Raw genomic sequence first — 72089 nt, forward strand, 5'->3', positions numbered from 1 at the left:
GCGATCAAATAACTTCCAAAACATATAACAAATGACAGAGACAACTGGCTACCCAGGCAATCACCCAAAGTCTCATTTGCAATGTTGGACCAACCAACTTTGACTAAGGCCTAGGGTAACTGGCAGACAATTTTCAGAGGCAGGAAAACTTTCAAAACTATTTTACCTTGTCCTGGTATGATTTGAAAGTCTTCTTTCTTATATCCTGCTTGTCCTGTCCAGACATGGTGCATTTTTTTATTAATTAATTTATTTGTTTATAAAAATTTCCACTTCCTCCCCTCCTCTCCATACCCTCCCATTCTCCTCACTCCCTCTCCTCCCCCCGACTCCCTCCCCTCCTTCCTCTTCAATCCTAAGAGCAGTCAGGGTTTCCTGCCCTGTGGGAAGTTCAAGTTCCTCCCCTGTCCCTCCAGGTCTAGGAAGGTGAGCATCCAAACAGACTAGGATCCCAGAAAGCTAGTACATGCAGACAAAACAAGAACCAGTGCCATTGACAATGGCTTCTCAGTCAGCCCCCATGTCAGTCACATTTAGAGACTCTGGTTTGATCACATGCGCGTTCAGTCCCAGTCCAGCTGGCCTTGGTGAGCTCTCATTCGATCAGTCCCCTTGTATCCAAGGGTGAATGCATCCCACACGGTTCTGTCGATGCATGGATAGTTCTTTGCCCAAAGGCCAGATTTGCCAAGAAGAAAACAAGCTCCAAGTGGAGTGTCTTCAGTGCTCAGCATCCTCTCGGGAATAGATTGGTGTTGCCAGGAGCAATCATGTCTCACATCAAGCAAAACCCTAAGTTATTTAAATACCATATTCTACAGCTCTTTGAAGTGTTTGAAGATTACCTACCTATGTAGAATATAATCTCTATGAATCTAAAGAACCTGATCTGTCTAACTATAAGTATGAAAAACATAGATGACTATTGACCTATAATTCTTAATACTTATATAGTTTAAAGACTGAGACTTCATATAAGAATATTAAATAACCTTTAAACAACAGTGCAACAAATTAGGACAGTGTCCTCAAAATATAAATAACATATAAGTATCTTGATCAGAGGTAGAAATGTATATTGCAATATGCTAAATATATCCTAAAATAGTATCAATATACAAACTATCTTAAGCAGAAGTAGAAGCAAGCATACAAGTATTGTAGATGAAAATATGAACACATTCAATATAATTCAAGTTTATATCAATATACAAGAATCTATACCCAAGTAAATTTCCAATAAATAATAGCTCACAAGTGTTCACTCCATTATTCACTATTATAATTAGTGTTACTATGTTTACACTATGAAGGCAGAGAGATCAGGCACTTAATAAAAGGAATCCCACACTAGCTCAGAACTAAGAAATATACAGGTATTTATTAATAGATAAAACTTACAAATCAGGATTCTCTGCATGAACAATGGATAAAGATGAGATCCAAACAAACTGAACCAGCAAAACCAGAGTCCAGGGGAAAAAGCAGAGAGAAACGGGCCGGCCGTGCTTCCTCATTCATTTAAATAGTCTATGAGGCCATGCTCCAGTAGGCAGGTAGTTGTTAGCTATAAACCTTCCCACAGTACCTTCCCCTTTTGTTTAATTAGGAAGGTTCTAAACCTACTACAAAATTATATACAATAAGAACAAATCTCTTACATCCCACAGAAGAGGAAAACACTTCTCCTTTTTTGCTACTTAAGAATGTGGCAGAAACGTGTGCTGAGGTAGCCCAGTCAATCCTTATTTTTTTTCTTTCATTTTTCTTTTTGTTGTTGTTGCTGTAAATTTGGTCTCAGAATATTTCTGGAAGGGTGACGTTTCGAAGAAGCCACTGCTGGGACCGGCTTCCAGTGCAGTCTCTAATGCTGGGCACCTGGCTGTCCTCTTCCGGGGCTTTATCCAGGCACTGGTTACTGTTCACATGCTGCAGGGTTAATTTCACTGGGTCGTACTCCCAGAGCTGGTTGCCTTTTAGATGGTGGCATTTGAGCATGGTAACTGGGCCATTAAGTTTGGAAACGTCCAAACACAGGTCATCGGTTCTAATTTCTTTGTTGGCAGTATAAGAGAAAACCTGATTGCCTCCCATACCATGACAATTGAAAATTCCAACCTTTTCATTCTCTTTTCTAGCCATGTTATCTAGACACTGATTTGTTTCCACATTTCGTATCTCTCCCAATGAGAAATAGTGACGTGGAATTTGAGAATCAGGGTAAATATTTTCTAGGTACCAAGAGAAAGGTTTGCATTGTAGTTTATGTCTCAGACCAAGTCTTGATGATATATCTCCATAATCTACCTTTGTAACACCTGGAGAAATTATATAGAAGAAATTCTTGAATTCATCCATCCATACTTCTGCAAGTCGTCTATTATTTTTATTGATAATCTGCCCTGTAAGGTTTATCAGCCATTAAAGCTCAGACTCCTCTAGCTTTTCACTTGCTGTGAACCAGCCTTCCTGTCCCAGGACACGAGACTGCAAAGTAGTGAGACTGCGCACACTGATGTTTACAAGACTGGAAGAGTCTTCATCAAGAACAGTGGCGAGTGGCCTTCCGATCCCAGACAGGCGCAGAATGTGCTCTCTGGATAGATGCACCTTCCACAGCTGTCGTGCGCGTCAGCCGTGTCTGCTGAATGTGCCTCCTGAAGAAGAGATCTCCTGATTAGAACCAGTAGCTGAAATATTAAATATTGATAGAAAAGTAAGTGGAAAAGAACTGGAACCAGGTTCAGAATCATGAAAACATTTTTACAACAATAAAAATTATATCAAACAGGGTTTAAAGGAAATTAAAACAGAATTATGAGAAGTACAATTTGTTATAGTATCAGATTTCTATATAGATTTTATACCTCAGTGGGGAAAAATTGATTCCAGTGACATTTATTTTGTTTTCATCTGTGATAGTCATATGGATGCTTTTATTTTCCTTGGGGTGCTGAAAATGAGATGGGGGTGGAGCTCTGAATACAGTTTTGATTCCTTTTTACAATATTTTTATTTGTTTTGTGGGCTGTTGGAATTGTAAGTTTTAATTGCCTTCTTTAAAAAAAATTGGAGATTTAAAAAAAAAAAAGAACAAATCTCTTATTCTAAATAGCTTAAGTCTTGTGTAATAAATAGCTTGGCAAAGTCATGAAAGAAAAGTAACTACATTTATCTAGTCTTTAATCCCACCAAAGATTCAAGAGGAGAAATAATGTTACCTGAGTAATTAGGAAGTGCAATCAGACAGCTTTCAAAGCATGAAACAAATCACAGAGACAATTGGCTATCTGGGCAATCACCCAAAGTTACGTTTGCAATGTTGAAGCAACCAACTTTGGCTAAGGCCTAGAATAACTGACAGATTATTTTTAAAGGCAAGAAATTTTTCAAAACTGTCTTACCCTGTCTTGACAAGATTTGACAATTCTGCTTATCCATTTCCAGATACTATGTATTTTGTCAGTGATTGAGGTATGGGAGTTCCTTGCCCAAAAATGGGTTTTGCCCAGAAGAAGACAAGATCCAAGTGGAGTGTCTTAGGTGTTCAACAATCTCTCGGGAATAGATCGGTGTTGCCAGGAGTGATTGTGTCTCACTACCACAGAACTCTAAGTTAAATTAAATGCCATTTTCTACAGCTCTTTGAAGAGGTTGAAGATTATCTATTTATACAGAATATAATCTCTATGTATCTAAAGAACCTGATTAGTCCAACTATAAATATGACAAACATAGATGATTAGTGAAATATGATTCTTAATACTTATCTGACTTAAAGACTAAGACAATAAACAACTGTGCAATAAATGAGGACAATAACCACCAAATGTAAACAATGTATAAGTATCTTGATCAGAGATAGGAATGTCCACTTCAATATTGTATATATGTATATATATATATACATTCATACATAAGCAGTATATAAGTATCTTAATTGGAGGTAGAAATGTACACTGCAATAAGGTAAATATTTATATTAAAATATAAAATTGTTTTAAACATAGGTAGATGCATGCATACATACAATATTCAATATAATTTAACTTTGTATTCATATATAAGAATCTATATGAATGTAATTGTCTATAAACAATAACTCACAAATACCAATCTATTATCCTATCATCTGTTTTCCCCTCTTTTTTTCCCAAAAAGATCCCTGACCTTATAAAATTCATCCACTAACCCTCAACCATATACCAATTATAATCAACCCCTAAATAATGTACCTAAGCCTGAGACAAACTTTGCTGGGAACGGGGACGTCATCCTCTAGAATTACTTCTAGCTGTTGTGGGGGCAACATTCTTTCTTGGGGATCCTGTGAAAATAAAATGATGGTTAAAATTTAAGATCAATGTCTGATAAGACTACAAATAGTCTCTGAGTATTTTTTGGAGGTCTGGCCAGAATGTTTTAAAAAATGTGCTCCATTTCATCAAGCCAAGTTGGAACCATCGTGTGTAGCTGGTACCCAAAACAGATCCTGTAGTAGTGCTATCGGTATCATGATGTCATATCAACCTGGTGGAGTTGTTGTTATTAGGCCCCATCTTCTTTCTGGAAAGTTCAAAGATTACTGCAGGAAAATTTATTGTTCATTGTGGAAAACTTAAACAGTAATTACATAGACATATACAGACATATATATTCAATAAAAGGTATGATAGATATGAAGAAATGCAGGGCGCCATCCTGTCCAGCAGGAAAGAACCCCACCAAAAACGAGAATTCCTTCTCTGGTCACATCTTTATTTGGAGCATTCCCTTGAGGAAAATTGGGGGAAGGGACGATAGAGCAGGGACGAGAGAAAGCTTAGAGAGAGAACGTTGGGCCCCGAGGCAGCTGCTTTTAAACGGTGGAGCAGCTTGAACGCTGTCCTGATTGGTTAATGCCATTCTGCTGGTCTGAGCATGTGCAGGCAAGGGTGCAGGCAGGGTTGCTCAGCCCCACGTGGCTACCTCCAAACTGCAGGACCACCTGTGCCTCCAGGTGGCTCCCAACATCTCCCCCTAATTATTGTCTTTAAGAGCAATAAGGCAAAACTATTTTCCAATCTGGTCCCCACCTAGACGCAGCATGCCAAGGATATCTCTGCTCCCACCCATTCCTAAGGAAGGAAAAGGCAAAATAGAGTAAGAGATAAGAGGTTGCACAGGGTGTTGCTCAAGTCGATGGTGTGAAACAGCTGCTCTTGACACCGCCCAGAAGGTCATCTCTGCTGTCTCCGCACGAATCTTCCACAGCAGGACACTCAGCATCCACTGGGTCATCTTTCTTCTTTACTTCTCTCGTCAGTCTTGCTGGCATCCAGATGTATGTCAGCATTCCTAGAAAAACATAAACAAAACTCTCCTCCCAAATAAACATTTAAGAGTACTAAAAACTCTCAGTGTAAAAATTCAGCACAATCAGTACTGGAAGTAGGCTGGTTTTGAACTTAGAGATCTGCAGGTCTCTGTTCTAAAGAGCAAATCTTGTTTGCCTGTACCAGCAAAATTTTGAATTAAAAATTAAGTGTAAAGAATGCAAGAGAAATCCTTTCTCTGGGGGAAGCTGTCACTGGTAGTGTAGTCCCCCTCTATTGTTTAAAAACCAAAGCAGTTGTCACTGGGAATTGAACTCAGGACCTTTGGAAGAGCAGTCAGTGCTCTTAACCTCTGAGCCATCTCTCCAGCTCCTCTATTCAGATGGAAAAACCTCTAGGTAGAGCATTGTTTATTCCACCCGTTGCCAGGGGCAATAGGTAATGATAACCAGGTTGACGCGCCTTTATTATGATAATTAGGACCAGTTCTTTGAGGGAGAATGGGCGTAGACCATCGATCTGGCTACTTCCTGCTGACGAAGGGACGTTGTTTAGGGGATAAATGTTTTTATCTGACTGAATTTTTGGCGACAAATGTTTTTATCTGACTAAATTCTTAGCGACCTTGGCTGAGGGCGGCAGCAGCAGCGGACGGTCTGCCACCTCTGAGGCGCGGCCCACCGTGGCGCGCTCCGCATGGCCCAAAGGCATGGCTCCGCCCCGGGCCGTGCGCGGGCTCGCCGGTTATCCCGTAACTGCGAACTGTACCTCAGCCTCACCTCAGGCATTGAATTCGCACCGCCAAGCTCCGGCGAGGGGGGGCATCCGCCCACCCGTGGGGGGGCTTCTCCTGCCCGGTCCGCCTGCGCGCAGAGCCCCGTTCTCTGGGAACTCACCTCCCGGCTCGCCCATGTTGCTATGGAAACACAGTTTTTCCGCAGAGCCGATTCAGCTCCTCTCTGCCTTCTATGGCGCCGCTGCTCACCATGCAGCTTCCGCCTCAGTCAGGCGAGTCCGCTCAGGTGTTGAAAAAGTCCTCCAAAAACCATAGCCCCGCCAGAAGGCCGGGACATATAGCCTCTGATGTCACACGGACTTTAGCCCGCCCGTCGCCATGGCAACCTGGCTGTTCGTAGGCCTCCGGCAAACTCCCCGCCAGCAACTGGTTAGCATGGCCACGCCTACAGGTGTGCACCACCGTGCCTGGCCCACTTCCGTGTTTTTAATCAGGCATTACCGCTCAAAGGCGGGCCGGCTGCCGCCAGCACTCTCAGCACGATCAAGCAGCTTGTCTTTCTCAGTCAAAAATTAAAGTTTTTTGTACGTGAGAGCCAGAGACTGAGCTCTCTTATCAAAATTAGGCGAAAATCACCTCAAAAGCTCTGTGGCTCTTTGAGAACAGGGAAGGCAGTGATCAAGCTCGCCTCCCTATGAGACTGTTGCCTCCAGTCTCTGACAGCGAGTACGCAGGTGGACGGAGAGGGAGCGGAAGCCGCGGTCTCCCGTACCCCATCGTCCTCAAAGTCCCGCCTTAGTTACCTCGCCTTTTTTGCTGCTGTTTACATTCCTCCTGCACTGAACTTAAGGGATTTTTCTTCCCCGTTGCTTTCTGTACCTTCTTTCAGATACCTTAACTTTGATTTTTTTTGTATTTTTTTTTCTATTTAGGCCTATCCTTTGAAATTCTTTTCCCTCCCCTTTTTGGGGGATTCACAGACGTCACTCACCGCTCCACGTGTTCAGAGTTCTGAAATTCAAGGCTCTCTGTGCTGGTGTCTGATTTCAGCTTTTTTTCTCGGGCTTTCAGCGCGTTGCTGGGCGCTTCCTTCTCAGGGTCCCCCGGCGTAGTTGTCAGGGTCCCTCAGCGTCCCGGGGTTTCGAGCACCAGTTGCGGGGCGCCATCCTGTCCAGCAGGAAAGAACCCCACCAAAAACGAGAATTCCTTCTCTGGTCACATCTTTATTTGGAGCATTCCCTTGAGGAAAATTGGGGGAAGGGACGATAGAGCAGGGACGAGAGAAAGCTTAGAGAGAGAACGTTGGGCCCTGAGGCAGCTGCTTTTAAACGGTGGAGCAGCTTGAACGCTGTCCTGATTGGTTAATGCCATTCTGCTGGTCTGAGCATGTGCAGGCAAGGGTGCAGGCAGGGTTGCTCAGCCCCACGTGGCTACCTCCAAACTGCAGGACCACCTGTGCCTCCAGGTGGCTCCCAACAAAGAAAAGCAATGATGTTTTCTAAATTCTTTTTTCCTTCTGTCCCATATCATGGCTCCAGATATGAGACAGAAACTCTGGGTATTTCTCTTAAACACAGGCTTGGAATTAGAGAGGGACTGACCCAGTATCCAACTCCAAAACCAACTCTATATATTTATGAATATAAATAAACATATACATTAACATATATTTTGGATATTGTTACTTACAGAACCTATTCGATTTTCTTTCTGATATATATTGGGTAGTAATTTTTTCCATCTGTCAGTATTCAAACATCCAGGGTCCCTTGAATTTTACAAAGATGAGTGTTTTCCTGTGGAGATAAGAATAGAACCCTGCCCCCATCCTACATGTTTTTCTTACCAACTGTATGATTATCATTATTGTGGATGAGTTGTCATTTTTCCTTTCCAAGAGGTTTCTCCTCTTCAAACTGAAACTTAAAGTTTGATGGTATACACATTTTTTTCTTCCCCTGTGGAAACAAGAGCAAAACCCCTTCCCAAATACAACACATCTCCTGGCTTCCATTGGAAGTCAGCACATCCTTGAAATAAACCAGTTGAATTAATTCAGGAGATTTTCCATTATCCAATGTCTTTCTGCTGCTGTTGTCTCTTTCTAATTAGCGTTAATAAAACTCAAGGTTGATTAATCATTACATAATCTATTTCTGGGGGCATTTTCCACCCCTTTCTGCTTGTTTAACATATCTTTTATAGTTCGATTTAATCTTTCTATAACTGCTTGACCTGTAGAATGGTGTGGTATACCTGTAACATGCTTAATATTATAATAAGCAAAAACTATTTCATTTTCCTAGAGACATGAGCTAGACCATTACCTGTCTTTATTTGTGCAGGTATACCCATGATGGCCATAACTTCTAATAAATGTGTGATTACTGAATCAGTTTTTCTCAGCTTAAAGAAGTTGCCAACTGAAAGCCTGAATAAGTGTCAATGGTGTGATGTACATATTTTAATTTTCCCAATTCTCCAAAGTGGAACACTTCCATCTTCCAGATTACATTCCTTTGAGTGCCTTTCTTGTTAGTCCCTGCAAGTAGCAGTGTTTGATTATATAAAGAACAAGTAGAACATCTCTTTATAATCTCTTTATCTTGTTGCCATGTAATAGAAAATTCTTTGTTTAAACTTTTGCTATTGATATGTTGTTTTTTATGAAATTCTGAGGCCTGCAGTATGCTTCCAATCAATAACTGATTAATTGCTGCATTACCTTGTGCTAGAGAACCTAGCAGACCCGTATAGGATCTGATGCATATTATGTACAAAGAACAAAGTCTGTTCCTAATTATGTCTTGTACCTGGATAAACAATGAAGTCAATTCTGTATCATTTGGTATGAATTCAGTGGTTTCAATATGCAAGATGACTCTTTCTGCTTATTGTAAATCAGTAACTATATTAAGACCATCTTTAAAATCCCTTAGCACCATAAGAATGGCATAAAATTCTGCCTTCTGGACAGAATTATAAGGGCTTTGTTCTACCTTACTCAATTTGTCTGATTTGCAACCTGCCTTCCCTGATTTATTAGCATCAGTATAAAATTTATGGGCTCCTGTTGCTGGAACATAGCATACAATTCAAGGAAGAATCCAAGAAGTTCACTTTATAAGCTTAAGTCTATCATTTTTGGGATAGTTGCTATTAATTTCTCCCCCCAAAATAGCACAAGCTCTTTGGCATGGTTCATTGTCTTCCCATAACTTTTTTATTTCATCAGTAGTGAAAGGCACTATAATTTCTGCTGGGTCTATGCCTGCTAGTTGAAGTCTCAATTTATCTTTTATAATTAATTCAGAGACCTTTTCTACATAAGTTTTTAATTTTTTACTTGGTTAGTGTAGTAAAAAGATTCATTATAAAATAATATCTTCCCTCTGCATTAAAATTCCTGTAGGAGAAATTATGGAAGGCAATATGACTAGGATACAACTAAGAATTGAATTCACCCTATCCACATGTGCCTCCTGTAATTTTTCCTCAAACATTGTCAGTTCCTTTTCTGCTTCAGATGTTAATTCTCTGGGACTATTCAAGTTGTTATCACCATCTAAGGTTTTTTTTAAATGAATTATTAGATCAGGTGTTATCCCAACAGCCAGTCATAGACTGGGATGTCTCCTAATAATCTTTGAAAGTCATTAAGAGTCTGTAACTGGTCTCCCCTAATTTATGCCTTTTGTGTCCTAATTTTTTGAAATCCTATTTTGTGACCTAGGTAATTGACAGAATCTTCTCCCTGTATTTTTTCAGGAGCAATCAGCAAATCCCATTTTGGCAAAACTATCTTTACCTCCTCAAACATTCTTTCTAAAGTATCTATGTTTGAATCAGATAGCAAAATGTCATCCATGTAATGGTAAATTATGGACTTAGGGAATTGCCTACATATTATTTCCAAAGATTGACTCACAAAGTATTGGCAAAGGGTGGGGCTATTGAGCATTCCCTGTGGGAGGATAGTCCACTGGCATCTCCTAGCAGGCAGAGAACTATTATAAGTTTGCACTGCGAAGGCAATTTTTCCTCTTTCCTTTACTTGTAAAGGTATAGTGAAGAAGCAGTCCTTCAAATCATTAACTATAAGAGGCCATACTTTTGGTAACGGAGAAGGCAAAGGAATTCCAGACTGTGGAGGGCTCACCGGTTGAATTACCTTGTTAACAACCCCTTAGATCGGTCACCATTCTCCGTTTACCAGATTTCTTTTTTACAACAAACACAGGGGAATTCCAAGGACTAGTTGACTCCTCGATATGTGGAGCATCTAATTGCTTCTGTACCAATTGTTCTAAAGCCTGCAATTTATCCTCAGCTAGATGCCATTTCTTAACCCATACTGACTTCTCAGTTAGACATTTTAAAGGTAGGGCTGTTGGTATATCTAAAGGATTGTTCGTTGCTTTAGATTCCTGTATAGCCTGAATGGCTGGTGACCTATGTGCACAGTATCTTATTACATCCTTTGAGAATTATGAGTTTCTGGGACTGCAGGAATGTTAATCTGGATAGTCCATTGCTGTAGCAGGTCATGGCCCCATAAATTTATTGCAATATTAGCTACATATGGCCTTAGCTTTCCTCTTTTACCTTCTGGCCCAATACAGTCCACCCATCTCATGCTTTGTTTAACTCGAGATATGGTTCCAATTCTTAGTAATTAAATATCTGCCTCTTGAAATGGTCAATTTGGATGCCAAGATTCTGGAGTCATGATACTCACATTTGCTCCTATGTCTACCAATCCAACAATCACAATTTCATTTATACGTACTCTCAGCTTTGGTCTCTGATCATTTATAGAATTTTCCAAAATATACGCTTATTATTTTCTATTTCAATTTCTGAATGATCCTCCAAATTTGAGCCATCATTTAGAACCTCACGGTCTTGCACAGAAGGCTCTAGAGTTTTTAATTTTCCTGGTGTGGCAAGTCCTCTATGGTTACTGGGAACAACTATGACACTTTTGGCATGGGAGCTTGAGAGTGGCCCCTCTAGGAGTTTCCTGATGGTATCAGGTTGCCTTGTCTGTCTGTTGTTGATCTGCATTCATTGGTCCAAAGTAGTCCTTTACCATACCTCCTACATATAGCTGAAGGCCAAGGTTTCCTATTCTTGCCATTCTCAGATGAGGTATGAGTCCTAGAAGTTTCTTGCCTGCAATCTTTTCAGATATCCTAATTTACCACAATTTAAACATCTTGTTGCTTGATGTCACCGTATTGCTTTGGAAATCACTTCTCCTACCTAAGATTCATCACCATAGTTAAGCGCCTGAAAATTCAATTTATAATGAATCCATTCATCCTTAGGTGCTGATCTAGACCTTAAAGACCCAATTATCCTTTTTTATTCTAAGTTTTCATTTGCAAAAGCCAGAAATTCAAGAAGTATTCCTCTAACTTCTGAATCTGTTACTCCTATGTGCAGAGCCTTAAATAATCTTTTCAAAAAGTCACTATAGGGTTCTCCCTGTCCCTGCCTAACCCTGGTATATGATTCGACCATTTTCCTTGGTTCTGGTATCTCTCCCAAATATTCGAGGCTGCTTTGCAGCATAGGGAAAATACTTTTTTGTCATAAAGAACTTGGACCTGTGGATCAGCATATGCTCCTATGTCAAGAATTTGATCCCAGAAAACCTCCACTCCTTTTGCTCTCCCTTGCTTTTCCATATATTTGGGTTCTTCTCTGAAATAAATTCCAAACATCAAGGAAGGTCCATCCTCTAACACCTCTGATGTTAACTGGAAGAAATCATGGGGCATAGCCCTTACATTAGAAGCCCAAGTCCTTAACAAATGTAGAGTGCAAGCCTTAAATAATGACAGTGTGCTTAATTTCCTTTAGATCATTCATTCCTATCAGTAGCCATCTACCATCTTTGGATCCTTTTGAGCCTTTAGAAGTTGATGCTTTGTCAGAGTAAAATACAGGGTATGTTGCTAAAATCCTAGGTAAACTAGTTCTGACAATCAGTGGTGACATTGTAACCTGCCCTTGTACATTCTCACCCTGTTCATCAGCTCCAATAGTTTCCTCAATCATTTCAAATATCTTTATCATTATCTCTAGTAAAGTCTGAATCTCCTGACCTGCAAATGTTTCTAATGATTTCCCTATGGTATTAATTTTCTAGTCTCCCAAGGTCTTACTCTTTCCTTTCAAAGATAACATCTTAAACTGCTCCTGGATATCGTATAAATTGCCATCCTGGAGATATATTCTGTCTGTTACCTTAGCAAATCTCTGTGTTATCTTCTGAATGTCAAATTCAACAGCCTGGATCTTTTCAGGTAAGTTCCTAGTACCCTTAGATATAGAGTTATTTTTGCCTATCATGGTATTAATCCTATTAATTAGTGCCATATACTTCCATAATGATATAATATAGAGAAGAAAACTGAAACCTAATAACCAGTAAATTGTGGTACTTCCATAGTCATGGAGGCCTCATGTGATTTCTTCCATCATGGTAGCAAAGAGAATAGCAAAAGTTCTATTAGAAATGAAATCTTCCATTTTATCTGTTAACCAGTAAATGATGATGTTTCCAAATCACGACTGGAACTAATACTATGCTATCACAACAGATTTTGTCATAAAATCTGCCCTGATACTTGTAAAAAAAGAAAAAAAACTGGGGAAAAATGAGTCACTCAAGGGGTTAGATGCAGTTAAATCAATTAAGAAAACCCAGAGTCCAGGCACAGAGAACAGAAACCCAGGAAGCTTCCAGCACCTGACAAACAGCGGGCTTGCTCTGGGCACCAGCACCCTGCTGCTCTGCTGGAGATTGCTACTCTGAACCGATGAGAGGGGTCATGACACAGCTGTTGCAGAGGTCCCCACACCAATCAACTAACTGCACACCCCTGTGCCCCTATGCTTCATCCTCTGGGAAAAAGGTTGTTCCAGGGAGTTTTGAGAAGTTGGCAAACTGTTCTTCTATCCGCACTCCAGCTCTCACACTCCCCTGTGATGGGTATTTTATTAAAAAAAAATACCATTCAGGAAAAATAAATCTGTCTGGGCTCTGTGAGGGCTCAACCTCCAGCCAAGAGGGTGGGAAGTTCAAACCCATGTGGCACCAAGTGAAGGCAGAGAGATAGGGTGCTTAATAAAAGAAATCCCACACTAGCTCAGAACTAAGAAATATAGTTATTTATTAGTAGATAAAACTTACAAAGCAGTATTCTATGCATGAGCGATGGATAAAGATGAGATCCAAACAAACTGAACCGGCAAAATCAGAGTCCAGGGGGAAAAGCAAAGAGGAAGGGACCAGATGTATTTCCACATCCAGGTAGTCTATGAGGCCACGCTCCAGTAGGAAGGTAGTTGATATCTATACACCTTACACCTTCTTGCAGCAACATTATTCTATTATCCCATCTAATTTCTTTTTATTTCCAAAGGGACCCCTGATTTTACAAAATTTTCTTCCCGACCCCCAATCTTATAACAATAAAATCAAACCCTAAATGATGTCCATAACATGAGAACAACCTTTGTTATAAAAGGGTATGCTTTCGGGGCTGGGACCGGACTGTAAGCACAACCCGGCAGGAGGGAGTTCCTGTGTTTCAATAGCCTGCCTGAGGAAAGGTAGGCCCTGTGTCAGCTCAGCGAGTTTTCTGGCCAGCAAGGGGCACTGGTCCTCTAGCAGACATCCATCGGAGGGGTGAGTTTGCTCCTGACCCACAGCAGAAGCCTGGCAAGGAGGAGCTCAGCCATTCCCCGCCCCCCTTGACTCCCTTGGCACTCTGCAAGGGCGGTTCCAGCCTGCTAAGCTCTCTCACCACCTACCCCATCCCAGATTTCACCCAGGTAACCCTCCCTGTATTCCTCCCTTCTCCCTGGGGCCATAAAATTCCCCAGCTCAGCTGCCTTGCACTCTGGGACTGGGCTGTAAGTGCAACCCGACAGGAAGGAGTTCCTGTGTTTCAATAGCCTGCCTGTGAAAAGGTAGGCCTTCCATCAGTGAGGTTCCTGCCCAACAAGAGAACCTGACCTGGTATCAGAAGATCCAATAGAGAGCATTTGAAGGAAGAGATGGGCAGATGCTAAGGCAAGAATTCCTCCAAAAATCTGAAAAACAACATGAAAACACCAGATCCCAGGGACACTACAACAGAAGGACTTGAACACTTTAATCCAGAAGAAGTGGGAAAAAGTGCCATTATGAAAGCAATAGAGTCCCTTAAACAGGATATGAATAACTCCCTTAAAGAATTGGATAGGAGGTATAACAAAAAGTTTGAAGAAATGACTAAATTCGTAAACTCTACATTGGGAAACCAAGAAAAAACAATCAAACAGGTAATGGAAACAGTTCAAGAATTGAAAACTGAAATGGAGGCAATGAAGAAAACACAAACCGAGGGCTGACTGGACATGGAAAATCTAGGTAAATGAACAGAGATGACAGAATCAAGCATAACCAATAGAATTAAAGAGATAGAAAAACGAATCTCAGATTCTGAAGATGCCATAGAGAAAATAAATGCTCTGATCAAAGAAAACAGCAAAACCAACATATTCTCATCACAAAACATCCAAGAAATCTGGGACACAATAAAAAAAAACAAATTTAAGAATAATAGGGATGTGGAATGAGGGGAACACTCATCCATTGTTGGTGGGAATGCAAACTTGTGCAGCCACTTTGGAAATCAGTGTGGCGGTTTCTCAGGAAACTGGGAGTCAACCTCCCTCAGGACCCAGCAATTCCTCTCTTGGGAATATACCCTAGAGATGCCCAAACATACTACAAAAGCGTTTGTTCAACTATGTTCATAGCAGCACTATTTGTAATAGCCAGAACCTGGAAACAGCCTAGGTGCCCCTCAATAGAAGAATGGTTAAAAAAGGTGTGGAACATATACACATTAGAGTTTTACTCAGCGGTAAAAAATAATGACATCTTGAATTTTGCATGCAAATGGATGGACATAGAAAACGCTTTACTGAGTGAGGTAAGCCAGACCCAAAAAGAGGAACACGGTATGTATTCACTCATAAGTGGATTCTAACCATAATTAAAGGTCTTTGAGCCTATTATTCGTGATCCTAGAGAAGCTAAATAAGAAGACGAACCTGATGAAGATTATCTACCTATCCGCCAGGAGGTAGGAAATAGTCAAGAGTCCCAGGTAATCTTGGGTGCATGGGGGGGGAGGGTTGTTGGAAGGGGAGAGGGTTAGAGAGAAGGGAGTAGGGGAGGAATGGAGAAAGCTCGGTTGACCGGGATGGGGGGAAGGGAGGAAGGAAGAATGTGGGATCAGGGAAGAATATATTTCAACTAAGGGAGTCATATTAGAGTTTACAGGAAACTTGATTATATATGGGATCCCAGGTCCAAGGAGAGATCCCAGATTGTTCTCTGGACAGAGGAGGGGGTGCCTGAACCGGCCTTGGCCCGTGACCATACTGATGAATATTTTGCTTATCACCATAGTTCCCTCATCTGGCGTTGGATGACGATACAGATGGAGGCCCGCGTTGGAGCCCCGAACTGAGCCCCCCAAGATCCAAACGAGGAGCAAAAGGAGGAAGAAAATGACGAAGGACTGCGAGGGATACTATCACCCACTGATACAAGGGGTCAGATCTAATGAGAGTTTACCAAGGCCAGATGGACCGTGACTGAACGAGCATGTGATCCAACCAGATTCTCTGAATGTGGCTGGATTTTCTGAATGTGGCTGGCCTGCAGTCTTTCCGAGAAGCCATTGACAATGACACTGGGACTGGTTTCCTCTGCATATACTGGATTTTTGGGATCCAGTCTGTTTGGATGCTCACCTTCCTGGACCTGGAGTGAGGGGGGAGGAACTTGGACTTCCCACAGGGCAGGAGACCCTGACTTCCCTTGGGGACAAAGAGGGAGGAGGAGAGGGAGGGGGGAGTGGGAGGGCGTTGGGAGGAGGGGCGTAAATGGAAACTTTTTATAATTTAATAAAATTACAAAAAAAAAGAAAAAAAAAAGAATAATAGGGATTGAAGAAGGAGAAGAATTGCAGATCAAAGACCCAGAAAATATATTCAACAAAATTATAGAAGAAAACTTTCCCAACCTAAAGAAAGATATTCCTATGAAGGTTCAAGAAGCATATAGAACACCGAATAGACTTGATCAAAAAAAAAATCCCATCGCCTTATAATAATCAAAACACAAAACATGCAGATTAAAGAAAGACTATTAAGAGGTGCAAAGGAAAAAGGTCAAGTAACTTATAAAGGAAAACCTATCAGACTTACACCGGACTTCTCTGTGAAGGGCCGCATCCACATGCTCCATTACAAGATGGCGCTGGCATCTGGTTTCACCGCCAGGTGAACGCACATGTGCTCGTTAACTTTCCACTGCTGTCCCCGCCTACTCCCGAGGCTACGGGCAGCGGGCCAATCCAAGGGTGACACGTCCGAAGCAAGGACTGCTTCCTATATAAAGGAGGGGTTCCCTCATTTAGGGGTCCCCGGCCATGTTTGCTGATGCTCTCTCTCTCAGGACGCATTAAAGCTTTTCTGCAGAAGAATCCTAGTGTCCTGCGTGGTTCTTGCTGGCGAGACGATAACGTGGGACATTTGGTGCCGAAACCCGGGAAAGAAGAGGCTGATGTTGCGTCTTCATTGCTGATAAGGTGGACGCAACATCTGGTGCTGAAACCCTCGGGACGCCGGGGGAACCCTGACCACGGCTTCGCACCAACGGGGACCCCTTGGATTCAGAACTGCAGGTCTGCATGCTCAGAAAGGTATGATCATTCCTGGACTCAGGATAGCATATCCTGAATGCAGTGAGAGGTTAGGCGCAAGCACAAGAAAAGGTAATAAGTAAAAAGGACTCCCCGGTGGTCCTAAAAATGGGGGAGAAGACTGATCTACAAGGTCAAAAGCTTTATGTTATGTTATTTGTGTTGTCTTTTGTGTACTGGACAGGAGAAAGATATTTAAATTTAGGAACTGCTAAGGATATGATGTTTTGGAAAAGAGATTCTGTTTTTGTCTCCACAGAAAATGAGAGCCTAAAGGTGTACTTGGGATTTATGTGGTTTGAATCCCCGAGACCTCCTGGAATGTTGTAGTGTATACCCCTAAGAATACAACGTCCCAATTCAGCAGAAAATAGCCAGAGAGACTGACAACGCCCAAATTCTCTAAAAGATTAAATGAGGTCCTTTCAATGGTTGCAGAGCAGCAAGCCTGCTTCTCTGAGTTCCGCTTTGCTCCATACACCGGTTTGGGCTCGGAGTGGGTGTAGCTGTGGCTGGAGGGCGGCTGGAGCGGAGCTTTGCTCGGTGGCTATGGTGGGGGGCACGTTGCACCGGCTCAGTCGGTGCCTGGCCTGGAGGGTGTCACAGCAGTACAGAGAATGAGAGCGGTGCCACAAGCTGCCAGGCCAGAAGGCTTACAATGTACCTAAAACTGTGAGGGTCTCTGAGGCTAAAATGGCTCTGGTTCCACTTGGCTATGCTCAACTATGCTGACTTCAGGCAGGACTGATCGTAATTATCATAATAAAAGCGCAATTAAGGTTTAGACGCAGTAAACAGGCACTACCATGTTACATCTACATAGTGCGACTTAAGTTTTAAGAACAGCTTAGCATTTTAAGAACTCAAGTCCTCCTGAAAGATTGCTGTATATACGCTTGGCTTATCTAATGTTTCAGGATCCACAGGGAGGTGGATGTGAAAAGCCCTTGGATTTTAAGGTGATTGGGTCATTGGCTAAATCTGTGAGAATTTACAGCCGCTTTTACTGTGGCACAGGTGTTGAGAGTTTGCTAATACGGAAGCGGCCCTGTTCGCCGCCTCTCCCATCAGCCCCTTGAGCTGCAGTGGCTCCGGCACGGACCTTGAGATATTGCTGGCCTGTGCCACCTCGGTCCGGATGTCAGCTCCCGCCACACTCCCCCACCAACACAGCCGCTGAGAACTAGGCTAGCCCCGCGGGGAAGGCGGGGGGTGCCTGGGGGTGGAGCCGCCACTTCCTGGCTGCAATACGACATTGTTCGGATCCGCAGCGGCCAGAAGATTTGGTTAAATGGAAAGATGTGCTTTCTAATGAATGGAATGACCTGGATCCCATTCTATTGAGAACCAGGGGAGCTGTTTGTGTCTTCCCACAGGATCAAGAAAGCCCATTCTGGGTGCCGAAGAGACTGACCCCGAATGGTGAAGAGTGACCCACAACACGCGGACTCACCTGAGGATTTGACTGCTGTTCCTCCTGCCATTTTGCGGATGGATGACAGCGGTTGTGATGAAGCACCGATGGGGGATACTCTCAGCCTTCCCGAAGCCGACACCAGTCAGCCATAGAGTGGTGGTGTTTCCTCGGCTTTTTACAACCAATAAGACTCTGGGGCTCCCCTACCTTCCTAGAGATGATTTATAAGCTTGGCCGCAGGATTCCAGTCCTGAGTCATGTCCTTCATCCCCTACTACAAAGAATGGGTGGGGGTGGAAGTGTTTTGGAGCAGCCCTATGCTGTGGAATAGTGTTTCCCCTCTGGATGGTCTGCTACTCAGATCCCAAAGTCGTAGGGACAAAGTGTTTATTGCACCAGTGCTGGCTGCCCTGGAACAGGGAGCCTCTGCTTATGTGTGGTTATCTATGTTAAAGCAGTAAGGTTTATGCCAACCAGATCCTGCACCCCTAGGACAGTGGTCCATGGCACAGGGTGGAGTGTTTGGCTTAGCTAGCCCTGAAGGTTGTCGAGCTAAAGAGCATCACACAGAGAATGGCCCTCTCTGAGAGATATGTCGCCCTGCATAAGGGTTTCCTGCCACATATTCCCTTTCCCAGAAAAATGGCAGAAGGCAGGCCGGATAAGTTCCAGGTGTCATGAACCTAGGGGCAGATTCCGTGTAAGCCCATTTTAATGTTTCCACTTTGGGAAGTGCGACCTCTATCTTTACCTTCTGAGGGAGTTGCCTTTCTGCAAAGAAGTAAAAAAAGGGGGAGATGTGAAGGGCCGTATTCACATGCTCCATTACAAGATGGCACTGGCATCCGGTTTTACCGCCAGGTGAATGCACATGTGCTCGTTAACTTTCCACTGCTGTCCCCGCCTGCTCCCGATTCTACGGGCAGCAGGCCAATCCAAGGGTGACACGTCCGAAGCAAGGACTGCTTCCTATATAAAGGAGGGGTTCCCTCATTTAGGGGTCCCCGGCCATGTTGGCTGATGCTCTCTATCTCAGGACGCATTAAAGCTTTTCTGCAGAAGAATCCTAGTGTCCTGCGTGGTTCTTGCTGGCGAGACGATAGCATGGGGACACTTCTCTATGGAAACCATGAAAGCCAGAGGGTCCTGGATAGAGGTACTGCAGAAACTAAGAGACCATGGATATAAGCCCAGACTACTATACTTAGCCAAGCTATCATTCACTATCAATGGAGAAAACAAAATATTCCAGCATAAAAACAAATTTATACAATACGTAGCCACAAATCCAGAGAAAGCACACATTGGAAACTTAACAGCACACCTGAAATTTCTGGAAGAAAAAGAAGCAGACTCACCCAGGAGGAGTAGAAGACTGGAAATAATCAAACTGAGGACTGAAATCAACAAAATAGAAACACAGAAAACAATCCAAAGAATGAACGAAACAAAGAGTTGGTTCTTGGAGAAAATCGACAAGATTGACAAACCCCTAGCCAAACTAATCAAACGACAGAGAGAGAACTCTCAAATCAATAAGATCAGAAATGAAAAGGGGGACATAACCACAGACACAGAGGAAATTCAGAGAATCATTAGATCTTACTACAAAACCTTATATGCCACAAAGTTGGAAAATGTACAAGAAATGGATTTGTTTTTAGATAAGTACCATTTACCAAAGTTAAATCAAGACCAGGTGAACAATCTAAATAGACCTGTTAGTCTCAAAGAATTAGAAGGTATTATCAAAAACCTCCCTACCAAAAAAAGTCCAGGACGAGATGGTTTCAATTCAGAATTCTACCAGATATTCCAAGAAGAGCTAATACCTATACTCCTTAATGTATTTCACAATACAAAAACAGAAAAGTCATTGCCAGATTCTTTTTATGAAACTACTGTCACCCTGATACCAAAACCACATAAAGACACAACAAAGAAAGAGAATTACAGACTAATCTCACTCGTGAACATCAATGCAAAAATTCTCAACAAAATACTGGCAAACCGAATCCAAGAACACATTGGAAAAATTCTCCATTATGATCAAGTAGGCTTCATCCCAGAGATGCAGGGCTGGTTCAACATACGCAAATCTATCAATGTAATCCATCATATAAATAAACTGAAAGAAAAAAACCATATGATAATTTCATTAAATGCTGAAAAAGCATTTGAAAAAATTCAACACCCCTTTATGATAACGGTGTTGGGGAGATTGGGGTTCCAAAGATCATACCTAAATATAATGAAAGCTATTTACAGCAAACCAACAGCTAACATCAAACTGAATGGAGAGAAACTCAAAGCCATTCCACTAAAATCAGGAACACGACAAAGCTGTCCACTCTCCCCACACCTCTTCAATATAGTGCTTGAAGTTCTAGCAATAGCAATAAGATAACATAAGGGGATCAAGGGGATTCGAATTGGAAAGGAAGAAGTTAAACTCTCATTTGCAGATAATATGATAGTGTACATAAGTGACCCCCAAACTCTACCAAAGAACTCCTATATCTGATAAACACCTTTAGTAATGTGGCAGGATGCAAGATCAACTCCAAAAAATCAGTTGCCCTCCTATACACAAAGAATAAAGAAGCAAATAGCATAAAATATCATGGGACAACTCTAACCAAGGAAGTAAAAGACCTATTTGACAAGAACTTTAAATCTTTGAAGAAAGACATTGAGGAGGATACCAGACAATAGAAAGATCTCCCTTGCTCTTGGATTGGGAGGATCAACATAGTTAAAATGGCAATTCTTTCAAAAACAATGAATAGATTCAATGCAATCCGCATCAAAATCCCATCAAGGTTCTTCACAGACCTTGAGAGAACAATAATCAACTTTATATGCAAAAACAAAAAATCAAGGATAGCCAAAACAATCTTATATAATAAAGGAACTTCTGGAGGTATAACCTTCCCTAAATTCATACTCCATTACAGAGCTACAGTATTGAAAACAGCTTGGTATTGGCATAACAACAGAGAAGTCGACCTATAGAATCGAATAGAAAATCCAGATATTAACCCACAAACCTATTAAAACCTGATTTTCTACAAGGGAGCTAAAGGTATTCAATGGAAGAAGGAAAGCATATTTAACAAATGGTGCTGGCATAACTGGATGTCAACCTGTAGAAGAATGAAAGTAGATCCATATCTATCACCATGCACAAAACTCAAGTCCAAATACATTAAAGACCATCAACATTAATCTCACCACTTATAGATAGAAGAGAAAGTGGGAAGTAGTCTACAAGACATAGGCACGGGAGACCACTTCCTAGGTAGAACCCCAGTAGCACAGACAATAAGAGAACCAGTTAATAAATGGGACCTCCTGAAACTGAGAAGCTTCTGTAAAGCAAAGGACACCGTCAGTAAGACAAAAAGGGTACCTTCTGACTGGGAGAAGATCTTCACCAACCTCTCATCAGACAAAGGTCTGAACTACAAAATATACAAAGAACTCAAAAAACTAGACACTAAAACTCTAATTAACCCAATTAAAAATGGGGTACTGATCTGAACAGAGAATTCTCAACAGAAGAACTTCGAATGACCAAAAGACACTTAAGGTCATGCTCAACCTCCTTAGCGATCAGGGAATTGCAAGTCATAACAACTTTGAGATACGATTTTCCACCTGTCAGAATAGCTAAAGTCAAAAACACCAATGATAGCCTATGCTGGAGAGGATGTGGAGTGAAGGGAACACTCATCCATTGTTGGTGGGAATGCAAATTTGTGCAGTCACTGTGGAAATCAGTGTGGTGGTTTCTCAGGAAACTGGGAGTCAACCTCCCTCAGGACCCAGAAATTCCACTCTTGGGAATATACCCAAGAGGTGCCCTATCATATCACAGAAGCATTTGTTCAACTATGTTCATAGCAGCACTATTTGTAATAGCCAGAATCTGAAAACAACCTAGGTACCCCTCAATAGAAGAATGGTTAAAGAAGGTGTGGAACATATACACATTAGAGTTTTACTCAGCGGTAAAAACCAATGACATCTTGAATTTTGCATACAAATGGATGGAAATAGAAAACGCTTTTCTGAGTCAGGTAACCCAGACCCTAAAAGAGGAATACAGTATGAACTCACTCATAAGTGGATTCAAGCCATAATTAAAGGTCTTTGAGCCTATAATTCATGAACCTAGAGAAGCTAATTAAGAAGGTGAACCTGAAGAAAATCATATAGCTATCATCCTGTCTGGTTGACCTGTCTATTGGTGAGAGAGGTGTGTTGAAATCACCCACTCTTAATGTCTGAGGTTTGATGTGTATTCTGAGTTCTAGTAATGTTTCTTTTACATATGTGCGTGCCTTTATATTAGGGGCTTAGATATTCAGGACTGAGACTTTCTCCTGATGAATTGTTCCTGTTATGAGTAAAAAATTTCAATCTCCATCTCTTCTGATTGATTTTAGTTTGAAGTCAATTTTGTTAGAAATTAGAATGACCACACCTGCTTGTTTCTTTTGTGTGTTTGCTTGGAAAACCTTTTCCCAACCCTTTACTCTGAGTAGATGTCTGTCTTTGTGATTGAGGTGTGTTTCTTGTAAACAGGAGAATGTTGGATCCTGTTTTTGTATCCAATCTCTTAGCCTGTGTCTCAATAAAGGTGAATTGAGCCCATTGATATTAAGTGATATTAATGACCAGTGGTTGTTAACTCTGGTTATTATTTTTCTTGTAGTAGAGTTTGTGTGTTTCTCTTCTTTGATTTGTTCTGGTATACAGTCACTAGATATTTCAGTTATTGTGGGCATTGTTGAATTCCTTAGGTTGTGATTTTTCCCATTCCTCCCCTACTCCCTTCTCTCTAACCATCTCCCCTTCCAACAACCCTCCCACCCTCCCCCATGCACCCGAGGTTACCTGGGACTCTTGTCTATTTCCTACCTCCTGGCAGATAGCTACATAATCTTCATCAGGTTCAGCTTCTTATTTAGCTTCTCTAGGATCATGAATAATAGGCTCAAAGACCTTTAATTATGGTTAGAATCCACTTATGAGTGAATATATACCGTGTACCTCTTTTTGGGTCTGGCTTACCTCACTCAGTAAAGCGTTTTCTATTTCCATCCATTTGCATGCAACATTCAAGATGTCATTGTTTTTTACCGCTGAGTAAAACTCTAATGTGTATATGTTCCACACCTTTTTTAACCATTCTTCTATTGAGGGGCACCTAGGTTGTTTCCAGGTTCTGGATATTACAAATAGTGCTGCTATGAACATAGTTGAAAAAATGCTTTTGTAGTATGTTAGGGAATCTCTAGGGTATATTCCCAAGAGTGGAATTGCTGGGTCCTGAGGGAGGTTGACTCCCAGTTTCCTGAGAAACTGCCACACTGATTTCCACAGTGGCTGCACAAGTTTGCATTCCAACCAACAATGGATGAGTGTTCCCCTCACCCCACATCCTCTCCAGCATAGGCTATCGTTGGTGTTTTTGACTTTAGCTATTCTGACAGGTGTAAGATGGTATCTCAAAGTGGTTTTGATTTGCATTTCCCTGATTGCTAAGTAGGTTGAGCATGACCTTAACTGTCTTCTGGCCATTCGAAGTTCATCTGTTGTGAATTCTCTGTTCAGTTCAGTACCCCATTTTTTAATTGAGTTAGTTAGAGTTTTAGTGTCTAGTTTCTTGAGTTCTTTTGAGGCCATTCGAAGTTCATCTGTTGTGAATTCTCTGTTCAGTTCAGTACCCCCATTTTTTAATTGAGTTAATTAGAGTTTTTGTGTCTAGTTTCTTGAGTATATTTTGGAGATCAGACCTTTGTCTGATGAGGGGTTGGTGAAGATCTTCTCACAGTCAGAAGGCAGCATTTTTGTCTTACTGACAGTGTCCTTTGCTTTACAGAAGCTTCCCAGTTTCAGTAGATCCCATTTTTTCATTGTTTCTCTTATTGTCTGTGCTACTGTGGTCCTATTAAGAAGAGGCCTCCTGTGCCTATATCTTGTAGACTACTTCCCACTTTCTCTTCTATCAGGATCAAAGTGGACGGATTAATGTTGATGGTCTTTAATGTATTTGGACTTGAGTTTTGTGCATGGTGATAGATATGGATCTACTTTCATTCTTCTACAGGTTGACATCCAGTTATGCCAGCACCATTTGTTAAAGATGCTTTCCTTCTTCCATTGTATACCGTTAGCTCCCTTGTCGAAAATTAGTTGTTCATAGGTTTGTGGGTTAATATCTGGGTCTTCTATACGATTCCATAGGTCGACTTCTCTGTTCTTATGCCAATTCCAAGCTGTTTTCAATACTGTAGCTCTGTAATAAAGTTTGAAGTCAGGGATGGTAATGCCTCCAGAAGTTCCTTTATTGTATAAGATTGTTTTGGCTATCCTGGGTTTTTTGTTTTGCCATATAAACTTGATTATTGTTCTCTCAAGGTCTGTGAAGAAGTTCGATGGTATTTTGATGGGGATTGCATTGAATCTATAGATTGCTTTTGGTAGAATTGCCATTTTTACTATGCTGTTTCTCCCAATCCTGGAGCAGGGGAGGTCTTTCCATTTTCTAGTATCCTCCTCAATTTCTTTCTTCAAAGACTTAAAGTTCTTGTCAAATATGTCTTTCACTTCCTTGGTTAGAGTAACCCCAAGATATTTTATGCTATTTGTGGCTATCATGAAAGGTGATGTTTCTCTGATTTCCCTCTCTGCTTCTTTATCCTTTGTGTATAGGAGGGGCACTGATTTTTTGGAGTTGATCTTGTATTCTGTCATGTTACTAAAGGTGTTTTCAGCTGTAGGAGTTCTTTGGTAGAGTTTTTGGGGTCACTTCTGTATACTATCATATCGTCAGCAAATAATGAAAGTTTAACTTCATCCTTTCCAAACGAATCCCCTTGATCTCCTTATGTTGTCTTATTGCTATTGCTAGAACTTCAAGCACTATATTGAAGAGGTATGGAGAGAGTGGACAGCCTTGTCGTGTTCCTGATTTTAGTAGAAAGGCTTTGAGTTTCTCTCCATTCAGTTTGATGTTAGCTGTCGGCTTGCTGTATATTGCTTTTATTATATTTAGGTATGATCCTTGTATCCCCCATCTCTCCAACACCTTTATCATAAATGGGTGTTGAATTTTGTCAAATGCTTTTTCAGCATCTAGTGAGATGATCATATGTTTTTTTTCTTTCAGTTTATTTATATGATGGATTACATTGATAGATTTGCGTATGTTGAATCAGCCCTGCATCTCTGGAATGAAGCCGACTTGATCATAATGGATAATTTTTCTAATGTGTTCTTGGATTGGGTTTGCCAGTATTTTATTGAGAATTTTCGCGTCAATGTTCATGAGTGAGATTGGCCTGTAATTCTCTTTCTTGGTTGTGTTTTTGTGTGGTTTTGGTATTAGGGTAACTGTAGCTTCATAAAAGGAGTTTGGCAATGACTCTTCTGTTTCTATATTGTGGAATACGTTAAGGAGTATAGGTATTAGCTCTTCCCGGAAGTTCTTTTAGAATTCTGCATTGAAACCATCTGGTCCTGAGCTTTTTTTGGTAGGAAGATTTTTGATAACAGCTTCTAATTCTTCGCGACTAACAGGTCTATATAGATTGTTCACCTGGTCTTGGTTAAACTTTGATATATGGTACTTATCTAAAAAAATGTCTATTTCTTTTACATTTTCCAACTCTGTGTCATATAAACTTTCATAGTAAGATCTAATGATTCTCTGAATTTCTTCTGTGTCTGTGGTTATGTCCCCCTTTTCATTTCTGATCTTATTAATTTGCATGTTCTCTCTCTGCCTTTTGATTCATTTGGAGAGGGGTTTGTCAATCTTGTTGATTTTCTCCAAGAACCAGCTTTTTGATTCATTGATTCTTTGGATTGTTTTCTGTGTTTCTATTTTGTTGATTTCAGCCCTCAGTTTGATTATTTCCAGTCCTCTAGACCTCCTGGGTGAATCAGCTTCTTTTTTTCTAAAGCTTTCAAGTGTGCTGTTATGTCTCCAATGTGTGCTTTCTCCATTTTCTTTAATTGGGCACTTAGTGCTATGAACTTTCCTCTTAGCACTGCTTTCATAGTGTCCCATAGGTTTGAGTATGTTGTGTGTTTGTTTTCATTAAATTCAAGGAAGAGTTTAATTTCTTTCTTTATTTCTTCCTTGACCCAGGGGTGATTTAGTAGTTGACTGTTCAACTTCCATGAGTTTGTTGGCTTCCTGGGGGAAGCATTGTTGTTGAATTCTAATTTTAATCCATGGTGATCTGACAGGACACATTTGGTTACTAATATATTTTTGTATCTGTGGAAGTTTGCTTTGTTACCGAGTATGTGGTCAATTTTCGAGAAGGTTCCATGAGCTGCAGAGAAAAAGGTATATTCTTTCCTATTTGGGTGGAGTGTTCTATAGATGTCTATTAAGTCCGTCTGATTCAATACCTCCAATAAATCTCTTAATTCTCTGTTTGGTTTCTGTCTGATTGACCTGTCCATTGGTGAGAGAGGAATGTTGAAGTCTCCTACTATTAGTGTGTGTGGTTTGATGACTGCCCTCAGTTCTAGAAGAGTTTCTTTTACATATGTGGGTGCCTTTATATTAGGATCATAGATATTCAGGATTGAGACTTCCTCCTGATGAATTGTTCCAGTTATGAGTATGAAATGTCCATCTCCATTTCTTCTGATTGATTTTTGTTTGAAGTCGATTTTGGTAGATATTAGAATGGCCACACTTGTTTCTTAGGTCCATTTGCTTGGAATACCTTTTCTCAACCCTTTACTCTGAGTAGGTGTCTGTCTTTGTGGTTGAGGTGTGTTTCTTGTAAACAGCAGAATGTTGGATCCTGTTTTCGTATCCAATTTCTAAGTCTGTGCCTCTTTATAGGTGAATTGTGTCCATTGATATTAAGTGATATTAATGACCAGTGGTTGTTGACTCCGGTCATTTTTTTTTTTTAGGTAGTAGAGTGTATGTGTTTTCCTTCTTTGATTTGTGCTTGTGAATGGTCGCTTTTGTTTGAGTTACTGTATGCAGTGTTGAGAATGTTGGATTCCTTCGGTTGTGATTTTCCTTCTAATATTCTCTGTAAGGCTGGATTAGTAGCTACGTATTGTTTAAATTTGTTTTTATCCTGGAATATTTTGTTTTCTCCGTTGATAGTGAATGATAGCTTGGCTGGGTATAGTAGTCTGGATTTGCATCCATGGTCTCTTAGTTTCTGCAGTACCTCTATCCAGGATCTTTTGGCTTTCATGGTTTCCATAGTGAAGTCTGGTGTAAGCCTGATAGGTTTACATTTATAAGTCACTTGAACTTTTTCCTTTGCAGCTCTTAAAATTCTTTCTTTAATCTGTATGTTTTGTGTTTTGATTATTATATGGCGAGGGGATTTTTTTTTTCTGATCCAGTCTATTCGGTGTACTGTATGCTTCTTGAACCTTCATAGGAATATCGTTCTTTAGGTTGGGAAAGTTTTCTTCTATAATTTTGTTGAATATATTTTCTGGTACTTTGATCTGCAGTTCTTCTCCTTCTTCAATACCTATTATTCTTAGATTTGGTATTTTTATTGTTTCCCAGATTTCCTTTATGTTTTGTGAATTTGTTGGATTTGCCGTTTTCTTTGACCAGAGCATTTATTTTCTCTATGGTATCTTCAGAATCCGAGATTCGTTCTTCTATCTCTTGTATTCTATTGGTTATGCTTGATTCTGTAGTGTCCGTTCGTTTACCTAGGTTTTCCATATCCAGCCGGTTCATGATTTGTGTTTTCTTCATTGCCTCCATTTCAGTTTTCAATTCTTGAACTGTTTCCTTTACCTCTTTGATTGTTTTTTCTTGGTTTCTCAGGGTCTCATTCACGCATTTACTTATTTCTTCAAACTTTTTGTTATATTTCTCATCTCTTTCTATACTCATTTCTTCAAACCTTTTGTTATATTTCTCATCCAATTCTTTAAGGGAGTTATTCATATCTTGTTTAAGGGACTCTATTGCTTTCATAATGGCACTTTTTTCCAGTTCTTCTGGGTTAAGTTGTTCAATTCCTTCTATTGTAGGGTCCTTGGGATCTGATGTTTTCATGTTGTTTTTCAGATTATTGGATGAGGTCTTGCCTTGGCGTCTGCCCATCTCTACCTTCAAACACTCTCTATTGGAACTTCTGGTACCCGGGTCAGGTTCCCTTCTTGGACAGAATGCCCACCTTTCCTCAGGCAGGCTATTGAAGCCAGGTACTCCCTTTTTCCGGGATGCACGTACAATGCAGGCCCACCTCGCAAGGCAGGTGAGCTGGGGAAATTTTATGGCCCCAGGGGGAAGGGAGAAATATAGGAATTCATACCTGGATGGGAGCTGGGATGGCAGGCGGGAGGGGGTAGCCAGCACTGCAGGGTGACCTGGGCTTCTATGGGGTCGGGGAATGCCCAAGCTCCTCACCGGGACCCTGCCATGGGCCCGAAGCAAACTCACCCCTCCGATGGCCCTCTGCTAGAAGTCAGGCCCCCTGCTGGTCAGGAATGTGGCTGAGCTGGCAACTGGTCCACCTGTCCTCAGGGAGGCCTTTAAGACCCAGGAACTGCCTCCAGCCGGGATGCGCCTACAGCCCAGGCCCAGCTCGCAAGGCAGCTGAGCTGGGGAAATTTTATGGCCCCAGGGGGAAGGGAGAAATATAGGAATTCATACCTGGATGGGAGCTGGAATGGCAGGCGGGAGGGGGGAGCCAGCACTGCAGGGCAACCTGGGCATCTATGGGGTCGGGAAACGCCCAAGCTCCTCCTCACCAGGACCCTGCCACGGGCCCGAAGCAAACTCACCCCTCCGATGGCCCTCTGCTAGAAGTCAGGGCCCCTGCTGGTCAGGAATGTGGCTGAGCTGGCACCTGGTCCACCTGTCCTCAGGGAGGCCTTTAAGACCCAGGAACTGCCTCCTGCCCAAGCTCCTCCTCACCAGAACCGTGCCACGGGCCCCAGTTTCTGTTCTTGTAAGTAACTCCTCAACCATATTTCTGAAAGTAACCCCAATATTATGCATCAGATCACCAAAAATAACTACTGTTGCATGTTCAGCTCATTATGAGACAGCTGTAACTCCCTTATCCCAGGTACAGAGATCATTGTGGAAGAACTAGAGGAAATAATGTAAGATCATATTAAAAGATGTCTAAATGAATTTGACAAAATACAACATGCTATGATAATAAAATGCTATAGAATATAGGATAAAAGGTAACATACATCAATATAATAAAAGATATACATGAGAAAACCACAGAATATGGTAAAAAATGCAAGATCACATAAAACAGGAACATGACAGGGATGTCCACTATGGATAATACATTTCAGTATTATGTTTGAAGCAGTCATTAGGTCAATATAGCATAAGAATAAATTAAAGAGATACAAATATGAAAATGTCAAACTATCCCTATTTGCAGATGATATCATACCATGCATCCACGATTATAAAAATTCTATGAGAAAAATTCTAAAAAAAAAATTTCAGAAATATGGCAGGATACATTATCAACTTGCACAAATCAATAACATGTCTATATATTAACAACAAATATACTGACAAGGAACTTGTGGGCTGACTACCACTTTCAATGGCCTAAAGGAAAAGAAAATAACTAGGAGAAGAATTTATGGGACTCTACAATGCAAACTTTAAACCTCTGATGAAGAGATAGACTTTAAAATGGAAAAATATCCCATGCTCAAGCATTGGTAGAAATAATGGAAAAAAATGACTGTATAGCAAAAGAATTTTACAAGTTCAATATAATTCCAATTAAGATTTCTATCTTGTTCTACATAGGAATAGTTTATATGTAAATACAAAACAAAGGGGAGCCAAAAAATCCTGAGAAAAGCAAATTCTGGAAGGATAACTATTTCATTCCAGATCTGGCTCCCAACATGGGGCAACTGTATCCACATAAATCCTGACAGGGCTCATGAAGTAATTCTCGACATAAAAGAATAGAGTAATGCATGACTTCTTGGTAGCAGTAATTTCTCAGATCTGCTCTGCTTGCTAGAGGCAAGTAAGCACTGTAATTTATGAGAGGCTTCCTGACTCAGCTTTAGCTGTAAAACCCTGCTGCTCTTTTAAGAGATCCTGTCATGAAACACTTAGATGGTGTTGATGAAAAGCAGAAAGTATGCTTTTCGGTTTTCAGCCACAGCAGGAAAAAAGCTGCATTATTTTAAAATGCCATCGCTCTGGGCTGTCCTGCCAGGCAAACTCTGACTCTTTCAGGCATGCAGTCTAACTATGAAGCACTTGAATGTGGTGTGTGAGCAGAATGCTGCAGCCTGCTTGCTGGCAGAGACCTTGAAATGCCATAGAGTTGTGGCAATAAACATGGCTACAGCCGGTACCTCTACTATGAGACTGTAACTGCAGAAAGCTAAGGAATGGGCTGGATTCAGCTGTCAAAGCCACAGTTATAATCCTACACATATTGCTTGGTAAATTAAAGACTCATGTAGTCAGAAAAAGAGAGATATACAGTAAAGATAGATTTAAAAATGAAGAAAACCTCTAAATGGTTTACAGTGTGTTAAAAATATGCAGGCCTAGAAAAAAGGCTTAAAGTCCTTAAAATAAAAGAAAATGAAAGAGAGTAGTAGGGTGTGGTGGTACACACCTTTAATGCCTGGGAGGCAGAGGCAGACAGATCTCTGTGAGTTCAAGGTGTGGTAGCACATGCCTTTAATCCTAAAGCTTGGGAGGCAGAGGCAGACAGACCTCTGTAAATTCAAGGTGTGGTGGCAGACACCTTTAATCTCAGCACTGGGGAGATAAAGACAGAGGGATCTCTGTGAGTTCAAGGATAGCCTGGTCTACAGAGAGAGTTGTAGGACAAACACAGAGAACCTGTCTTAAAAAGCCAAAAGTTAAAAGTAAAAATAAAAGAAATAGAGTTTAAAATAAAGCCACACAAAGATGAAAAATACACAGAGAATCTTGATACTGTATGCTATTATGCTCTTTTTAAATTCTTTGAATGTTAAGAAAGGAGCAACAGTTGTTAAATGGTATTTGCTTATAAATGCTGCTGAATTAATCCAAGATAGGTATTTTGAAAGTACCTTGGCTTCAAAGTTGAAGTCAAAAGGTATGTTACTTTGGAGAAGAGGATTTGCTCTTGTTTCCACAGGAAATGTGAGGTTGTGGATTCATTCTGAGCTAAGAAAAATCAAGTTTGATCAAGGAACACCACCTGAAAAATCTCTGGTAGGAACAGATGGCCTAGATGTCTAAGTTCTACATCCAGAACAGATTTAAGACTGCTGCCTGAGATGATCAGGACTTACAGGATACTTCAGTCAGGATATGATGATAATTCTAAATTTTCTTTAGGTCCCCATAAGATTGTCAGCACCCGTAACCAACTGGAAGTAGCCCAGAATACTATGTCCACATTACCAACAAATGAACTTAGATATTTTCCTTTGTTTAAAAAAAAGGGGGAAGTGGTGTGGGACAATTATATGTATTCTGTCAATCATGTTTTAAATAAATGCTGATTGGCCAGGAAGGAAGTATAGGTAGGTCAACCAGACAGGAAGTAGAGGCAGGGCAATGGGAACAGGAGTATTCTGGGAATCAGGAAGCTCCCTCCGCAGTTCTGCCCAGGTCACCGAAGAAGCAAGATGTGAGCTGCCCCATTGAGAGAGGTACTGACTTTGTGGCTAACATAGAAAAGAATAATGGGTTAATATAAGCTACAAGAGCTAATAAGTAGCCTGAGCTAATGAGTCAATCAGTTTTATAACTTATGGAGTTCTCTGTGTGATTTTCTTTGGGACTTGCCAACTGTGGAGTACCAGGTGGGAAAGAAACCCCAACTAGCCAGCCTTTGTGTTTCTGTGTAATTATTTTGGATAAAGTTAGCCTGGTGGCTGGGAGCTGGGTGGTACGAAAAGCAGCCCACTTGCTTCTTTTACATTAGAGTGGCGCTCCAACATGATAACTAACTCCACATAAAACCTAAGAGGGCTTAAAAAGGAATTCTAGACACAAATATAGAGTTCAACACAACTTTTTGCTGTTTGCTAGGGCATGGTGTAGAGATTTCCTGATTCAGCAAAAGCAACAGAATAAAAGCCATGCCATTTTAACATGCAGCTTCCTGGGCCCTGCCAATGGTATAAACTCTGGCTATGGTGCATTTGTGTGCCTGAATGTTTGTGTGTTCCCTTGGGATCTTGAGGAAAGTAGCTGAGATCATGTCCATGGCTCAGCTTTTCCTGCCTGGGCAGACAGTGGAATCAGGCTTGGACAGGCAATAGAGCATGACAGATTCCTGACCCCATACAGAAAGGTGATTCCAGGCTGCACAGTGCTCTGCATGGCCAATTTGGCTATAACTCAGATAGAAAATGTTTCTGTGCTGCATGCTCAGTCTCAGAGGTAAGTGCTGAGTGCAGCTCCTATCTGGTGGCCATAGAGCTAGCAGAAAATGGTACATCCTCAATTTTGAAATTAGAGAGAGGTGGAGACAACATCCACAACAGCCCACCACTCTGCAGCTCAGAGGTGCAACTTATTCAGAGTCATAAGCAACTCTGCCATGTTGGACTGGGCGGGGAAAGCCCGCAGTACGTGTTTTTGACCTAGGAATGACACAGCTTAGATTCTTAAGCTCTTAGCAATTTAAAACTGCAAAGCAAAAATACTCATGGATAGTAAAGCATTACAGATTCACAATAGGATAAATTCAGACATAAAAGACCTCTAAATGGGTCATAGTGTTAGATAGACATACATAGGCTTGGGAGAGAGAAGAAAAAGAATATAGAGAATAAAGTCAATGCCTCAAAAACTGGGGCAAAGTCTTTAAAGAGACAGAGTACAGATAGTTATAGCTTAAAAGAAATAAAGAAAAATAGGCCATATAAAAATGGAAAATTCACGGAGAGCCTGGATTCTGTATGTTGTAATTTCTTTGAATTTTTTGACTATGAAGGAGCTATGTACAGACAGACATTTCATTGTACAGATTGCTAGGGTAAACCACCATGTATATTATTATAAAGGTTTTATGAGTTCCGAATTTGGGTCTAAGGATATGATGCTTGGGAAAAGAGACACCTCTTTTGTTTTCACAGAGGATGAGACCCTGTGGATTGCTTCTATCCCAATAAGGTATGATATACCATGTTCTCCTGAAAGGTTGTGAACACCCTCAAAAAATTACTTCACTCAACTGCCTACTGAGATGAAACTGGCATACAGGATACACCATGAAAGACCTGATTAACAGCGCCCCGATAGAGCAGGAAGAAGTTTGGAGAGAAATAACTACATCCATAATCACAGATATTGTTTATAAATTTTCCTTTACATTTAAAGGGGAATAGGATACAAATATGAATAATTTGCTTCGGTATAGATTTTGGTTTATTGATAGAAATTTAAGGTCAATTTTGTTATAAGTACATGTATTTCTGATCTTGATTAAGGTATTGTGATTGCATAGTTCACTTAAAAATGTAGTGTATAAATAGGAAATATAGGTTCTTAATGGGTGATCATCAATAAAAGTCAAGCTTGTAGTCATCTTAGTTAGATTTTCTGGACATATAGAGATATATTTCAGTTAGATAGGTATTCTTCATATCTTTCAAAGACTACAGAATATGGCATTTAAGGTTTTAATAACTTAGGACTTCCATGTCTGCTCATGGAAGCATCAGCTACTTGAAGAGGAAGATGAGCATTGAAGAGGCTCCTCATGGAGTTGATTAAGAATTTTTGCATAGATGTTCATGAGTGAGATTGGTCTGTAATTCTATTTCTTGATTGAGTCTTTGTGTGGTTTGTGTATCAGGGTAACTGTAGCTTTATAAAAGAATTTTGTCGATGACTCTTCTGTTTCTATTTTGTGAAACTCATTAAGGAGTACAGATATTAGCTCTTCTTTTAATTTCTGGTAGAACCATCTGGTTCAGGGCTTTTTTTGGTAGGGAGGTTTTTGATGACAGCTTCTAATTCCTCACAACTTACAGGGTTAGTGTGTGCCATACTAGGGCGGATGATCTGGGAAGGGAGTACAGGCTCCCTCCAAATCCTGCTGCAGGGTCTTCTTTGTTCCACATGACCCTGCCTCCCCCAAGCCTGTTCTGTTGTCTGTGAAGTCCTTGGCCCAGGAATAGTTCTTGTTCCTGCAGTGAGGAGTTCCTCCCAGAGAGTCAGTCATAGCAAAGATTAGACCAAGATACTAAGACTTTTCTGGCTTCATTTTTAGGAAGAGATAGGCAGGCACCAATGCAAGAATTCCTCCAACAACCTGAAAGGCAACATGAAACACCAGAGTCCAGGGATCATGCAACAAGAAGACTGTAACTGTAATTCTTGATGGATACATGTTATATATAATTCAAAAATGTGTGGGAGGTCCATCTGTCTGAGTGTTGCTTTTCTTGGTTAATGAATAACAAAACTGCATTGGCCTGTTGTTAGGGGAGAACTTAGGTAGGCAGGGGGATGGAACTTAATGCTTGGAGAACGAAGGGTAGAGATGGAGAGCCACTATGGAGCCACCACCAGAGTAAGACATGCCAAATTTTTCCCGGTAAACCACTGCCATTTGACAATTTACAGATTAATTGATATGGGTTAAGTTAATATAAGAGTTAGCCAATAAGAAGTTAGACTTAATGGGCCAAGCAATAATTTAATGAATACAGTTTTTGTGTGGTTATTTTGGAGCTAAGCTTGCTGGGTGGCTGGGATTAAAAAGCAGGCCCTCCTCTTACAGTTGTTTTCATGCATCACTATCCTTTTTTTTCTTTCTCTCCTCTTGAGTCTAGATTCCTCTTTCTACTTAGTCTCTCTTCCACCCAGCCCCACCTATACCTCTACTGCCTAACTGTTGGTCATTTAGCTTTCTAATAGACCAATCAAGTGCCTCAGACAGGAAGGTAAAACAGCAATACATATTTCCATAATTAAACAAATGCAGTATAAACAAAAAGAGCATGTCTTTACATAATAAAACAAATGCATCATAAGTAAATGTATAACATCTTTACATATCTAAAGTAATATTCTGCAACATAAACAAATCTAAAAGATCTTTACATAGTTCATGTAATATTCCATAATAGTTACTCACCAGATTCTGTGTGGGAATGAGCTTCTTTGTTCATTTTGTTTGTTTATTTTTAATTTTCATGGAAGGCTATCTGACCTCACTATATATTCATGTTTTTTTGCCTGATTTCTTGAAGTAATCTGGCTCCTTTTAGATTAATTGCTTTTGTTGAGATGATATTATTCATAATTTTCTGAGTAATATGTCTCAAAGGGATATACTACACCCTTGTATTATATATTGTTGGAATGTGTATTGTTTCCAGGTTTTTAATGTAAAAATATAAAATAATTTAAAAATTAAAGAATCTTCATTGACTTTACCAAATCAATTGTTTTACAAAAGGCTCTCCTCAAAATCAAAGACCACTTGCCTCTATGTTCTTTACGCTTAGGCAAAGAAGGGATAATTCAAGGTTAAAAAAAAAGAGAAAGAACTAAATACAACAGTACAGTAGAATTGTATATGTTTGATAAGTTTTATGACTTAAAAATCAAAACTTATTGTAGAAATGATGTTGGTTTATTTAAGTTTAGTTTTGCTTTTTCTTGAGACACATTCTGATTACGTAGTTATTGCTGGACTTGAACTCAGTATACAGAGCAGGCTCATCAAACTCACAAAGATCCATCTAATTCTGACAATCAAGTACTGGGATTGAAACATCAGCCACCATCCCTGTTGAAGGAAATATTTTGAATTTTGTTGGACAAATTATGTAAGTCACATGAAGTTTATGAACAGGGGTGAATTAGTTTCCATTACATCCTTGGAACAAAATACTGAGATAACTAACAAAGATCTGGTTTGTGGACAAAGTTGTGAAGCTGTTCATCTCCATATTCTTCTCCATAACTGAGTAGTTCATTTGGGAGCCCTAGTGAAGATGTGTTTCCTGATGGTAACACATGAGAAAGCTTATCATTCATTTCATCCACAATGAAGAAAGAAGTAGACAGGTCCTACATTTGGCTTCATGAGCATTGGCAGAGACTCAAAATGGCACCAACATGGACAACTGTGTCTACATAAAAACTGAGAGTGTGAAAAGAAATTCTAGGTACAAAATAACAGAGTTAAACATTGCTTCTTGGTAGCAAATTTTCTCAAGTGGGCTCTATTTCCTGGTTGCAAGCAGAGACTTGACTCCTTTAAGAAGGATTCCTGTATTTTACTGGCTCTTTCTCAAGGTCTGCCTATGGAACACTTAAATGAGATTTGTGAACAGAATGTTAAAAGTTGTTTAATGAAAACATAGACATGCTGCATCCTTGAAGCTGTGACAGTGAATATGGCTGACAGATGCAGCAATATTCCTCTAGTTTCTCTGACATATTACAAGGCCAACAGTGCCAGATTTGGGATCCAGGGCTGCCACAACTACACTGCTCATCATTTTGAAATGCTCCTTGTCATAAAAGGATTTCAGATACACAATAGGGGAAATTCAGGCATAAAAGACCTCCAAGGGAGAAGGGGAGAATTGGGGAGAGCTTTAGGGAATAGGATAGTTGAGATGGAGGAAGAACAGATATGAGAACAAGGAAAGAGATATCTTGATTGAGGGAGTCATTTGAGGGTAAACGAGAAATCTGACTCTAGAAAAATTCCCAGGAATCCACAAGGATGACCCCAGCTGAGGCCATAAGCAATAGAGGAGAGGGTGCCTGAACTGACTTTGCCCTATAGTCAGGCTGAGGATTATCTTAAATATCACCATAGAACATTCATCTAACAACAGATGGAAACAGAGACAGAGATTCACGTCGGACACTCGACTGAGCTCCCAAGGTCCACCTGAAGAGCAGAAAGAGGGAGAGTATGAGCAAGGAAGTTAAGACCATGAGCGGTTTATCCATTGAGACAATGTGCCTAAGCTAATGGGAGCTCACCAACTCCAACTGATCTGGAAATGAACAAGTATGGGATCAAATTAGTCCCTCTGAAAGTGGTTTACAGTTGGGGGAAGATGGAGGGACCAATGACATTGGCTCTGGGATTTGTCTCTATTGCATGTACTGGCTTTTTGGGATCCTACTTTTTTTGGATGTATACCTTGCTCAACCTGGATGTAGTGGGGAGGACCTTGGACTTCCCAAAGAGCAGGGTGCCTTGCTTTCTCTTAGGACTGAAGGTGGGGGAGAGGGTATGTAGAGGAAATGGGAGAGAAGTGGGAGGAGGGAAGGAAATAGGAATTTGGATTGGTAATTTTTAAGCAATAAAATAAGATAATAATTAAAAAGACCTCCAAACTAAAAATCGTATGTTTAGAAATGTGCATAGTATTAGGAGAGAGTGGGAAAAGACAGTTATAAAAAGAAATAAAGTTTTTAAAGAGACAGTAAAAGTAATATAAAAGAGTACAGACAGTCATAGATTAAAACGGTAAAAACAAATAGACCACATAAAGATGGAAAATACACAGAATTATGTATATGATTGTGTTTTCATAAATTTTTTGACTGTGAATTAGCTAAGTACAGAGAGACATTTTGTTGTATAGTATTCTAAGCTAAACCAACATATATACTTTAAGATATCTTGACTTCAAAATTTGGTTCTAAGAATTTGTTGCTTTGGAAAAGAGGTTCTTCTTTTATTTAGACAGAGAATGAGAACCTGTGAATTTCTTCCAGGCTAATGTGGTTTGATGGACCAAGAAACCCCAAAATGTCTCCATAACAACCCCAAAACATAGTTCACCCCAAAAAAGCAGGAAGCAATTTGGGAGAACTATGCCAAAATTCCCCTATATTATTTACAAATGTTTATTTACATTTAAAGGGGGATATCCTATAAAGATGAATACTTTACATTGGTATGGATATTGTTTTATTGATACAAATTTAAGGTCAGTTTTGTTATATTTATATTTCTGTCCTTGCTTAAGGTATTGCATTTGTGCAGCTCATTTAAACATGTAATGTATAAATAAGAAATACAAGTTAATAGATAGTCATCTATAATGTTAAAGCTTGTAGTCATGTTGGATAGGTTGTCTAGATGTATAGAGATATATTTAAGATGAACGAGGTATTCTTCAAACCTTTTAAAGACTAACAGAATATGACATTTAAAATGTTTTAAGAACATAGAACTTTTCCTGACAATTAGAATCATTGGCTGCTGGCAGCACCAATCTACGTTAAAAGGATGATGGGCATCAAAGACCCTCCTCATGGAGTTTGTTAGTCATTTGAGCAGCACTGCTCTTGCCTGGACTACTGAATAGTATGCTGTATAAGTTGAACATGCAGGAACCACAGAAAAATGACTGAAGTAGTTGCCTAAAGAAGCTGAGACAGTCCTTTAGGGTTCATGCGTCATGAAAGAGTTGACTAGACAGTCTGCAGGACACAAAAGAAATGACTGACAAATGGCCAGTATGGACAGAACTGTCTTTGAGATTACTTGCTTCATGGAAAAGTCTGACAGATACTACAGGTTTTTAGGATAAGATGGATGCCCCAATACTACAGATGAACTTTGGGTGACTGTCCAGGAAACAAGAAATCTCTGTCAATTCTAGAGTTTTGTAACTTACTTAGAATGCACTCCCTGTTAACTTAGGTAGCATTATATGCTCCTGGCTTCTTTGATGGAGCTGCAGAATAGATAGTTATAATTATAGCTTTCCTCAGTCATGATTAAAGATAAAGTAGATATAAATAAATACTGTAACTGTAATTCTTCCTCTCCTTTTATTTAGACAGAAAAGGGGAGGTGATATGGGATTCCCTCTTTATGCTGTGAGTGTTTTTTTTAAACAGTTGGTTAATAAAGATGCTGCTTTAGGCCAATGATTGGGCAGAATAAAGCAAGGTGGGAATTCCGAGAAGAGATGGAGGTAAAAGAAGTCAGTGTTGAGGAGATGACATGTTGCCACCAAAGGTGAAAAACATGAACCTCTAGCCAGAACTTTACAAATAAATCACAAGCCTTATGGTAAAATACAAAATAGCAGAGAAGGGTTAATTTAAGATGCAAGAGTCAGTTAATTTGAAGCCTGAGTTAATAGGCCAAGTAGTATTGCAATTATTATTATTTCTGTGTGATTTTTCTGAATCTGGGTGGGCAGGAAATGAACAAGCAATCTCTGCCAACACATGAGCACATCATCAGAAGACTGAGGACTTATAATAAAGAAAGTTTTCAATTATTTTTATTATACCAATTATAATTAATAATGTAATTAATAATAGTATAACATACACCAATTATAATTAATTAAATATTTTTGATCATTTCTTTTAATCTCATTCTCTAACAATTACCTTTTTAAATTCATGTTCTAGTTATGTTTCTCTGTTGAAGTTAAACCAAGTTAGGGGAGTGAAGTATATTTCATCTAAAAATCCCTGGGTTACAGTCCACCAATGAAGGAACTTGTGTCAAGAACTAGAGGTAGGAACCTGGAGGCAGAAACCAAAGTTCATGGAGTAATACTTCTTACTGGCTTATTTTATAACTCACTCAACTTGTTCTTTTACACAACCGCATACCACTTGCCAAGGGGTGACATAACTAAGAATGTGGACTATATCATCACATATCAATCACAAATCACCCAAAGACTTTACCACAGGCCAATGTGACAAAGATATTTTCTTTTTTAAAATTGTTTTAGGTATATATTTTCCTCCACTCCCCCTAAATCCTCCCCACTCCTTCTCTATCTTATCCTATTGTCCCATTTCCTAAGTTTCTTTTAGAAATTTTAGATTCCTCTGCTCAAAGATCTCTGTTCAAGTCTGGGCTCCATTTTTATTGGATTACATGTTTTTTTGATGACCAATTTCTCGAATTCCTTTTATAATTTGGATATCAGCCTTCTGTCTGAAGTGGGGTTTGTGAAGGTCTTTTTCCACTCTGTAGACTGCCATTTTATTTTATTGACCATTTACTTTTCTTTACAGAAGCTTCTCAGATTCAGAACATCCCATTTATTAGTTGTTTCTCTCAGTGTCTGTGATACTGGGGTTATATTTATGAAGTGGTTTCTTGTGTCAATGCATTCAAGTGTACTTCCTAAATTCTCTTCTTTGACACTCAGAATGACTGACTTTATGTTGAGGACTTCGATCTATTTTGAACTTGAATTTTGTGCACGGCAATAGATATGGATATATTTTCCTTCTTCTATATGTTGATATCCAATTACACCAAAAACTATTTGTTGAATTCACTTTGTTTTCCGTTTTCTATTGTTTCTTTCTTTGACAAAACTCAGGTTTTTGTAGGTATGTGAACTGATATCTGAATCTTCAATTCAGTTCCATCAGTTCTCCTGTCTGTTTTTATGCCAAGAGCAGAATGTTTTCTGTACTGTAGCTCTGTAGAAGAGCTTGAAGTCAAGGATTAAGATTCCTTCTTAAGGATTATTTTTCCTATCCTTGGTTTTCTTGCTTTTTTATTGGAAGTTAGGGATTGTTCTTTTGAGATCTGTGAAGAATTTTGCAGAGATTATGATGAGCATTGCTTTGAATCTTTAGACTGCTTTGCGTAAGATTTCCATTTTTACTATGTTAATTCTATGTACACAAGAACATGGGAGATCTTTCATTTTCTGCTGTATTCTTTAATGTCCTTCTTCAAAGATTTAAAGTTCTTGTCATACAGGTCTTCTACTTGTTTGGTTAGAGTAGTCCAAGATACTCTAAGGTATTTGTGACTATTATGAGAGGTGATGTTTCTCTGATTTCCTTCTAAGTCCATTTATTATCTGTGTAAATTATTGACTACTGAATTTTTTAGTGAATCTTGTATCCCACTACAATACCAAAGGAGTTTAGAAGTTGCAGAAGTTCCTTGGTAGTATATTTTGGGTCACTTATGTAAAATATCATATAGCTAAGTGTGAGAGTTTGTCTTTTCCTTTCCAACTTATTGCTTCTTGACCTACAATTGTTGTCTTATTGCTCTAGTTAGAACCTCAAGTATTATATTTAGTAGATATGGAGAGAGTAGACAACATTTTCATGCTCCTGATTTCAGTGCAATCACTTTGAGCTTCTCTCCATTTAGTTTGATGTTGGCTGTTGTCTTCATATATATTGACTTTACTATGTTTAAGTATGTATCCTTGCTCTCTCCAAGATCTTTTTCATGCAGGGATGTTGTACTTGTCCTAGGCTTTTAGAGCATCTAATGGGCTGATCATGTTTATTTTTCAGTTTCTTTATATAGTGGATTAAATTGACAGATTTTAATATGTTATAACATCCCCACATCTCTGGGATGAAGCCAACTTATCATGGTGAGTCATTTTCCTGATGTGTTCCTGAATTCCATTTGACAGTATTTTATTGAGTATTTTTGCATCAATGTTCATGAGTCAGATTGGTTTGTAAATCTTTTTCTTAGTAATGTCATGGTGTGGTTTGGGTATAAGGGTAATAGTAACTTTGTAAAAAAGAATTGATAATGTTGCTTCTGCTTCTATTGTGTGAAACAGTTAAAGAGTATTGCTATTAGTTCTTCTTTGAAAATCTTTTACAATTCTTCATTGAAACCATCATTTTTGGTCCAGAGACTTTTACTGACTGTTTCTATTTATTTAGCAGTTATATGTCTATTCAGTTTGCTTATCTGGTCTTGATTTAATTTTGGTAAGTCATATTTATCCAGAAATTTTTCCATTTCCTTTCCTTTGTTTTCCAATTTTGTAGAGTACAAGTTTTTGTAGCATGACTTAATGAATCTCTGAATCTCCTCAGTGTCTGTTGGTATGTCCTCCTTTTCATTTCTGATTTTATTAATTTGATGTTCTCTCTCTCTGCCTTTTGATTATTTTGCATAAGGGATTTTCTGTTTTGCTGATAATCTCAAAGAACCATTCTTTGTCTCATAGATTACTTGTATTGTTTTTTTTTATTTTATTGATTTAAGCTCTCAATTTGGTTATATTCTGTCTTTTACTCCTGCTGGGTGAGTTTTTGTTCTAGAGCTTTCAGATGTGCTGTTAAGTCACTGATGTGAACTTTCTCCATTTTCTTTAAGTGGACACTTAGTGCCATGAACTTTCTTCTTAGTACTGCTTTCATAGCATTCCATAGGTTTGGTATGTTGTCACTACATTTTTGTTGAATTCTAGGAAGTCTTGAATTTCTTTCTTTATTTCTTTCTTGACTCAAGGGTGGATCAATAATTCACTGTTCAATTTCCATTAGTTTGTGTGCTTTCTGAGAGTAATGTTGTTGTTAAATTCTACCTTTAATCCCTGTTGATCTGATAAGATACAGGGGGTTACTCCAATTTATTTTTGTATCTGTGGAGTTTTGCTTTTTTACCAAGTATTTGGTCAGTTTTATAGAAGGATTTAGAAGGTGCTGAGAAAATGGTATACTGTTTTGTGTTTGGGTAGAATGTTCTATAGATGACTGTTAAAACCATTTGATTCTTGCCATCTGTTAGTTCTCTTATTTATCTGTTAATTTTCTGTCTGGTTGGCCTGTTTTGGTGAAAGTGGAGTGTTGATGTCTCCTGCTATTAGTGTGTGGGGTTTGATGTGTGATTTCAGTTTTAGTAATGTTTCTTTTACATATGTGGGTGCTCTTGTATTAGGGGCATAGAAGTTCAGGATTCAGGTTTTATCTTGATAGATTGTTCCTGTTATGATCATAAAGTATCATTCTCCATCTTTTCTGAAAGATGTTTATTTGAAATTTATTTTGTTGCATATTAGGATAGATAAACCTGCTTGTTTCTTGGTACATTTTATTGGAAAACCTTTTCTCAACTCTTTACTATGAGGTAATGTATGTCTTTGTGGTTAAGGTATGTTTCTTGCATATAGCAGAAGGTTGGATCCTATTTTCATTTCCATTTTCATAGCCTGTGGCTTTTTATAGGTGAATTGAATCCATTGATAATAGGAGATATTCATGACAAGTGGTTGTTAATTCCTGGGTTTTTTTTTGGTAGTAGTGTTTGTGTTTCCCTTCTTCAGGTTTTGCTGTTGGGAGGTTATCTGTTGCCTGTGTTTTTGTCTGTACTGTTAATTTCCTTGGGTTTTGGCTTTCCTTCTAGTGCTTTCTGTTAGGCTGGGTCTGTGGATACAAATAGAAATTACACTGGTTGTTAAAAAGAACAATGGTAGTTGGACATGTTTAGGAACCAAGAATGATTTATCTTCTACAGCTCATGCTGTACGTTCAGCTAATCACCTTTGAGTTACTTCTCAAATTGGGCAAACTTTACCCGTGTTATCATGATGTGAATGGTGATCTTTAGAACGTCCATGCCATTTGAAGGCTTAGAAAGCAACTTCTGATAGTAAAAGTAGTAGTCACATTCCATTTATCTCTAAAATGAGATCACTTAAAAATAATAAGTAGTTGAAGAACAGGGGGCCAACACAAAGCAGGAATACATATTAGAGATACTAAATAGACATAGTTGGATTATAAATTCCTGTGTCAATCTTCACTTTCTCAGTACATATACACACTCACATTCACACATTTCCTCAACATCCAAAGGAATGAGTATATTAATGAAAAAGTGAAAAAATAGGAAGAAGAGTTTGAGGACACAAGAATAGTAGCAATTAATTAGAGAATGAAAATGTACATTGAATATACCAAAGTTTCAAAAAACATTATTCAAGTATTTTTTCTGAAGTAACTTTGTTTTGCAAAATACATAAAGAAATGTTAAATAACAAGATTTTTTTCAACAAAAAATTTTGTCATTGTTTAATATTCATATATATTGCTATAAATATTGAATGTTCTTTGATTTTGTTACATCTTTAGACTTCGGGAGACGGAATGTAGAAACACCATATAATATAATTTCTTTTTGTTTTTAAAATCTCTCAAAGAAGAGAAATATTCGGGCTACAGGTAACCTCAGTGAATATTATAGTGGCTATAGGATGTGTGTACACACACACACACACACACACACACACACACACACACACTTAGTCTATCTATCAATCTTCTACTCAGTAATATTCCTGATTAAGATTATATCTAGTCATATGCAATCTTTCAGTTGCTATTTCTAGAAATAATCCTTGGGGAGCTGTTCTCATATTCAGATGAAAACATTTGGAATATTCTTGACCTTAGGAAATTCCTCAAGTTTTTCATATTGTACAGGAGTCAAAGGTTTTCTTTTTCTTATACTGTATGATTGACAATGTCATAGACATGTTCAGTAGAATTCTGAGGAAATTATATAGCTTCCTTAATATCACAACTGCTCCAATTTTATCTATCATTGGTGGGTCAATACAGGCAATAATAATTTATGCATCTTCCTTTTCTATTTTGATAGCAAACTACACTCCAAGGAATTGTTGTTGTACAAAGAGAAAATTGTAATAATCACATATATATGCTGAGATTGGTACCTGAAATATCGTTCTCATGAATTTATTCTTCAAATGAGAATGGCTCTATGTATACTATTTATTCATATCCTTATTCACTTGCTTACTGAAGTCATTTAAGAAAAGATAATATCATCAGATGGACATTTTAAAACATATTTTATCCTTTCTTTTATATAATGTGGAACATGGAGACAGAACCAACAATTTTTTTCTGAGTAATCTTTTAGTGTATTAAAACCATTCAAGTGCCTAACACAATTTTAAGCTAAATATGAATATGAGGCAAAACATTCAATTAACTTCTGCAGTGTTTGTGCCCGTCCTTCACCAGTAATTGTGACATTTCTATTTATTACAATATGTTTTAGTAATATGGATATTATTTTTACAAAAGAGTGACTATTTTACTTACCTTAGTGAGTATTTATATTTTTTTAAAAGAGATTCTTTACACAATATCTTTATTGCTTCTTGATACGTTTTATTTAATCATTCAAAAAGTAAGTACAGCTCATAGGTCATAGGAAGGAAAAGGAAAGGCAAGTCAAGAATTTGGAATGTGATATCCAGACTTTACAGGACAGGGGAAAATTCATTTAGAAAAAATGGTGATTTCTATGTCATACTAATTTCACGGTAAAGATGCCATGATACATAATTCTCATCCTGATGTCATCTGTGCAGACATGAAATTAAAAATTAAAACATGGTTGAACATACGGAAATTATTTCAACCTTGCTCATGATGAAATAAAAATTAAATATAACAATATAGAGTAAAGAGAATGATTTAAACATAAATGGTACCTTCCCTAGAAATCACCAATACCTTGTACTTGGGAACCAATAGGAACACTGCCGAAAGGACATAATGACATTCTGTGGCCATACATGAAAATTTATATTTAGCGGTTTCAAAGAATATACTAAAAACATCAATAGGCTTTTACTAAATTTTGTGACATATAATACCCTATAATCATAAGTAGAGTAAGATTTGACAAATACAAGACACATTCTCTTAAAGGAATATTTTCTAAAGTCTTCTTTGAATTCAACGAAAATAAAGACACAAAATACTCAAACCTATGGGACACTATAAAATCAGTGCTAAGACGAATGTTCAAAGCAATAAGTGCCCACATTAAAAAAAAAAAAACGAAGAAAGCATACATTAGAGACTTAACAGCACACCTGAAAGATCTGGAAAAAAAGAAGCAGGAGGAGTAGAAGACTGGAAATAATCACACTGAGGGCTGAAATCAACAAAATTGAAACACAGAAAACAATCCAAAGAATCAGTGAAACAAAAAGCTGGTTCCTGGAGAAAATCAACAAGATTGACAAACCCCATTCCAAACTAATCAAACGGCAGAGAAAGAACACGCAAATTAATAAGATCAGAAATGAAAAGGGGACATAACCACAGACACAGAGGAAATTCAGAGAATCATTAGATCTTACTACAAAAGTCTATATCACAAAAATGGAAAATGTGAAAGAAATGGACACTTTTTTGATAAATACCATATACCAAATTTAAGTCAAGACCAGCTGAGCAGTATAAATAGACCTGTAAGTCGCGAGGAAATAGAAGCTGTCATCAGAAACCTCCCTACCAAAAAAAGCCCAGGGCTAGATGGTTTCAATGCAAAATTCTACCAGAACTTCCAAGAGGAGTTAATACAAATACTCCTTAATGAGTTTCACAAAATAGAAACAGAAGGGTCATTGCCAAAATTATTTATGATGCTACAGTCACCCTGATACCAAAACCACACAAAGACTTAACCAAAAATGAGAATTACAGAAAAATCTCACTCAGAAACATCGATGCAAAAATTCTCAATAAAATACTAGCAAACCGAATCCAAGAACACATCCAGAAAATTATACATAATGATCAAGTAGGTTTCATCCCAGAGAGGCAGGGCTGTTAGACATACAAAAATCTATCAATGTAATCCATCATATAAATAAACTGAAGGAAAAAAACCATATGATCATTTAATTAGATGCTGAAAAGCATTTGCCAAAATTCAACACCCCTTTATGATAAAGGTCTTGGAGAGATTAGGGATACAAGGATCATTCCTAAATATACTAAAAGCAATATAAAGCAAGGCGACAGCTAACATTAAATTAAATTGAGAGAAACTCAAAGCCATCCCACTAAAATCAGGACCAAGACAAGGCTGTCCACTCTCTCCATACCTCTTCAATGTAGTGCTTGAGGTTCTAGCAATAGCAATAAGACAGCATAAAGAGATGAGGGAAATACTAAATGAAAAAGAAGAAGTCAAACTTTCATTGTTTGCAGATGATATGATAGTGCACATAAGCGAGCCTAAAAACTCTACCAAAGAACTCCTACAGCTGATAAACACCTTTAGTAATGTGGCAGGATACAAGATCAACTCCAAAAAATCAGTTGCCCTTCTATACACAAAGACCAAAGAAGCAGAGAGGGAAATCAGAGAAACATTGCCTTTTATGATAGCCACAAATAGCATAAAGTATCTTGGGGTAACTATAACCAAGGAAGTGAGAGATCTATTTGATAACAACTTTAAGGTTTTGAAGAAAAAAATTGAAGAGGATGCCAGAAAATGGAAGACTCTCCCATGCTCTTGGATTGGGAGGATCAATATAGTAAAAATGGCAATTCTACCAAAAGCAATCTATACATTCAATGCAATCCCCATCAAAATCCCAACAAAATTCTTCACAGACCTTGAGAGAACAATAATCAACTTTATATGGCAAAACAAAAAACCCAGGATAGCCAAAACAATCCTACACAATAAAAGTACTTCTAGAGGCATTACCATCCCTGACTTCAAATTCTATTACAGAGCTATAGTAATGAAAACTGCTTGGTATTAGCACAAAAGCAGAGATGATGACCATTGGAATCAAATCGAACACCCAGATATTAATCCACAAAACTAGGAACACCTGATTTTCGACAAAAGTGCTAAATTTATACAATGGAAGAAATAAAGCGTCTTTAACAAATGTTGCGGGCATTACAGGATGTCAACCTGTAGAAGAAAGAAAATAGATCCATATCTATCACCAGGCACAAAACCCAAGTCCAAATGGACTAAAGACCTCAATATTAATCTGACTACATTGAACCTGATAGAAGAGAAGTTGGGAAGTAGTCTACATCATATGGACACAGATAAAACTCCAGTAGCACAGACAATAAGAGAAACAATGAATAAATGGGACCTGCTAAACTGAGAAGCTTCTTTAAAGCAAAGGACACAGTCATTAAGACAAAAAGGCAACCTACTGATTGGGAAAAGATCTTCTCCAACCCCGCATCAGACAAAGGTCTAATATCCAAAATATATAAAGAACTCAAGAAACTAGACACTAAAACTCTAATTAACCTAATTAAAAAGTGGGGTACTAAACTGAACAGTGAATTCTCAACAGAAGAAATTCAAACGTCCAAGAGACACTTAAGGCCATGCTCAACCTCCTTAGTGATCAGGGTAATGCAAATCAAAACAACTTTGAGATACCATCTAACAACTGGCAGAATAGCTAAACTCAAAAACCCCAATGATAGCCTATGCTGGAGAGGATGTGGAATGAGGGGAACACTCATCCATTGTTGGTGGGAATGCAAACTTGTGCAGTTACTTTGGAAATCAGTGTGGCGCTTTCTCAGGAAACTGGGAGTCAACCTACCTCAGGACCCAGCAATTCTACTCCTGGGAATATACCCAAGATATGCCCTATCATACTACAAAAGCATTTGTTCTACTATGTTCATAGCAGCACGATTTCTAATAGTCAGAACCTGGAAACAACCTAGGTGCCCCTAAATAGAAGAATGGTTAAAGAAGGTGTGGAACATACACACATTGGGTTTTACTCAGTTGTAAAAAAACAATGATATCTTGAATTTTGTATGCAAATGGATGGAAATAGAAAACGCTTTACTGAGTGAGGTAACCCTTACCTAAAAAGATGAACATGGTATGTACTCACTCATATGTGGATTCTAGCCATAAACAAAGGACATTGAGCCTATAGTTCGTGATCCTAGAGAAGCTAAATAAGAAGGTGAATAAAAAGAAAATCATATAGTTATTCTCCTGAATATTGGAAGTAGACAAGATTGCCAGGCAAAAGTTGGGTGCACAGGAGTGGGGGGTGGGGTGTGTGTATGGGGAGATTGGTAGAGAGAAGGGAGAATGGGAGGATTGGGGAGAGCTTGGGGGAATGGGACGGTTGGGATGGAGGAAAGGTGGATATGGGAGCAGGGAAGTAAATATCTTAATTAAGGGAGCCATTTTAGGGCTTCCAAGAGACTTGACTCTACAGAGGTTCCCAGGAGATGTTCCCAGCTTGTTACTTGGGCAGCAGAGAAGAGGGTGCCTGAATTGGTCTTCTTCCATAGCCACACTGATGAATATCTTGCATATCACCATAGAAACTTCATCTGGCGATGAATGAAGAGAGAGACAGAGACAAACATTGGAGCACTGGACTGAGCTCCCAAGGTCCAAATGAGGAGCAGAAGGAGGGAGAAGATGAGCAAGGAAGTCAGGAAGCGATGGGTGTGTCCACCCACTGAGATGGTGGGATTGATCTAATGGGAGCTCACCAAGGCCAGCTGGACTGGGAGTGATGGAGCATGTGATCAAACCTAACTCTCTGAATGTGGCTGTCAATGAAGGTTGACTGAGAAGCCAAGGACAATGGCACTAGGTTTTAATTCTACTGCATGGACTGGCTTTGTGGGAGTCTTCTTAGTTTCGATGCTTACCTTCCTAGACCTGGATGGAGGATGGAGGACCTTGAACTTCGCAGGGGGCAGGGAACCCTGACTGCTCTTAGAACTGGAGAAGGAAGGGAAGGACGGGAGGGGGAGGGAAAAGGGGGGTGGAGATTTTTATTTTTTTTCAAAGTTTATTAATTTATATAAACTTCCATTTCTGCCCCTCCTCCCAACATCCTCCCACTCACCCCACTCCCTCTGCTCCTCCCTCTCCATCCCTAAGAGCAGTCAGGGTTTCCTGCCCTGTGGAAAGTTCAAGTTCCTCCCCCCTCCCTCCAGGTCCAGGAAAGTGAGTATCCAAACAGACTGGATCCCAAAAATCCAGTATATGCAGAGGAAACAAGTCCCAGTGCCCTTATCAATGGCTTCTCAGAAAGACCCCGTGCCAGCCACATTCAGAGAATCTGGTTGGATCACGTGCTCATTCAGTCCCAGTCCATCTGGCCTTGGTGAACTCTCATTAGATCAGTCCCCATGTATCAGTGGGTGATCGCACCCCTCGCGGTCCTGATTTCCTTTTTCATGTTATTTCTCCTTCTGCTCCTCATTTGGACCTTGGGGGGCTCAGTCCGGTGCTCCAATGTGGGTCTCTGTCTGAATCGCCATCCATCGTCCGATGAAGGTTCCCTCCGATCTTGCCTTCTTTGCTCACATTCTCTTTCTTTCTGCTTCTAGTTCGGACCTAGGGAGTTAAGTCCAGTGTTCCAATGTGGGTCTCTGTCTCTATCTCAATCCATCGCCAGATGAAGGTTCTACGGTGATAAGCAAAATATTCATCACTGTAGTTATGGGCCAAGACCGGTTCAGGCACCCTCTCCTCTGTCCAGAGAACAATCTGGGGATCTCTCCTTGGACCTGGGATCCCCTTTATAATCAAGTCTCTTGTAAACCCTAAAATGACTCCCTTAGTTGAGATATATTCTTCCCTGCTCCCATATCCATCCTTCCTCCCTCTCCCCCATTCCAGTCCACCGAGCTTTCCCCATTCCTCCCCTACTCCTTTCTCTCTAACCCTCTGCCCTTCCAACAACCCCCCCACCCTCCCATGCACCCGAGGTTACCTGGCACTCTTGTCTATTTCCAATCTCCACGGGGATAACTACATGATTTTCTTCAGGTTCACCTTCTTATTTAGCTTCTCTAGGATCACAAATAATAGACTCAAAGACCTTTAATTATGGCTAGAATCCACATATGAGTGAGTACATACCATATTCCTCTTTTTGGGTCTGGCTTACTTCACTCAGTAAAGCGTCTTCTATGTCCATCCATTTACATGCAACATTCAAGATGTCATTGTTTTTTACCGCTGAGTAAAACTCTAATGTATATATATTCCACACCTTTTTTAACCATTCTTCTATTGAGGGGCACCTAGGTTGTTTCCAGGTTCTGGCTATTACAAATAGTGTTGCTATGAACATAGTTGAACAAATGCTTTTGTGGTGTGATAGGGCATTTCTTGGGTATATTCCCAAGAGTGGAATTGCTGGATCCTGAGGGAGGTTGACTCCCAGTTTCCTGAGAAACCGCCACACTGATTTCCACAGTGGCTGCACAAGTTTGCATTCCCACCAACAATGGATGAGTGTTCCCCTCACTCCACATCCTTTCCAGCATATATTTTTAATAAATAAATAAATTTAAAACAAGAAAATAAATAAATTTAATATATTCTATCATTCACTTTTTCACTGTAAGATATTCAGATTTAAAAGACAAATAATATTCTGCCTTGATTTTGGCTAATTTGGACTTTATTTTTTCTTTTGTCACATACTTATTTCCAATTTGTTCAGTAGAATTCTGAAGAAATTATATTGCTTCTTTAATTACCCAACTGCTCCAATTTTATCTACCCTGGATGAGTCAATACAGGTAATAATAATTTCCCTACTTTCCATTAACACATTTAATGAAATCTAAATGGTAGTCTAACATCACTTTCCAGTATTTCATAATGTATCAAAATATAAAAAACAACTTCTCTAGAGAATTCACTCAACTTAATCCTAGCCATTTTCAAAACCATGACACTAGAGATTCATGGGCACCTGTCAGTGAAGCTTCACATTTCTTCCAAGTCTATAATCTAGAGTTCATGTTTTAATTTAGTAAACACTTGAGAAAATGACACTCAAAATGATCTGCACTTTGGGATAATAATATATGCTCCCTTATTTCCAGTGAGGAAACATGAACATAAACACTTCCAATAGCCTCCCTCATTATCACAAGTCTTCAATGACCATGCTTCTCAAATTACAAAATAAAGTAAAATATGGTTCACACAACAATCATATTTTAATTTAATGAAGTGGAGTTTGGAAACACCACGATATTGTACTTGGAGGGTGAATCTGACTTAATCTCCATTTGAAGGGTGATACTTCTCTTACTACATCAGATAACCCACTGCCATTCTTACAAACAATATAAATCAGGTTTGTTGTCCCGCCAGTTCTATCCACATTATGACAGACAAAGATTATGCTCTCTGGTGTTGCATACACACATGTAAATATATTGTCACCTTCAACTGCAGTAACAGAAATATTTCAAATTGAGTGTCACTCATTTTTCTACTTTGTTTTATGTCACCAGTGACAAAACATTAATATTGGACATGATTCTAAAAATCATCTCTGATTCACTATCACATGACAAACATGGGCAAATTTATTCTTGCAGTCATTCATTTTACATATCCCATCATAATTCAGTGACCACTTGTTTCCACTCTTTAATCCTGATAGTGAATCTTAGGTACAGACACTTTATGTTTTCTCCGAATTCCTTGTGTCTTGACCTGTGGGATCACTCTGTTGGGTATTCCTACCTCTTTCAACCAGATCCAAAATATCACTTAACAATTTGTTGAAAGTATAAACCTTTGAGTCATACCATGGTAATACGTGGAGGGGAAATGAATATGCAAAAGAGATTGTACTGATTAGAAATATGCACAAAAGTTTTCATCTTGCAAGATTATTGATGGAAACAATATAAAAATGAACATTTCAAGTTTACTAGACATTCATAGTGTGTGTGTGTCTGTATGTGAGTGTTCTATGTGAGTGTACATCTCTCTCCCTCCCACCCTCTCTCTCTCTCTCTCTCTCTCTCTGTGTGTGTGTGTGTGTGTGTGTGTGTGTGTGTGTGTGTGTGCGTGTGTGTGTGAGTCAGTGCCTGCGTGTATGTGTGTGTGTGTGTCTGGTATTTCCACTCACTGACACTGATTAAGGGATAAATGTTGTTCAATGTGAGAATAACATATTAAAGATCTATTCCTTTTCGGTCACAGGACTGCTTTTTAATAATCATGTAAAATGCTGAAAATAATAGACTTTTCCAGAAGAATGTGCCCTCCTTTCATTTAAGATCTAACAAAAAGGCACTAATTTTTGCTATTATTTTGTCATTTTTTTACAAAATTGAAGAAGTCAGTTTCAAATTCTAAAACATGTTTTCCCGTTTTTCAAAATTTAAAATTATCATCCAATGATCTAAATGTTATAATCTCTGCAAAATATGAGAAAAGGAAATCTTAAAAGAGCACTGTTAGTTTAAATCCTCTATTACTCCAAGATGATAGATGATGCTTGTAATATAAGTACTTGTTAGCCTGATGCATGAAGTTTGCAAAGATACTTGAGGCCACCTAGACTTCTTAGTGAGTGGCAGGCCTGTCCAATAAAAAACCAAGATACTATATAAAAGAAAAGACACTGAATACTAGCTAGATATAATTTTTCATGCAGGAAACTATTTGGAGACATTTTCTTAGCATTACTCACACTTTTAGGTAATAGTGTTCTTCTCCAAATAAACTTCAGATGACCTACAATGAACTCTGACTTTGTAGCATATCTATGTTTGTTAGAAGGACTGATAAATTTCTATGTAACCAAAATTATTCTAGATTTATATACCTATGGTCTCCTGAAGTGTCAGCTTGTATGTGCTCACACACAATGCTTTTGTTCAGAGAAAGCCCCCAAATTCCTTACTTACACTGGGCTCTTTACTTGCCATCTGCTTGCCTGTTCGCAATGATTTTGGTCTTTGTACATTGACCATTTGCCCTAAAAGTCAAATATGGAAATGATGGTTTATTCTTTAGAACCTTTGAATTTATATTAAAAATCTTAACATAGAATAATGAACTTGATGAAGTAATAGTATCTATGAACAGTGTACAGAGCTGGAACAGAAGTTCCCATGATTATCTCACTTCTAATTCTTGTTTTAAAAATATCATCCTGTTTGTGATCATGCACATGACTTCCTTTATTTGTGCCAATTTTGCCAAGTGCTATGAATTGCTCTGATGGATTCTATAGGTTTATATACATGCATTTTAAGTAATTTTGTTTGTAATTTAAAACTTACTGTTGTAGCTAGAAGATAGAAATAGTACTATGCTCTAAAAGTTCTTATGGTGTTATACACTCTTTCAATGAACATAGTTATTCAAATATCAGAGAAAGAATCTTTGAAACTAGAGCAACAGAGACAGCACTTTACAAATTAGATTTCTATGAGCTGTGTGTAGACTTTATTATGAGGTCAATGACTGAGTAACATTAGTTGTATGCTTTGAACCAAATGCTCACATATACATTCAATTTACTATTAATGAGATTGTTAGAATGTCCTGCATATTATATTAGGGTATAAAATCCAAGCACAGACATCCAACCTGGACAATTTCTAAGGAAACATTCAAGGAATTGGAGACAGTGTCTAACTTCTGAGTGGTTAAACCACCATTGAACACCATAATCACAATTCTGAAGATAAGGTCTTCAATTTCAAGACCTGAAAAAAACATTTGCCTGTAAGATGATCAACATAGAATCTGTGAGACGTAGACAGTCTTCACAGTTTGCATGGTTGACAATTTGCCTACTTGATATAAAATGTGGCTTCCAATCTATTATATGCCTCAGTACAAGCAAGTTCACAAATATAGAAACTCAGAGGTCCTTCTTGCTCTATTATGTCAGGATTGTCTGTACTTTCCTTAAATACAAACAAACAACAAAGGCCATTGGAATGTTAGTTGGTATCAAATCTCTGATCCCAGTCCTTGGAAATACAAAAAATAACTAGAAGCATAAATCATTAATATTTCGTTTATTGGTTCAAAATTATGCTTTTAAGGATGTAGAAATATACAGGGTAATACAATAACTCAATTTACATAGCATTTGGTACCTGAGAACTTTTGAAACTACTCATGTGTTGGTCTCTTAAGCTCTGATATACAACCCACAGTTTCCTTATTTCATTTGTTTCATCTTTGAAAAATCTGATTGAAAAAGTGCACATGAGTGAAAATCAGAAATGTTATTGTATGAATATGGACATATATAGACAAACTGAATGACATATCACATCTACATAAATATGCTATTGAAGATCATCAAACCAATGCACAGATCAAAATAATTTACCTCAGCATGAACCAGACCAAATGCCAAAGCCAGCAGCAGACACTTTACCATGGTAGTGCCTGCGTTTGCTCTTCAGCATAATCTCAAAGTACGACATTGGTTGTGAAGGAACTGAACTGACAAAGCTTTTTATACAGTTAGTTGGAGGGAGATTCATGGAATCAATCAATGGTTCTGCACCACAACAACCTGCATCTGTCCAGTGTTACTACTTTGACCCTCTTGAATGGTGTATGATCATATATTCCTAAACAAATAAGATTAGACTAAAGATCAGGTTCTGTTGGTATAATTAATTGAGCATTCCTGTCAGAAATACCTACCCCTGTGAGAGCATATAAGTAATCATTTTAGTTCCAGAACTATATTGATGGTCCCAATGCATATGCATATGTCATATATGATTCATTTAAAACCATGACATGTACCTTAAAATACATTTTGAAAATAGGCATAATACTGTGATGTTAAATGAATTTAAAACTATAGCCTGGGCTATATGGCTATATGAGCCAAAACAACAACGCTATTAGAATATAAGATGATAAAATTAAAGAAGAATTTCATATATAGATATGATATAGATAAATTCATATATATGTATATATATATATATATATATATATATATCCTGTGTTGTCTTTAAGTTTTTCCATACATTGACTACTTTATTCTTCTAGTATACTGGATTCAACAGTTATGTCACAGAGCTACAAGAGATATCACCAATGTTTAACTGTATAACTAATAGAAAAAATGCTATTAGATGTCTACTTCGTATAATTACTGGTATCATTAGTCCAAAGAAATGAAATCAAATGAAACAGTCTATAAAAATGTGACGTTCAGAAAAACTGTAAAATGTACAAATGGACTCTGCTCAAAATATTTTTACATATCTCAAAGCAAGGATCCTCCCTGCCCAGTTGTCTTCTACACATCAAAACAAGATCTGTGTTGTGCTTAGCCATAGGATCTTGTCATCCATTTCTAGAACAACCAAGAATATCAGGACTCTGCAGTACTTGTTTATCTTCTGGGGCTTCCCTCTCTGACACGTGGAATTACGTACAGTTAGCATTTTGGTACTTTTGGGTGACAAGCTATGATTACTAACTACACCATTATAAAGAATTAGTTGGTCATTCGTTACAGTTTCTTTAATTTTATCCCATTATTTTCTCTATTTTATTAATTTTGTGATTATAGAATAATTGCATCATTCTCCACTCTCCTTTCTTCCTTCCAAACCCCCAATATGCACCATCTTCATCTCTTTCAATTTTGTGGACTCTTTTTACACTAAATGTTGTTGCATACAAATGAGCCCAAGGTAGCAAGTGAGTCCTAAATCTTTATCTGAAGTTTTGGAATTGAGAATTACAGAAGATATCGACCATGCCACATTTGTCTTTTCAGATCTAGGATAGCTCACTTAGTAGGAACTTTTATAGTGCCTGCCATTATCTGCAAAAGTCGTGATTTCAATTATCTTTACAATGGAATACTTATAGTGTCCATGTATCACTATTGAATCATCCATTAGAGAGCTATAGAACATTTAGGTTGTTTCCATTTTCCTAGCTGTTGTGAATAGAGTAGCAAAGAACTTGAATGAGAAAATACCTGTGAAATGAAATATCAAGTCATTCAAAGACCTGGACCCCTGAGTCACATACACTCTTTCATGAAATCCTTCAACCCTGACCCATGACCCAATATTCTGTTTAGTGACTCTCAGGGAATGTGGGTTTTCTCCAAATTTTAGAAACATAAGAATAACAGTGGAATTTGACGGTGGTGGCGCACACCTTTAGTCCCACCATTCAGAAGGCAGAAGCAGGTAAATGTGAGTTCAAGTCCAGCCTGCTCTATACAGTGCGTTCCAGTACAGGTTAAAAAACTACACCAAGAAACCCTGTCTCAAAAAACAAAAAAATAAAATAAAATAACAGTGAAATGAAGAGTAGTTCTCATTCTTTCTTCGTGTGCTTTTGTTTTCTGTCACCAGTCAGTAAGAATGACTGGCGAATCCACTTTATATTTCAATTACAAACTCATGATGAGCTTCTCTCTTTGCTGATCTTTTGAAACCAAGTGGATGATTCACTGACTAGTGTTTTACAAGAAATCATATGTGGTGTTCTTTAGCTTAACATTCAGGATCAATATGGAAAGAGGCAGGCACCTATTTGACATAATTCCTCCACCATATTGCCAATACTCAGCTATTGGGCACAGATACATTGCAATATATTTGTCATGGTTTCTATTATTCTATTATTATTAAATACTTTATATTTCCAAAAAATAAAGTGACTTGTTAAATGATTGCTCGATTGCATTATTTTCTATAGTCCTCTGCTCAAATCATTGCTCATTTACATTGGTAGAAATTTTATTAATAATCTTAGTGATTGTGCTATGCATTTTGAAAACGTGTTTTTTAAAATAATGTGTTTAACATTCTGAATGCATGTGTTGTTATAAATAAGTTATTTAAGTATCTTCTTGATATATGATCTTTCTATCAACTATTTCTTCAGTGTATCACAAAGTCACAAATACGTAAATTCTTATAAAGTTCACCTTTATCCCTCTGCCTCTCTCTGTCTACCTCTCTCTGCATCTCATTTGCCCCCCCTCTCTCCTTCACATGGAAATGCAAAATAATGAGTTTTTCTAAAAACATTTTTCCTCTATCCTATATCCAAGATTGTAAAGCTTTGAGTAACAAGTTCTCCTACATATTTTTCAGCTTTGCCTCTTAAATATAGTGCTCTATATGTCATAAATATGATATATATCTATATATCATAAATTTAAATGGATAAAATAGTTTAAATTTTAACGTCTGTTATAAATATATTCCTATGTTTATTTTCAACACTCCAAAATTTACTTTTTAAAATTTGTTTCATATATCCTTGATTTTTATTTTATATTAATCTTATTAGTAATGAGCCTTAAGGGTTTATTTTGATCTTATATTAAGGATTCAACAAAGAGCAGTAAATATGAAGTCCATGGTCACACAATAAAAATACCAAGGATATATACACATAAGTTCCGTATCTAAAGACATATTGCATTCTCAGAGCCTTTTCTCACACTGATGACAGACCTTATGCTAAGGTTATTTTATAAGAAGAAAATACAGGCAATATCTTACATGGTAAATACCACTTTACACACATAAGATATTTGTCCTTATTTTGTATGTTTGTTTCTTAGATCCACACATCTCACAGAGAAACCAATGTACTTCTCCATAATTATTTCTGGTCTTTCTTGTCTCTGTATTTTTCTTTGCAAAAATAAATTTGGAAGACACTAGAATTACAACTCATAGCATTGAGGAAAGGGTGCTATTGGGAATTACTCAACTGAAACCATGTATATATGGAAATACCTTAAACAATCTTCAAGACATGTAGTGAAATATAAAGATAAATAGTCAACAAAGAGAAATAAGTCATAGTTAATAGTGAGAAGATTCAAATGAATCACAGTCAAGTATTATATTGTCCTGATGTAAAATATATGAAGTTTAGTGTTTTCCTATATTAGAAAAAAAATCCAAACTCAAATGTCAATGTGTTTTTATATATCAGGTGCTATTTTACTGCATTTGATTGTTTTCAGTTGTCATCAACATACATCATTTTTCCTCCTCTTTTCATTTGTCAAGTCTTGCACAGCTACTCAGACTTAATTATCTTTTATTCACTCACCCACTCATCATTATACCTTTTTAATTGGATTATTACTGATATATACATACATATATACATATACATAGATATAAATGAGTGAATGTACACAAATAGAACCTGATGAGTACCATTTTCTTCTCTGCGTATATATGGTTTCATGGCTTATTACTCTGAATTGAAAAACCAGTCACAGTGCTGCTCTTCTCTGGATGAATCTAACTCTCCTTATTCACACACTCATTAGGTGTTTGTGGTCATTGTTAAGAGCAGGAACTGCATAAATTCACCCTTCTATGTAAATATTGATATTCATATCGACATTTTCCCCATCTTTAGTCCTGAAATTTCTTACAGAGAATGTGGCACAGCAGAACTATTAGTATCCTGGCTTTTAGTACCTTTCCACACCCTCTTCTGAGGTGTTTCCTGGTCCCTAGATGCAGAAGCTGAGATGTAGACTTATCCATTAGGACATGGTCTCACAATATGTTGTTATCTACCTCATGTCCAGGTGTGAATTTCTGTGATGGTTTCTATTTGAAATTTAAGAGAAGCTTTTCTCAGAAGGGACATCTAATATCTGTTTAGAAAGAATAAGGCATGAATTGTACTGGTCTAGCAAAATGACAGCAGTAGATACTTTTCTAAACTCCATGACCTCACTAACCCTGGGCACTTGACAATATTTCCAGTACTAGGAATGATTTGCCTCCTGATGTGCTGTCCTTTAATCCTAACAGACAACTATTGGTTGTCACTAAAATAAGAGTGTCACTTTTTAGCCTGAGAGTGATGGCACACACCTTTAATCCCAGAACTCAGGAGGCAGAGGCACATGGGTATCTGTTAGTATGTGGCCAGCCTGTTCTACAACACTAGTTCCAGGACAGGCTTCAAAGCTACAGAGAAATCCTGTCTTGAAAACAACAACAACAAAAAATAGTGCCACTTCTTCTATCTATTTGCTTATCTTGAAATGCTTTTAGCGTCATTCTTCATAGGTGCTTCATCTGGGCAGCATTGTTTGTTTCTCCTTCTGAGTGTCCTAAATAGTATTTTCTAGAACAAGAGGAGTAATATGACAAGAAAGAAAATTTAGTATCTTAGATCCAGTTATTTTATGTGAGTTCTTTGTCCTGACTGTATTCAGCCATAGGGACCCACCCACAACCACTGAGATGCAACCATGCTCAGAAAAGACAATTTATATTGCTTTGGCAGTAACATTGTCAACCTGATAAAAAATTCAAAAGAAGTTTCTCATTCTTGATATTACCTACTTGTTAGTCTATCATTCCTGTGGGGAACCTATCAGCCCAAGTGGCTTAGCTTCTTTTAACAGACAAACTTCTATGGCCATGTATATAGATACATTCACATGCATTGAGTATACCTTTAGGCAAATATAAAATACAAACACAAAATAAAATTTAAAAATGATTTTAAATTTGATCCCTTGAAGATTCAACAAATTTCTTTGCTCTTAGTTCACCTTTCTGACCCATCTCCAATTGAAACCTTGGCCCTATCAGTCTGTATGTTTTCATCATTATGGAACCTTTATCTCTCACTAACTTTCAAATCCACAGGACTACCCTGCATATAGTTTCTTTACACTGTTGTGATGTCTTTGTTTATTCAATATAGTACACTCAAATCTATGAATTTGTAGCTGGGAATTCCAGATGAATAAGAAAATATGATGTTTTAGTCTAGGTTATCTTGCTCAATATGATCTTTCTTGATTCATTTCATTTACCTGCAAAGTTCAAGATTCCATTTTTATTTACAACTGAATTGTGTTCCATAATACATGTTAAACACATTTTCGTTATCCATTTCTCAGTTGCAGAGTATTAAGGTGGTTTATATTTTTCAGTTGTTGTGAATTGAGAAGCAGTAATTATGACCTAGAAAGTGTCCTTGAATAAGAAGTCAATTCCTTTGGGCATATGACAATCAGTAGTGTATTTGATTTATATGGTAGATTTACTTTCAGCTTCTTGACAATTATCCACAGTGGTTTGCAGAATTGTACAATTTAGCAAACCCACCAAGAGTGAATGAGTGTTGCCTTTTCCCTTCACCCCTTCACACTTTCCCTGTGTGTTATATTTCTTATCTTTGACCTTCTGACTGGAGTTTGAAGAAATCTGAGCAGTGTTTTGTTAAGCATTTCCAAATGACTAGAGCAGACAGACATTTTCATGATACTTTTTGATCAATTTCCCTCTCTTTCTCTCAATTAAAAAAAAATACTTCAGGTACAACCGCTTGAATGAAGTATGCAGTTTCTGTCTCTGTTTTTGGAGTTCTTTATATATTCTGGACTTTATTTCAGGCAGCAGTACAGCTGGTAAAGTTTCCCTCCATTCTGTGGGCTTCCTTATCACTAAGATTATTGTTTCTTTTACTATACATTTTTATTGCAAATTCCTACTTGTAAACTTTTAAACTGAATTCATATCTTATGTGTTTGCCTGCAATGAGCCTGTACTAGACATTGACATATGTTGAGAGTTATGGATGAAGACCTCACTTATGTGGTCTTACCTTTCTATTCTGAATTATGGGCCATTGAAAGTTTTTATGTTCAGAGACAATGCCTTCACTATTATGTCCACTGGAAAGGGCCCTGGAGTCCCACTGTTTTCAAAGGCTACCTATAGTTACACGGATAGCATAAATTTTCAAAGTCAGCCAAGAAAAATTATAAAATATACGGATCTCTAAAAGGAGCCTTTTAATTAGTGAATATTTGAAGTTCTTGTCATAAAGATCTGAGAAGTTTAAGATAAGAGGAAACATAATAAAAATATTCTTGGAATTGTCAAAGAATAAGTTTATTTAATCAATACATGTTATTGGGGATATGTATGGCAAACAGCCTATTAGAACAAATGAGTAAATAATCATAGAGTCCTGAATAAATCATTAAACATTGAGACATTTTATGCTTTCAGATTCATGGAAATAGTATATGACTCACTCAGAGACTTTGAACTCCCTCCACCCTCTCCAAAGAGCATATCCTAAGGTTTGTGAAACTCTTGATATTTGTGTGTTCCAAAACTTACGAAATAATTAGTGGAAGGGTTATTAACTTCAATATTTGATCATGTAGCGTAGTTTTCTGCATTTTGTCTCTGTTGTTCTTTGGAAGGCTGATCTTCATCTACCAGTGATAAATAAGGAGGAATTCAAATGCCAAGTTGTCATTTAATTAATGATTGATGAAAATATTTTTATGGTTGTTGACCTTTTTCAAGTAAAAGAAAGAATCAGTCCATACTTGTTCTCAACAACTGTCCAGATATGTTTCTAGACTATAAACTAAAGCTTCTGCATATTTATTCTTAGTTATTCAGATCTATGACATTTTTGTGTATAACTCTACCCTACTGTGGAATAGGTTTTGTTATAGATTTTTAATTAACCAGAAAAGAAAAAATAATGCAACAACAGTAGAAAACAGCAACCCTTGTGGCAAAGAATAAGATTTCATTGAGCTCCTATATAGGAAAATTCTTCTTCAAAGGTATCCCCTGACAAAATACTTCTTCAGATATCCATTAAAGCAGAGTACTTTTACAAATCACAAATTTATTTCTACACTCGATCTAATTAGTAATGAAACTTAAATGTATTTAGGAAAAAATATGGCTTGATGGGACCTATCCTGTGTCTTTGCATGCCAGGGTCTTCTAAGAGTCCTACGTTCACTCTGATAAGCAGATAATTAATCTTGCCTCCTCCAATGTTTCTGAAGACAGCATGACTTTGTTGAGTGACGATTACATAACACTGCACAAGTCTGTCAAAATGATTTCATGTGTTAATATGTAGGATGTTTCAAACTTCTGTTACATTTAATTTTATTAATTTTAAAAATATAAATTGCATTTTTTACTTTAAATTTTTTGTTATTTGATATATCTTGTCAAATACTTTCTTAGAAATATTAAAATACACTGAGTGGTGGTGACATATACCTTTAATCCCAGCTTCAGGAGGCAAAAGGAGGTGGGTCTCTATGGGTTAAAGATCAGTCTGGTGTACTTACAGAGAAAGTTCCAGGATTACTAGGGTTACACAGAGAAATCCTGTCTTGAAAAATAAAACAGAAAAAACAGTTTAAAGAAGATAATTTAATTGCACAAAACATGTCTCAAAATAGAAAAGATAAAGAACATGATGTACATTTAAATAAAAGGACTGATGGTAAAGGGTATAGTTCAGTGTTGGGTCAACTATCTGGTTTATGTAAAATTCTGTGTGCAATCACTATTACTAGAAAAATGCACAAATAATTCATGCAGCAATATGCTGTAAAAAATGAGTGATAGAGACCATAGCAAATTAAAATTTATGTTCTCATTTTAATGAGTTGAACATGCAAATTTCTCATGACTATAGTTGCATAGGAGGAGCATCTACAAAATTTTCAAGGCGTATGTAATTCTTTGGGTACCGTGGTTGAATTTGGTATCATAGGAATTGATATGAGGCTTTTCTGAATACGTTGAATACCTGTGATGGTGACCATAAAGCCATCACCACATAAGCAGGAGCATCAAATCCAAGAATAAAGAGTCTATATTCCTTTGATGAAGCTTACTTATTTGTAGCAGGCTTTCTTGGATCACCAACCCTCAAATAATGACATAGATACTTATTAGCAATGAATACTAGATCTTACATTTGTCCCACTAGCGCCTATAACTTAACCTGTTTTTCTTGATCTATATTCTTGCTTAGGGTTTTTTAAACCTTTCTTTCATTCAGTATATCCTACTCTGTATCTGACTGTCTGGTGGCTAAGCTGCATGAATGGTTGGCTGGCTGGCCCCAAGAATCTCCATCTTATTTTCTTTCCTTCTCTCCTCTAATGTCTAGTTTCCTCCTGCTACTTATTTTCTCTGCCAGACAGACCAACCTACCCTTCTTTTGCCTAACTGTTGGACATTCAGCTTCTTAATAGACCAATCAAGTGCCTTACACAGGAAAAATGAAACAGCAATATATATTTACATAATAAAACAAATGTAGTATAAGCAAAGCCATATTCCTTTAAATAATTAAACAAATGCAGCATAATAACACATAAAGCACCTTTACATATCTAATGTAATATTCTGCAACATAAAAATGTAAGATATCAATACATAGCTCAAGTAATATTCCACAGTAATAAATAAGTCACAAGACTCTGTGTTGATATGGTCTTCTTTGTTCTTTTTTTGTGCTTGTTCATGTTTAAATTCCATGGAAGCCTAGGTGACTTCACTATATTTTCATGTTTTTGCCTGCTTTCTTGAAATAATCGCTTTTGTTTTTAGATTAATTGCTTTGGTTGAGAATATATTGTTCATATTTTTCTGAGTAATATATCTCAATGGAATATATCACAACTTTGTATCATCCATTGATGTTAGCATGTGTATTGTTTCCAGGCTTTTAATGTAAAAATATAATTTTTTTTTTGGTTTTTCGAGACAGGGTTTCTCTGTAGCTTTGGTGCCTGTCCTGGAGCTAGCTCTTGTAGACCAGGCTGGCCTCGAACTCACAAAGATCCGCCCGCCTCTGCCTCCCGAGTGCTGGGATTAAAGGAGTGCACCACCACCACCCGGCCAAATATTTTAAGAAGGAAAGAATCTTTCTTGACTTTGCCAAGGCAATTCATTTACAAAAGGCTCTTCTCAAGACCAAAGCCCACCATGTCTATTGGTGCCATGTTGCTTAGTATCAGGCACATAAAGGGATATTTTCAAGGTACAAAAAGAATGAAGTACATATAATAGAATTAAAAGTGTTTGCTAAGCTTTTAATTGGACTGAGCTCCCAAAGTCCAAATGAGGAGCAGAAGGATGGAGAACATGAGCAAGGAATTCAGGACTTCGAGGGGTGCATCCACCCACTGAGATGGTGGGATTGAACTAATGGGAGCTCACCAAGGCTAGCTGGACTGGGACTAATGGAGCATGTGATCAAACCGGATTCTCTGAATGTGGCTGTCAATGAGGACTGATTGAGAAGCAAAGGACAATGGCACTGGGTTTTGATTTTACTGCATGGACTGGTTTTGTGGGAGCCTGGTTTGTTTGGATGCTTACCTTCCTAGACCTGGATGGAGGGGGGAGGACCTTGAACTTCCCACAGGGTAGGGAACCCTGACTGCCCTTAGGAATGGAGAGGGAGGGAGAGTGGGGGTGTGGGGGAGTGGGAGGGAAAAGGGAGGTGGGGAGGAGGTGGAAATTTTAAATAAATAAATAAATAATTTGACCTATAAAAAATCAAAATAAACTATAAAAATGTTTCTAGTTTAGTTTTTTTTTTTATTTTGTTTTGAGACAATGTCATACTATGTAGCTATTTTTTGGAATGGAAGTCAGTATGTAGACCAGGCTGGTCAAGTACTGAGATAAGTGAACAATAAAGATTAATGGTTTGCCTTATAGACATAGTTGTGAAGGTGTTCTTGTCCATATTCTTCTCCAAATCTGAGTAGTCCATTTGCGGGCCCATAGTGAGGAAGGGGTTCATGACAGGATTACATGACAGGGCATATCCTTCATTTTATCCACAATGAAGAAAGAAGTAGACAGGTCCTCCATTTGTCTTCACGAGCATTGGCAGACACTCAAAATGACACCAACGAGAGCAACTGCATCCAAACAAAACCTGAGAGAGCTTGAAAAGGAATTCTAGACATAAAATAACAAAGTTAAACACTGCTTCTTGGCAGCAGCCAGAGAGATGTTTGATTGTATAGGCTGCTGAGCTAAACCAACATATATACTTTAAGGTATTTTGACTTCAAATTATGGGTCTAAGTATTTTCTGCTTAGGAAAAGAGGTTCTTCATTTGTTTACACAAAGGATGAGAACCTGTGGATTCCTTCTAGGCTAATGTGGTTTGATGGACCAAGAAACCTCAAAAGATCTCCATAACACCCCCCCAAAATACTTCATCCAACAAAAAGCAGGAAGCAGTTTGGATAGAACAATGCTGAAATTCCCAAATATTGTTTATAAATGTTTATTTACATTTAAAGGGGCATATTCTAGAGAAATGAATATTTTGCATTGCTATGGATATTGTTTTATTGATACAAATTTAAGGTCAATTTTGTTAGATGTATACTTATGCTCTTGTTTAAGGTATTGTATATGTGCAGCTCATTTAAAAATGTAATGTATAATTAAGAAATACAGGTTAATAGATAGTCATTTATAATGGTCAAAATTGTAGTCATGTTGGATAGGTTGTCTAGATGTATAGAGATATATTTAAGATGAACAGGTATTTTTCAATCCTTTCAAAGACTAACAGAATATGGCATTTAAAATGTTTTAAGAACTGAGTACTTTTCATGACAATGAGTATAATTTGCTCCTGGCAGCACCAATGTAATTCAAGAGGATGATGGGAATTGAAGAGGCTCCTCATAGAGTTTGTTAGTCATTTGAGCACTTAACTGGTCTTGCCTGGACTGCTTCATAGTATGCTGGATGAACTGAACATGCAGGACCAACACAAAAATGACTGCTGAAGTTGCATAAGGAAGGTGGGACTGTCCTTCAGGGTTCCTGCTTCATGAAAGAGTCTGCTAGACATCCTGCAGGACAAAGAAGAAAGTGATTGACAAATGGCTAGTATGGGCAGAACTGTCTTTGAAATTTCTTGCTTCATGGAAAAGTCTGCCAGATACTATGGCTCGTTAGGCTGAAGATGGACACCCCAATGTTACAGAAGACCTTTCGGTGACTGTGCAGGCAACAAGAAGTCTCTGTCAATTCTAGAGTTTTGGAAGTAGCTTACAATGCACTCCCTGTTAACTTAGGTAATATTATATCCTTTTGGGTTCTGTGATGGTGTTGCAGTATAGATTGTTATAGTTATAGATGTTTGGTATTAACATTTCTTCTCTATGGATTTTTCTGTGACAATTATGGAATGTCTGTCTTTGTCTCGTTTGATTGATTTTAGTTTGAAATTTATTTTGTTAAATGTTATAATAGCTACACCAGCTTGTATCTTAGGTCAATTGTATTGGAATATTTTTTCCCAACCCTTTACTTTGCACTGGTGTTTATCTTTGAGGCTGAAGTTTGTTTCTTGTATGCAGCAGAAAGATTGATTCTGTTTTCATATATAATCTGTTAGTCTATGTTATTATGTGTGAGCTGAGTCCATTTATATTAATGTACATTAATGGCCAGTGATTGCTTGCTTTTGGTATTTTAATTTTTGTTGTTGATTATGTTATTGTGTGTGTTTTTCCCTTCTTTGGGATTTGTAGCTGTGAGATCCATTGTCTGTGTTTTTGTACATGTAGCTAACTTCCTTGGGTTGGAATTTTCCTTCCAGCATTTTATGTAGGGCTTGGTTTGTAGCTAGGTATTGGTAAATTCTGGTTCTATCATGAAATATCTTATTTTGCCCATCTATGGTGATTGAAAGCTTTTTGGGGTATAATAGTTCAGGCTGGCATCTGTGGTCTCTTAGTGTCTACAAAACACTTGACCAACACTTTCTGGCTTTCATTATTTCCATTGAGAAATTCGTTGTAATTCTGATAGGTCTTTCTGTATATGTTACTTGACTTTTTCCTTTGCAGCTCTTAATATTCTTTCTTTATTCTGTATGTTTAGTGTTTTGATTATATTTGGTGAGTTAACATTTTATTTGATCCAGTCTATTCGGTGTTCTGTAAGCCTTTTGCATCCTTATATTCATATCTGTCTAGGGTTGGGGATGTTTGCTCCTATGATATTGTTGATTATATTTTTGTGCTTTTGTGTTGTGTTTCTTCTCTTTCTTCTATCCCTATTATTCTTAGGTTTGTTCTTTTCATGGTGTCCCATATTCTCTAGATATTTTGTGTTAAGCTTTTGTTAGATTTAATGTTTTATTTGAATGATGAGTATAATTTCTCTACTGTATCTCCAGAGCTTGAGATTCTCTCTTTCATCACTTGTATTCTGCTGCTTATGCTTACCCTTGTGGTTCCTGATCATTTTCCCATATCTTCTGTTTCCAGAATTCCCTCACGTTGTGTTTTCTTTATTATTTCTATTTTAGTTTTCAAGTCTCGGGATGTCTCTTTCACTTGCTTGACTCCTTTTCTTGATTATTTTGAAACGATTTGTTGTAATTATTCCAACTTTTTGTTTGTTTTTCTTTCATTTCTCTGAGGGAATTTTTAATTTCATCTTTAAGGGCCTCAAACATTCTTCTAAAGTTATTTTTACGTCATTTTTTCTGCTTCATCTCTATTTGTGTGTTTAAGTTTTGCTGTGTTAGAGCCACTATTTTTTGTTGGTGTTGTGTTGCTCTTTGTGGTATTGAGTATGTTTTTATCTTCTCTATCTTTACATTCTATTGGTGTAGTTGGGGCCATGTTTTTGGTGATCACTTTTCCAGGTGCTAGTCTATCCAAAGCTTAGATGTTTTCTCCTTGTGGTGGATTTGAGGCCATGGTTCCAGTCAAGCCAGAGTCACTAGGTATTCCTGGAGGTCGATCAATATTCCCGGAGGTTATTCTGCAATCCCAGTGGTCATTTGGGCCTGCGCCCACACAGGTCACTTGCCTAAGAATGCTCTTTTGGATGTCATCAGCTTGGACCTGCTACCTCAAAGGTTTCTTGCTCAGGCTTGGTCCTGCAAAGGAGATTGACTCAGGCCTACTCCCAAGAAGATTGCTGGCTTAGGCCTGCTCTAGTGGAGGTTGCTCCCTTGGGACCTTCTTCTGCAGAGGTCACTGGTTAAGGCCTGCTCAGGTGGAGGTCACTGGCCTAGACCTTGTCTTACAAAGGTCAATGGTTAGGCCTGCTCCCATGGAGGTCACTCATTTGGGCCTGCTCCTACAGATGTCACTGGCTCAGGCCTGGTCTCATAGAGGTTTCTGGCTCAGGCCTGCTCCCATGAAGGTTGCTCCCTCATACCTGAACAGGCATTTTCTCAGACAAGGTCTCCTCAGATGACTCTAGATTATCCCCAGTTGACAAAATCCTGTGCCATCTGCCAGAATGGGTATAGTAGGTATAAAACATTGGTCATATAGAGTTGTGTTTCACAAAGAAGCATTTCCACTTGTGAAACTGCTCTGAGCCATATGAGCAGTTGCATCCCCCAAGAGAAAAATGTCCCAGTTTTCTACACACACCAACAAAAACTCAACATTGCATTCACATTTTGGAAATATTTTACATTATACTAAGCAAGAGAAATTTTCAAGTCATTACAAAACAAAACACAAATATTTCCTTATAAAAGCAAATGAAACAACAAAAAATAAAAATCAGCATGGTTCCCATTTCCTTTGAGATACAGACAATCTGAGTAACTGAAGCTGCTCTCAAAGCTGTGGTTCCTTAGTATCAGAAAGCAATATAGTAGCTAGACTCTACTTCTTAAAGGTCTACAATACCACACTGAGGACCAATTTTTGATATATGCACATACAATTTTCAAAGTACAGTATTTTCTAAGATTTGGTATTAAATAGACCATAAGAAATAACATGAAGTATTCCTAAAAGTATCTTTAATAATTAATGAATTACTTAGCTTTTAAAATAATGCATGGTAAGGCAATCACATAAATAAATTAAATGCCTTTTAAGACTGTTTCTGAAATTAGCTTTCAGTATCTCATAAGGATGCCTCTTGAAAATGAATTTTCTTTTCACATAGGTTCAACCAATGTGAAGTAGCCAAACAAGACCAAGAGAGGCAGGAAAAATCTAAACCTTCTTTTCTTCTTTTTGTGTATCAGATGAACTCTCTGGCAATGTTGTCATTGCATTTGCTTCAGTATTCCTTCCAGTTATATTACATGGTTGTTTCTGACATTTCCATAGTGCCCCTTGGTCTCAGGATACCAATATCATAATAGTCATTGTTCCTCTAGTCCAGAGTGATAACTACTTACTGCTGATATTAACTTCTATGGCTCTTTTTCCTGGCAAATAAGTAGCAAATTGCCATAATGAAATTCTTTCAGTTAGAATAATTTTTAATATAATATTTTCTGGCTAATTTTTAACTGATGAAAGATAAAAGTTTTGGAGAAAGAGAGGATGTGTGTGAGTAGCCCATGAGATTAAAATAACCCTAAATCATGATGTTTCTAAAAACAACTTACTCAGAGCATTTGGAGGGGATTTAATGAAAGGGCAATTTACAGAGTTGATGATTATGTTAAGAAACATGTTAAAAGTGGTGGTAGACTACATACTAATTACCAAGAAGATATTCCCACTCTTTCAATGGTGACATGGGAGAGAACAGTATTACTATTACTTGCAAGCCTTTCACTAAGAAAGGTCCAAATAACAAGAGTTTTAGCCACAGATATGGAGCCCAGCTATTGTTATACCTCAATCTGGCATGGAGAAGTCAAGGAGAGGCAGTAGGCACCTGGCCTTACCCTGTTCATGTACTTTAACTTCCTGCCAAGAACTGCCATTGACAAACTGCAATTAGAAGCCAAAGCTCCAGAGGACCCATATAAGTAAGTTATTTTCCAAGATGAACAGATCAGAAAGAGAACAACAAAGGATCTAGAAAGGCAAATATATTACTAGCACACTCTACTTCTAAAATAAAAATCCAGAGTATTAGAGAAACTATATTGAATAGTAGTTCTTAAAATAGAGAATTAATGATTATTATGATGATATACCTTATGATGTTTTTAATAAAATTGAAAATGGAAGTCATAGGTTAATTAATTGTACTTGGAGGTTAAATGTCTACATCTAAATAGTTAAAACTTTAGTGATCTTTATTTCCCTGACACAGTATTTCTAATCACAAGTAAAATATGAAACATGAATTTTATATCTTTGTCAGCATAATTCATTGAAATGAATAAGTAGTCACTTTAGACAACTGTTTTACTAAAAATAATGTCAGGTGTTTAACAGCTAATAAATATATGGGTTGCCAGGTTGAAAATGCTTTTTATTAATTTAAAATTGTATCAATTTATTTAAAGTATTTATCACTTAATGGCTTTACTTATTGATTGATAGCTTATTCCTGATAAACTAAAAATTCTTGCTTCTGAGACATGGAGCTCACATGTAGGACATAAATGTTACTTTAATAAACAATAATAATGTATTTATACACATATATGCTGTTATTTTTGTTTGTTTTTTAAGTACTTTATACTTCTTAATTTATTTGAGAGAAGCAACATGGTTCATTTATGGAGGTCATAGGATAACTTGAAGAGTTGATTTCTCCTTCTACCATATGGTTTTCTTTCTTTTTTAGAATTTTTATTTATTTCTTTATTTGTTCCCTGCTGCAGTTTGCTCTCCCTCCTCTTCTTCCATTCCCTCCACCTACACTCATGCTGACCTCAATCCCTTCTTCCTCTGTTTCTGTTGAGAAAGGGGCAGGCCTCACATGGATAACAACAAAGCATGGCCGGCCATGGCTTGTCAAATTGAGTAAGACTAAGCACCTCAACTCATATTATGGAGGATAGAGACCACACAGAATGAGGAATAGGTTCCCAAGAGCTTGCCAAAATGTTAGGGATAGCCCTGTTCCCATTGGTAGGAGTCCCACAAATAGATTAAGCTGTACAACTGTCACATATATGTTGGGGGCTTAGGTTAGTCCCATGTAAGTTCTCTGGTTGTTGGTTAAGACTCAGTGAGATCCTATGAGTTGAGGTTACTTGAATCTGTGGGCTTTACTATGATGTCCCTGAACCTCTGGCTCATAAAATCCTTCTTCCTTCTCTTTAGCAGGATTTCTGCGCTTAACCTAATTTTTGGCTTTGAGTCTCTGTATCTGTTTCCATCAGTTAATAGATGAAGAATCTGTGATGGCAGTTATATTAGGCAACAATCTGATCACAGGAGACAGGCACTTCAGGCTTGGTATACACTATTGGTAGGAGTCTTACCTAGGGTCATCCTTGTAGAATCAAGGAAGTTTCCTTTTCATCAGGCTTCTAATTGACCTCAAAAAGCACTCATGTTTTCAGTCATATCTTTCAGTAATCTCTCCCTCTACCTAATCCGTAACTCAGTCTCTCAAGATCTATCTCTACCCACCCTCAATCCACCCAGGAGATCTCTTCTAATTGCATTTACTCACTCAGGGAAATTTTTTATAGACCCTCAATTTGTCTACAAATTTTGTGCTGCCACTTTTTTAAAAAATAAGTTATTAACACTGCATTTTGAAAATGTGCAACATTTTCTGTATCCATTTTCAGTTGAGGTACATCTAGGTTGTTTCCAGTTTCTTTCTATCATGAATAAATCCTCTAAGTCAGAAGGTGTGTTTGTGACAGGTTGGCAAGTCCTTTGGGTATATGTCCAACTGTGGTATAGCAGAGTATTGAAGTATAATTCACAGTTTTCTGAGAAACCAGAATATTAATTTCAA

The 72089-nt window shown here is 38.1% G+C and overlaps 1 pseudogene; it reads right to left on the reverse strand.

The window, feature by feature from the left end:
• Positions 1-1722: 1722 nt before the first annotated feature.
• Positions 1723-18313, reverse strand: LOC148117431 (polypeptide N-acetylgalactosaminyltransferase 1 pseudogene; annotated as a pseudogene).
• Positions 18314-72089: the final 53776 nt, after the last annotated feature.

This window comes from Myodes glareolus, chromosome X (genome assembly GCF_982192425.1).
Source record: "Myodes glareolus chromosome X, mMyoGla1.1, whole genome shotgun sequence".
NCBI classification, from domain to species: Eukaryota; Metazoa; Chordata; class Mammalia; order Rodentia; family Cricetidae; genus Myodes; species Myodes glareolus.